General features: G+C 60.1%; 3 protein-coding genes and 1 pseudogene across 5 annotated transcripts; 2 read left to right on the top strand and 2 right to left on the bottom strand.

Annotated features, from left to right (window-relative positions):
- Positions 1-8,528: 8,528 nt before the first annotated feature.
- Positions 8,529-27,785, bottom strand: THOP1 (thimet oligopeptidase 1). Of its 2 annotated transcripts, none has more exons than XM_032847042.1 (13): positions 27,770-27,785; positions 24,927-25,139; positions 22,088-22,236; positions 20,981-21,088; positions 18,078-18,180; positions 15,474-15,634; positions 14,615-14,750; positions 13,779-14,145; positions 13,215-13,416; positions 10,634-10,820; positions 10,351-10,479; positions 9,248-9,384; positions 8,529-8,774 (listed from the first exon to the last, which is right to left on the bottom strand). In XM_032847042.1, the coding sequence occupies exons 1-13, from the start codon at positions 27,783-27,785 to the stop codon at positions 8,616-8,618; spliced, it is 2,067 nt and encodes a 688-aa protein (XP_032702933.1). In that variant the 3' UTR covers positions 8,529-8,615. The 2 variants fall into 2 exon arrangements, with proteins under 2 accessions (XP_032702933.1, XP_032702934.1); XM_032847043.1 differs by having other exon boundaries at positions 8,616-8,771.
- A 2,419-nt stretch (positions 27,786-30,204) lies between these two features.
- On the top strand, positions 30,205-44,790 carry SGTA (small glutamine rich tetratricopeptide repeat containing alpha). 2 transcript variants are annotated; one of them, XM_032847060.1, is made up of 11 exons: positions 30,205-30,320; positions 37,658-37,795; positions 38,241-38,347; positions 38,640-38,724; positions 39,790-39,889; positions 41,081-41,185; positions 41,965-42,103; positions 42,547-42,609; positions 43,468-43,505; positions 44,264-44,353; positions 44,580-44,788. In XM_032847060.1, the coding sequence occupies exons 2-11, from the start codon at positions 37,696-37,698 to the stop codon at positions 44,692-44,694; spliced, it is 942 nt and encodes a 313-aa protein (XP_032702951.1). In that variant the 5' UTR covers positions 30,205-30,320; positions 37,658-37,695; the 3' UTR covers positions 44,695-44,788. The 2 variants fall into 2 exon arrangements, with proteins under 2 accessions (XP_032702951.1, XP_032702952.1); XM_032847061.1 differs by lacking the exon at positions 30,205-30,320 and adding an exon at positions 37,492-37,538 and having other exon boundaries at positions 44,580-44,790.
- Positions 44,791-54,984: 10,194 nt separating this feature from the next.
- On the top strand, positions 54,985-60,155 carry SLC39A3 (solute carrier family 39 member 3). The gene is made up of 3 exons (XM_032847065.1): positions 54,985-55,026; positions 56,318-56,649; positions 59,243-60,155. Exons 2-3 carry the CDS (start codon positions 56,440-56,442, stop codon positions 59,975-59,977), a joined length of 945 nt encoding a protein of 314 aa, XP_032702956.1. The 5' UTR covers positions 54,985-55,026; positions 56,318-56,439; the 3' UTR covers positions 59,978-60,155.
- A 3,948-nt stretch (positions 60,156-64,103) lies between these two features.
- Positions 64,104-65,151, bottom strand: part of LOC116860833 — a 4,489-nt pseudogene continuing 3,441 nt past the window's right edge.

Below are 65,151 nucleotides of genomic sequence, written 5' to 3'. Positions count from 1 at the left end.
CCTGTGACAAATAATTCTAAAGTCTCTTTTCCAGTCTGGTTTTTCCGGGATTAGCTCGTGGCATGGAAGATGCACTGCCTAGACCGCCCCTTTAGGACTCGAGGACCTACTCCTCCCTGTAGCCCCCCAGGCTGCTGCTGGCCATCCTAAGCTTTTGGTCTTGCTCACGGAAAAACAGCCGGGTGTTGAGGGGTTTACAGTAAATGTAAAAGTAAACAGCACGACAATAACAGGCTCTAAAAGGAGAAATGGAAGTATACTATGGCCAAGACTCTTACACAAGGGGTCCTATAACAACACATGAAGGCAAATTGTTAACAGGTTAGTTGCATACTAGAAACCCTAACACAGCTAACAAACTAAGTATCAAAACAGAGTGATAGCTAATAAATCAACAAGAAAATAGGAAAGAATCATTAAAAATACTCAGTTACTCCAAAGGAAGGCAGAAGAGGGTAAGGGTAGACTGAAGTGATTAGCATGTAAACAGCAAGGCGCTGGACTCCAAGTTAACCGTACTGAAAATCACACTAATTGTTACTGGTTTAAATACCTGAATTTAAAAATCAGAGATTGTCAGATAAGAAAGACCCAAAAATATTCTGGCTACAAGAAATATACTTTATTTTTTTTAAAGGTTTTATTTATTTATTTGACAGAGAGATCACAAGCAGACAGAGAGACAGGCAGAGAGGGGGAAGCAGGCTCCCCACTGAGCAGAGAGCCCGATGTGGGGCTTGATCCCAAGACCCTGAGATCATGACCTGAGCCAAAGACAGAGGCTTTAACCCACTGAGCCACCCAGGCACCCAAGAAATACAGTTTAAATATATAGACCAAATAGGTTAAAAAGAACAGGAAACTGAGACATACAGCATGCTAATGCTAGTCAACAGAAGGTAAAAGTAGCTATATTTCCATCAAAGCTGGTGTCAGAACAAAGAACATTACCATGGATTTTTTTTAAAAGGTCATTTTATAATCATAAAAGTGTCAAATAAATCAAAAGGACGTAACAATCTGAAGTATTTATGCAAATGTTAACAGAGCTTCAAAATACCCAAAGCAGAAATGGGTAGAACTGCAAGGAAAACCAGAAAAGCCCAGAGTCCCAGCTGGAGAGGACTTTATTCCGGTAGTAGTCACCACTTCCAGGGATACAGAGGACGATTCACTTTCAGAAATCGTGTTACATGATTGTGGGGGCTGCAGGTCCAAGATCTGCACGGAACGCTGGAGACCTAGGGAAGAGTGGACGGTGTGGCTCGAGACCACTGGCCGTTGGAAGGCATGATTCCTTCTTTCTTAGAGCTCAGTCCTTCCCCCCTAAGGCTTTCAACAGATTGAATGAGGCCCCCCACAGGGCAGAGGGTAATCTGTCTCAGTCAGAGTTGATGGATTTAAACGTTAATCACGCCTAAAAATGACCCCCACTGTGGGGCACCTGGACGGCTCAGTCAGTTAAGTGTCTGACTCCCGATTTCCACTTGGGGTCAGGAGTCCTAGCCCCATGCCTGGCTCTGCGCTCAGCAGGGAGTCTGTTTGGGATTCTCTTCCTCTGCCCCTCCCCCTGTGCAATCGTTCTCTCTTTCTCTCTCCCAGGTAATCTTTAATAAAATAAAAATTACCTCCACAGCAACATCTAGACTGATGTTTGACCAAACAATGGGTACCATCACTGAGCCAAGGGGACAGGTGAAATTAATCATCACACCTGTCTCTCAGTGATGGGTAGAACAAGTAGGACATCAACAAAGGAGAAAGGTTTAAACAACCCCACTGGCAGCCTTGACTGGACTCTGCTGTTGAGGAGACACTCTGCCCCACATCAGCCAAACACACATTCTTCCCAAATGTGCACAGAGCAGATATGGAAACGGATTATATTCTGGGCCATAAACTTTTTTTTTTTTTTTTTTTTTAAGAAAAAGAGAGTAGGGGCAGAGGACAGAGGGAGAGGGAGACAGAGAATCCCAACACGAGGTTCAATCTCACAACCCTGAGATCAAGACCTGAGCTGAAATCAGGAGCTGGATGCTTAACCGACTGAGCTACCCAGGAGATCCTAAAAAAAATTTTTTTGATACATTCAAAAGGATCCAAGTCATACAAAATATGTAATTGGTTCGAGACGTATCCCGCACCATGTTCTCCCTCATGTTGCTTCCACTGAGGGACCCCATTTTTCTCTTCCCCTTCAGATCACGGGCCTTCTGACCTGCCCCTGAGTGACCAAGGCCGGTTTCCATCTCTGCATCAGACGGCCTCTGGGAGGCGCTGCTCTGGCCCTGGGCATGGTGGTGGTGGTGCCTTTTTGGCCAGACCTGGGTGGGGCCGTTTGTCTCTGACGGCAGGACAGGGGAGCGGTTCCTCTGGGATTTGGAAGAGGAAGACCTTTCTGCCCTGCTTGTGCGGAGAGGCTGCCGACCGCCAGGGATCCCAGCTTTCCTGAGAATGGACTTTCCAGAGTCACTGAACAGGCATGACGATTGTTTCCGGAACACCCGCTCTCTGACAAGCCTCAGCATAGCCGGGTTGCACCCGGTCGCTGCACAGAAGGGGTGGGTCGCAGCCGCCCAGGATGGGTTTCACCACCCGTGGAAAGACCCCGTGCTTGATGCTTTCCAAGGGACTCTTGCCTCATCACACCAGAGCCACAAAGTTCCTGGTTTCTTGCGTCTATATGGACTGTTAACCGTTGTAAATACTCAGATGTTGTCCTCAGTACACTCTGGTGATCTGATTTCAAGCGCTCACCCCCAGGACCCACCCGCAAGGCTGGGAAGGACGCCCATACCAGGAGTCCTTGGAGGACACGTATCTGTTTCTTTGACAGTGGCCTGTCAGGCTCCAGTGACCATGCCAGGTGTGCCATGGCCCATGCCCCACGTGAGATGCTTCTCATCCAACCAGAAATGGGGTCTTGAGGGCAACTCGACGAGGGTGATGTGGTCCCTACCACGACTGCGTCCGCGGCCTTTAGAACATTGGAACCTGCAGACCCTCACGGACACCAGCAGCAACATGTCCCCAGCCTCCTGGGGGCCTGGTTTTCATGGACTGGTGTTTTCCCAGGAGTCGTAGGGGCATCTGTGCTTGTATTTTCTAGGTAAGGACGATGAGCACTTCAGGCAGGAATGGCCGTGAAGCGGACGGTGCCTCTGGGTGCGGAGCCAGTAGGATGCCCTTCCCAGCCATGACACCTTTTGCTGGTGGTGAAATGACCCAAGCCCCCCTTCGTGCAACCACGCTAAAGATAGCTCATGCACGTTCTTACTAAGCTCTGAGTACTTTCAGGGTCACTGATGGCTCCTTTCCTTGTACAGATGAAGACACTGGTTCTTCTTCTTTTTTTTAAAGTAATGTCTGCCCTCCAACATGGGGCTCAAACTCACCACCCCGAGATCGAGTTTCAGGCTCCACTGACTGAGCCAGCCAGGCACTCCAAGACATTGCTTCTTCTTTAAGATTTTGACAGAGAGCGAGAGAACAAACAGGGGGAGCAACAGGCAGAGGGAGAAGCAGACGCCCCTCTAGCAGGGAGCCTGACACGGGGCTCGGCCCCAGGACCCGTGGATCATGACTCGAGCCAAAGGCAGACGCTTAACGACTGAATCCCCCAGACACCCCTCAATAGACCCGTCTTCTTAAATTGTGAACGTGCAGATACACTAGGACTAGACTGGGATCACGTTAACTGAACACCCCCTACATTTAAATCATGTATTTTGTTCAAATTTAACTATTTCTCCATTGGTGGGCATTTGAGTTGTCTTAAACTTCCCGTTATTATAAGTAACGCTACGACCAACGTTCCACGTACAACTCAACCAAATGTGCGTGTACGTCACTCAAACCCTAGACATGGAATTTGGGAGTGCATGTATTTGCATCTTAAATTTTGATAGATAATATCAAATTGCTCTCCAATAGGACTTTGTCAGCTGACTCTTTATCCCCATCCTGATGCCACTTTTTAAAATGCTTCCAATCGGATGGGCTCTTATTGTGGGATCTCATTACACATTTTCACGCTACCGACGTCCCATGCGTTTGAAGTACGATTTTCATTACCCCGAACCCCCCTCCCCACAATCTCCCGATACATGAGCTCACAAGCAGGGTTCCTAGATCTATTCCTGCTCCCCTTCTCTCCAGTAAATAAAATTATTAAAAAAACAAAAAACAAACAAAAAACAACTTCATCTGTTCCATTTGCTTGCTCAGTAGATTTAAACACCGCATTTCTTTTAGGCTTGTCCAGGAGATTGAGACACGTTCCGCGCATTCTGAGGGGCGAGCCTCCAGCCGCTACATGTGGCGAGGCCCTGCCGCCCCGTGGGCGTATCTGGTACTGCCGCCGCCTGTGGGTTTCATTCATTCTGCAAACGGCGAATCCCCACGGGTGATGCAGCGGCGGCTCAGAAAGGCCAAGCGCAGGCTGGGAGCACATACTGGAGATATGTGCGGGCCTTTCACGTTTAGATCGAGGATCCACTTTAGGTTCGTTTTTGTGCAGAGTGTGAGCCGGCCGGTCAGGGCTCGGTGTTTAGAACCTGCGGGCCCACCGACTTGCAGAGAAGCCTCGGTGCAAACACAGGCGCCACGTGCAGCTCTGCTCCCAGACGTGTTTCTGCCGCTGCCCAGTGGCTCTGTCCATCCCTGGGCCCAAACCACACAGGCTTCGCGACTGGGGCCTCCTGACAGTTTGGCTGGCAGACAGTGACCGTCCTCCTTGGCCACTCTAGCTTCTTTGAATTGTAATACGGTTTCAGAATCATCAATTAGTTTCTACAAAAAAAAGTCTGCTGCAATTTTACCTGGGATTGTGGGGTCTGTGAACCTCCACTGGGGGAGCACAGGGGTCTCCCGAAGCCCCTCTCCTCCGCGCACGAGCTATGGCCCCTCTCCCCTCGCCTCCCTCCGCAGGAGGCTGCGTCCTCAGGGTAGAGCCGTTTTCGTCCCCTCACTCCTATGTGTTTAATGTCCTACGCTGTCACAAACAGTCGTCTTTCGCACACGTAGACGTCTCCGGCTCCAAGCGCTTCTGCTAGCACAGACAGGGTAGGAGGGTCACCGAAGACACACGACAGCAAGGGAGTGGGCCAAGCGGCTGGACATCGCTCGCCACAAGGGAGAAGAAAAGTAAACCCACCGCGGGAGACCGCATTCGCCTACCGGAAGAGCCGAAACCCACTTCTAGAAAGTTGAGCGCCTACATCCGCACGAAGGCAGGCCCAGGAATGTCCACCTGTTTTACTCCTGACAGCCCCAGACCGGACCCAGCCCCACGGCAGACCAGCTGAACAAACGCACGCCCAAACGACACACCAGCACAACAAGAATGAGGGCCCCACGGGGACGCCTCCCGAAATACAAACCCTGGCACGAGAACCCAGACGAGCCGCGGCCAGGACACGCTGTGCGAACCGTGAGAGCACGGGCTGCGGGCGCAGGGACAGGCCAGGTGAAAGCGTGTGGGGAGCAGCGGGGGCGGGGGCGCGGAGCCACAAGCATGCCGTCCTGACCATGCGGATGCTCTCATGGGGACACACGAGCGACAAAACTTCAAATATGTGATTTTCATGGAGATTTTACCTCCACGAAGCTGTTCACCACAAACACACGCAAAGCCCCCTGCAGACGGGGCTGCTCTCCCGAGACGCGCACAGAAGCCCGCGGGAGGCTGGAGCCCGACTGGCCGCAGGCTGGGGCCGGTCCCGTTCTCCGGGACGGTGAGGACCGCGGAGTCCCTCCCAGACCAGAGCCAACACAACCCTCCCCAGAACCCCCGGTGCCCACCCACCCCGACTACCTCAACGCCCCGTTGGAGGCCCCCACAGTCCTCAGAGGCCGAGAGGCCAGTCTGTTTTGGCAACCCCAGCTTCAGCGGCCATGTATCTCAGGGGTCGGCAGGGCCAGGACCAAGGACAGATGCTGTGGGTTGCAGGTGACAGAGAATCACTCAAAGTGGCTGGAGCAGAATAGGGAACCCACAGTTCATCGGGGCAAAGCCATGGCAGAGCGGCCCCCCCTCATGGCTCTGGTCCCCCAAGCCCCCGCCGGGTCCGAGCCTCGCAGAACTTCCATCCCCGGCTTCAACACGAGTCAGGGCGCTGGCAGCACCAGCCCAAGGAGGCCGCTTGTCATGGTGAACCGCACTCTGCTGGAGAGACGGGCCGCAATGCCTGCCCTAGCGGGGGCCCGGGACCCCTCTGGGATTGAGTGGTCCCCCACCTCCTGCACTGCGGGCTGGCAAGCCCGGGGAGGTCTGGGGTGTGTGAGTAGGAGTACTGCACCAGCCCGGGCCCCGACAGCCAAGATTAGCTCGGTGTCCTGAGACACATGGGCTCCACCTACCCTGGGCTGGAAGTCCCCCTGGGGCCCCACTACCCCCCAAGCCAAGCCTGAGACTCGAACGCAGGATCCACGTGGGACTTCCCAGAACGAGAAAGCCGAGCTCACCACTGAGGCCACAGCAGGCCGGGTCCTACCAGGCTGTTGGGGGGGGGAGGGGGACACCTAGGAAGGAGGGGACACTGGCCCAGTCCTGAGATGCGCCGGCTGTGACAGCCCCGAGGGAAGGAGTCACACAACAGCCCGTCAGCTCCTCCAGGGTAAAGCTGCTCGAGGCCACCAGCCAGAAGGATCCAACAGCTCTCCCTGCCATCCTGAACCAAACCTGAGAGCAGGTGCGTGGCCTGCGTCGCAGCCACAGACCCATGAACCCCACAGCCCTCAGCAAGGCGGTCGCAGGGATGCTAAGCAGGCCTTGCACAGCAACCCCCACCTTCCCAAGCCCACCTGCCCACTTGGGGACACGGGAGGCCTGTGGCTCCCTCCCCATCCCCAGCCCCCCACGGCCCGGCGCACTGCTGGGGATGCCAGCACCACACCCGGACTTCACACAAGCACCAGGTCCTGGCTGTCTGGGGGCTCTGCACAGGGAGAGGCCAGGAGAGCCCCAGCTCCCTGACATGAACACCACTGGACAGAGGCCCTTGAGGGAGGCCCGGGTGTGGCCCCTGCTGGTTGTCTCTGCTCCTTCTCGGGCCCCAGTCCTTGAAATATCTGCAACGACTGCCTTGGAGGGCCCGACCCCACCTTCTCAGCAGCGCCATCCCCCCACTGGGGGCGCACCGGCTCTGGGCCCCGTCCCTGCCCCCCCAGACACAGAGGCGGGAGCAGGAAGTGAGCCAGGCTTGCCTATGGGCAGCCGCCGCAGCCAACGAGCCTGGAGCTGGCGAGCCCGCCAGTTGAGGGGGCAGACCTCCGGCCGAGGTGCCAGCCCGACAGGAACGGCCGCCTGCCTCAGGGAGAAGGACAGGGAGCCCCGTAGCCCCTCACTCCGCGGATCACAGATCGGTCCCTTGGAGCAGGGGGAGACACAGGACTGGTGGGGACAATTCCAGGGCAGGTGGCAGGGCTCCCAAGGAGCGCAAAGACCAAGAAACAGAGAACACACAGGATGGCCCAAACCAAAGAAAGTGGGGAGACCTACCCGTCCTGCTCAAGAACCCCTCCGAGCCAGCACCACCGCCAGAAACATCCCCCGAGGCGCTCCGAAGAATTACAAGGAGACCCAGGAAGGCCGCTCGTCCCCCAGGCCCGGACTTGGCTGTGCTGCTCGCAGCCAGAGGGAGCTGAGCCAAAAGGACCACATGTGCCTTAGTCTTCAAGGTCACATGGCCCAGAAAGGTCACAGCTTGGCACCAGCAGCTGCACCCATTAATCAGAAACCGTCAAATCACAAAGCCCTAGGTCTGGCCAAGGGGCTGAGACAGGAGCTATGCCCAGCAGGCCCAAGGGCAGGTGGCCGCTTGTCGCCTGCTCCTGCCATCCCAGCTGCTGGGGCACAGGCGGGCGGTTGTGGCCTCCCAGCTTCCAGAACAGCTGAGCCTGGTCTGACACCGGCCAGGGCTGTGCAGGAGCGGGGAGGAGGGCAGGACACAGGTTCCTGCTGGTAAGCGGCACCACACGCCCGTTCCACGACCCCCACCGGCACCCCCATCCCTGCACAGAGTCTGGCAGCTCAGCTGGCCCCCAGAGACCCCGACCTGTCCCATCCAGGACACGCCAGCACAGAGCCGCCGTCGATGGCCTGCGTCCCTAGCCTGAGGGCTGACTGCCAAGAAGTCCAGGGTATACCGAGCGCACCAGCACGTCCCCCCCGTGCAACCACCGACAGGGCAGAAGGGACAAGAGTCCGAGACCAGGCCAACAGTCTCTTTTCTTTTTATCTTTTTTTTTTTTTTTTTTTTTTTTTTTAATGGCTGCATTTCAAAGAACCACCATCTTTCCACTCACAAAACCTCCCAAGAGAGGGATGGATTAGTGCAACGAACTGGCGGGCTTGAAGGGACACAGAGCTTTCCAGGCATCTCGAGGATAAGAGCCCATCAGCCCAGGCTGGCCGCCGAGGCGGGGGGGGGCCTGTGGAGACCAGACAGCAGGAATGGACAGGGAGGATGAACACCCCATCTCCTCACCCTGTCCCGACCCCCCACCCGGAGCTGCGGGCCACCCTGTGCCCCACCCGGGAGCTAAGGCAACAGGGTGGCGGGAGCCGGGGGCGGGGCGCTGAGCCCGGGGCCAGGGCCAGCAGTGCCTGGGGCTCAGCAGGCCGGCGGCTCGCTGCTGTCCACCTGCAGCCCTTTGCTCAGGAGGAAGGCATCCTGCTTGGGGTCTCGGCCCAGGAAGAGCTTCAGCATGACGCCAGCGTCCTGGGAGCCGCCAGGCCGCAGGATGCAGCTTCTGTAGTCCATGCCGACCTGCTAGGGACATGCGAGGGGGCATCAGTCCTCAGGCGGCAGCCCTCGAGCACCTCCACTCCCACCACGAGTGGGCTCAGGGGTGCCTGTGTCAGCGTCAGAGAGAACATGCGTGCGCAAGCACACGTGTGTGTCCACACTGTGTGCACGCTATGCACGCAAACATGTGTGTGCGGGAACCCCGTCCACTCCCAACTCCTTGAGGCCCTTCACGTCACAGACTGAAGCCCTGGCCGAGCCGAGCTTCTGCGGTGACAGAACACAGGCCTGGAACGCCGGCTAAGCCCCCAGCCCCAGGAGGGTCCAGGGTGGTGAACCTCGGGGAGGAGGGAGGGCCCAGCTCCAGCACCTCGCAAAGACCGGCAGGTGCCTCAGCCCCCCTCCCCCGGTCCCACACAGCCGGGAGCAGGGCCGAAAGGTTCCCTGCTCCCTCTGCAGACAGGCCCCCTCCCACAGCAGGGCCGGCCTGCCCTCACCTTGCCGTTGAGGACGCCCTCCTGCTTGAACCGCGTGTGGAACATGTCCATGGAGTACACCTCGCTCCACAGGTAGCCGTAGTACTGGGCGTCATAGCCGCCTGCCAGGTGGCCGAAGGTTGCAGGCATGTTGGTCCCTGGGACAGACATGGTACAGCTCTCACCGCGGCCCGTCTATCCCCCAGCCCCCCTCAGGGCCCCTTGCCAGGAGAAGGGGGCCTCAAACCAGCCCCGTCAGAGATGACCCACACACACCCAGGAGGAGATGAACTGCCCCATTTGTAGAAAGCAGGAGCTTTCTAGAAACATAGCTTTGCCCGCTCTCTGCAGACACTTAAGAATTCGCACAGAAGACAGGGGCGCTGGGTGGCTCAGTGGGTTAAGCCTCTGCCTTCGGCTCAGGTCATGATCTCAGGGTCCTGGGAATGAGCCCCACATCCTGCTCAGCAGGGAGCCTGCTTCCCCCTCTCTCTCTCTCTGCCTGCCTCTCTGCCTACTTGTGATCTCTGTCAAATAAATAAATAAATCTTAAAAAATAAAATAAAATATATTTTAAAAAAAAGAAAAAGAATTCACACAGAAGATAAATCAAGACACGCCCGTGCAGCAGCGAGTACGCACTGCTGAGCTTTTTGAAAGAACTGTTAAAGTGCTCGTAGAATAAAACGGCGCCACACCACCCAAGCTGAAATCCCAATTATTCTCACACGTGCTAATGCAAGCGCGTACAGTGACGCACCAGGACAGACACCACAGCCTGACCTACTCTCCGACTGGGGCAATGAAATCCCCAGTCTTTGCAGCACTCCCAGGCCTGTTCCAGAGCAGGGCGTGGGAGGCACAGGGTGCGGGAGCTCAGCGGCTGGCGGGGAGGGAAGCAGAACCCAGCCGGAGCGCCGGGACCGACACGAGGAAGGACGGAGTGCTCACGCCCGCCACACGCTGGCAGGCCCAGGAACACAGAGCGAGGGGGCCAGAGGCCGTCTGCTTCCTCCCAGGCCTCAGCTGCCATCTATAAACGGGCCTGACTAGATCCTTGACTCCAGGAATAGCCACGACCCTGACCCCCTCCAGAACAGCGGGCCCACCGCACGGGCCGCTACCTGGCGTGGCTGGGACCCCGAGGACCTCCCGGCAGAGGCGGGCGTACTCCTCCGCGGGGTCTGCGGCTGTCTGGGTGTGCAGGGCCTGGTCCACCTTGGCCAGGACGATCTGGCGCAGGTTGAAGAGACCTGATGGGTGGAAGGAGACAGGGAGGCTGGCCCTGAGCTCCCACACAAGCAGCGGAGAACCCCGTGAAGGCAGGCACCAGGCTCCCCGCCTCCCCAGCCTCGGTGCCGAGGCCTCCCGGACGCCCCCGGGCCGAAGGGCGGCTCCCGCGGGCACCTGTGTTGGCCTGCCGGGACTTGATGAGCTTCTCCAGCAGCTCCTGGGGGATGGCGCTGCCAGTCTTGTAGTGCTGGGACATCCTGAGCAGCGGCTCCTTCTCCCACACCCAGTTCTCCAGCATCTGCGAAGGGGCCTCCACGAAGTCCCGCTCCACATGCGTCCCGCTAAACATGGCAAACTCCGCCTGTGGGGGCGGGCAGAGCTGCAGGGAGGGCTGGACCCTGCCAGGCCAGCTCCTAGCTGCCGGCCTTGCCCGGGCACACAGCACTCTCCGGACAGGCACAGCTGGGCTGGCAGACAGCAGGCCGCCCGAGGCCCTGACGCCTGGGGACGGAACAGGAGAGGCTCCCGGGGGAATAACAGCCATCCCGGCCCAGGACACATGGGGACAGGGAGCACGGCCACCCCTGGCTGGCCACCTATGTTCCCTTCGTCCATCCACAAAGCCAACATTCTCAAAAAGCCCTAGACCCTCCCGAAAAAAGTCCTAAACCCCAAAAGGCACGGGCCTGCAGGTGATGCATCTGCATAGCAGCGTCGGAGGCACAGTGTGCTGACTCTGCTTTCACGCAGGAAATTTCCCTCAAGTCCCACTAGAATCCGCTCTGGCGGCCACTAGGCCAAGGGAGCAGCCCGACCTTGGGCAAGTCCCTTCAGGGCCCAGAGGGAGGCAGGGGAACTGGGAGAGCGGACGCATTGGGCCTCGTTACCCACAGACCCTATTTGTGACTCTTCCTAGTTGCTACAAACCAACACCTGCGGCCCTTCGTGGTCTTTTAACCCTCTGCCGCTGGGCTTCAGCTCTGGCTGTAACTGGGTCTTTCCATGCTCTGCTGACAGCTTCCCCCCCATTTCTGTTTTTTCGGTAGGTGATTGGGCTGTTTAAATGGATCCCAACAGGGCCACCTGGGGGACTCCAACAGTGAAGCATCCGCCTTTGGCGCAGGTCATGATCTCAGAGTCCTGGGACGGAGCCCCGCGTCGGTAGGGAGCCTGCTTCTCCCCGCTCTGTCCCCACTCATGTGTGCGCTGTCTCTCAAGTAAACAAGATCTTCAGAAATAAGTAAAAAAAACGGACCCCCGCTGCCACGCTGAAGTGCCATCCGGCTTTCCCGAGAACAAGGCGGCCGGGACGTGCAGACACAGCAGTCAGACGCATGAGCTACGGCGCGGAGGGCTGGGAGTTCAGTGCAATGAGCCAGCAGTACGTATCAGACACACGACACGGGGACCTAACCCTGTGCTCCCGCAGGAGCCCTGCTTCAAGATCCGCAAATTCTGTGCTCGCAGCCACTTCACAGAACTGCGAATACTGGGGCGCCTGGGTGGCTCAGCGGGTGAAGCCGCTGCCTTCAGCTCGGGTCATGATCTCGGGGTCCTGGGATCGAGCCCTGCATCGGGCTCTCTGCTCCATGGGGAGCCTGCTTCCCCCCCCCCACCGCCTGCCTCTCTGCCTGCTTGTGATCTCTCTCTGTCAAATAAATAAAGTCTTTTTTAAAAATAAAAATAAATAAAAGAGCTGCGAATACTGAGACTGTGTATCTGGAAAGGCCTGAAGGAAACGAGGGAGCCATGGGAGTCACTGCAGAAGGGGGACAAGCCCGTGAGCCTCCAGCGCCGGGCAGGGAGAGCCGAGGGGAGCACGAACGGGAGCCGGCAGCCGGGGCACACGGCCTGCAGGGCTGCACAGCCACGGTCCCGCCCCGAGGAGCCACTGGTCACCGAGCACCAACCCTCACCCCGCAGACTACAGCCGGCGCGGCAGACGAGGGACAAAGGGGAAGAGCTGAAGCCGTAACTTCCCGAAAATCAGGAGAACGTGACCCTTCAACAAGACACACAGGCAGGTGCACTGCACACGAAGGTCAAAACCCTCTGCTCAAAACGCGCTTCTCAGCGCATCCCCGGTGTGGGCCCAGGTCTCGGCCCCCGGCAGGAGCGAGGCCTCCACACGCCGCCCCACGGACGGACCCCGAGGCCACGACGTGCAGGGAGGGAACCAGACACAGGAGGCCACACGGGGTAGGAGTCCACATGTGCGACACCCCAGGCCAGGCCCCTCCACGGATGGGAAGGGGTCTCGTGGGGGCCAGGGGGGGCGTGGGGACAACTAAGAGGTTTGAGGCTCTTTCTAGTCAGAGACGCTCCACAACGCTGGGACAGCAGTGACGGCTGCGTAACTGGGTGAACTAATCATCGCTGAAACATCCAACTTAAAAGGCGCTCCCTGGCGCGGCCCTAACCCGACGGCCAGCGTCCTCATGAGAGGAGAGGGGGACACAGACGCACCGAGGGACAACCACGTGAGGACGTGAGGAGACCGCGGCTGCACACCGAGAACGGCCTCGGAAGGACCTGGTGCAGCCGACGCCATGACCGCGGAACCCCCTCCCACCCCCAGCCCCCCGGGGACGCACTTCCATCCACCAGCCAGCCGTCCGCAGGGCTCAGCGATGGTAGCTGGCACAAGACAGCACCACCGTGGCCGTGGTGACCCGGGCAGTGTGCTCCGTGCAGCATGAAGGCCGCCTCTAGACGCAGCCGCCAGCACCGCCCGCCCCGACGCGCCGGTGCCCACCTGAGAGCAGAGCTGGTGCATCACGTGCCCGAACTCGTGGAAGTAGGTCTCCACCTCATCGTGCTGCAGCAGCGAGGGCGCGTCCGGGGTGGGCTTGGTGAAGTTGGCCACCATGGCCGCGATGGCGATCTGGCGGGTCCCGTCGTGCCGCAGGCAGCCTGGCTGCAAGCCGAAGCAGGCCGCGTGCCCGTACTTCCCCTCCCTGGGGACGGACGCAGGGTTGGGCCCGGCGGGGGTCCACTCTACGCGCTGCCCGGCCCAGAGGGCTCCCGACCCCAAGAGAGTCCTGGACTCCGCCAGCCCGATTCCCCTTCGACCATTGGGCAGCCAAGGCGGCTGGCCACACGGAGTGGCTCAAACCTGCTTCTCGGGAGCAAGTGCCCGGGAGCCGGGGGCCTGCCCCACACTCATCTGACCCCCTCGGCCGGAACCTCCCAGGCACCGTCCTCCCCAGAGAGCGAGCACTGCCAGCCCCTCGCCTGACTCTGCGCTGTGGCAGCCCCACCATCCGTTTCACAGACGGGGACGCTAGGCTCAGAGGCCCGCCGCCCAGCGCGCACGCACCTTGGGTAGAGATCGAGGTAGAACTTGCCGATGAGCCTCCCGGAGGCCGAGTCCCGCACGGAGTACAGCTTCACATCTTCGTGCCACACCGCGGCGCTCTCCTCCGGGTGGAAGCTGAGGCCCAGCAGCTCCTGGTAGATGCCGAGCAAGCCCTCGGTGACCACGTGCATGGGGAAGTACTCCTTGAGCAGGTTCTGGTCCACGCTGTAGCGCGTCTCCTCCACCTGGTTCATGTAGTAGCGCATGTCCCAGGCGTTGATGCGCCCGTCGAAGTCCAGGCCCCGCCTCTCGCACTCGGCCTTCTTCAGCTCCAGGATCACGGCCCGCTCCTGCTCCCCGAGGGGCTTCAGCTTCTGGGCCAGCTCATCTGGGGAGGGCAGAAGGGAAGGCTAGGCCCCCCCCCCAGCGGCCTCGCAGCCTCGGGCCCCAGCACCCCGCCTGGAAGGCCTGGCTGCGGGAACGGCCCAGACCGACATCGACATCGCCCCGCGGCAGCTGGGGATGGGGGCGGGGAGAGGGTGGGGGATGCCGGGGCACGAGACACCTCAGCTCAGTCCCCTACCCCCGGGCAGGAAAGGACAGCGACACTGGGGACACCTGCCCAGAGCTCACACCAGGAGGCAGAAGAGCGGGGGCGGATGCAGGCTTACCCCAGAAGCCTACCCTCAGCCATCCGGTTCGAGCCCCTGGAGGCTGAACCGGGGTCAGGGAGGTGTCAGGACCCCCCCGCTGTAGGGTGGACACAATGGGGCTCTAAGCCTCGTCACACGCAGCCAAGAACACCCCAAGCCGCACTCCGGGAGCGCGCGGCGGGAGGCTGGGGGCGGCAGGGTTACCTAGGAAAGTGGCCACCGCCCAGCTGCTCTTGGCCATGTTCATCTCCAGGACGTAGTCGGCGTGTGTGCTGAAGCCCAGCAGGCTGGACTTCTGGGCCCGGAGGGTCACCAGCTCTCTGAGGATGGCACAGTTCTCCTGGAAGCGACCAACGACCGGTCTGTGGGCGCCCGGCCCACCCCCTCCCACTCGAGTCCCGCGGCCAGCACGGCTCTGGAACGCCACACCCAGCCGGCTGTGGCTCACTTCCCTCCCCCTTCCCATGGCCTAAGTGGCTGGGACTGCCCTGGGTCTGCCCGTAACACACACGTCTCCGTAAGCCCTCGGGTTCCTTTTGGAACCAGAAAGGGTGTAACTGGGAGGGGTTCGAGGGCTGTGAGTGGAGAGCGACATGGGCCATGTGAGCCTCGGGGGCACCGTGCGCGGGGCGCTCACCCCTGTCTGCGGGAGACACTGAGCAGAAGTGAGGCCACACCACGGCGTGGACACGCACACAAGCGTCTGTGTGAACGGAAGTCTGTGCGCTGAAGACGAGCCCCCGGCCGCAGTTCGAGGGCCCAGGCCGCCACGCAAGTCACAGAAAAGGGGAGGGCGTGTCTCCAGAGCCCACCCAAGGCCGGCAACGCCACTGGGGGGAGGGTGACCAAAGCTATGGTGTGGGAGCAGCGGACGGTCACACAGACACGGGACTGGGTTGGGGAAGGGATCAGACCCTGAGCTGTGGCCTGGGCCCAGAGCCAGACCCGACATGGACGTCTCGGAGGGGCAGGCTGAGCTCGCCCGGGGCTTGCCCACCCCCGAGCCCGGCGGGCACTGCGCAGACAGGGCAGGCCCCGTGACCTCTAGGCACCACCTTCCCACCTGCTTGCAGCGACAGTTGAAGGCCTCCTCCACCTTCCTCCTGGTCTCGGGCACATGGCATTTCTTCAGGAGAGGAAAATAATGTGGGTACTTGAGGGTGACTTTCAACTTGTCATCCCCAATCTTCTCCAGAGAGTTCAAAAAGTCCTCCGGCAGGCCTCCTACGGGAATAGGAAACCAGCGCTGCCACGGGCCCGGGCGGTTGGGGCGGGGTGGTGGGCTTCCCTCCACTCGAGGAGTTAGGGCTGGGAGCCTGCAGGAAACAGGACGCAAGGCCCGGCCTCCCCAACCTGCCCTGGGCCCCTCCGGGAGACGGAGAGCTGTGGCCCTTCCCACCAGGGCTCCCAGGGAGGAAAAGCTCCCCGTGGCTCAACCCCTGACACGGGGCTTCCAGGAACTGCCATCCCTCGCCTCATCCCTCCTCCAACAGCAGCATCGGGAGAGGACATGTGCCGCCCTCGGCCTCGGGATGGCCGCACTTCTGCCACGGCCCCCACCTGGCGCCCGGCCCCTGAACCATCCCCCAGAGGCAGATCGGAGTGCATCACTGCAGACGGAAAGCCTCCAGGGGCCACCGGCTCCCACCTGGCCCACAGCTCCTTCCAAGGGCAGCTCGCCCGGGGCCCTCCCCTCAGTCCAGCGGGGAAGGGGCGCCATGCGGCAGGGTGGGCAGTGCTTCCAGGCCCGCTGCGCAAGAGCACATGCATGTGTGTGCATGTGCACACAGACACCCATTTCCTGACTCTGCGACAGGGCCTGGGAACAAGCCCGCAGTGGCCCCGGCACGCCCGGCACCCACACCACCGTTTCTCAAGAGCAGACGGGCCTGGAACCCAAGTCCCAGAGAGGCGCTCGCAGAGTAACAGGGACGCTTCATGCTGCAGAGGCCCAAGGTAGAAGTGGGATGAGCTGAGCACCCAAACAGGGACAGCAGCAGCCCACACCCCCCCCGGGGTAACGGCCTCCGTCCACACCGATGCCACAGATAAACCCACTCCTGGTGGGGGGAGGCGGTTCTGACCCAAGAGACCCACACACGAACGCATGAGGAATGACAAGGTCAGAAAAGCGGTGGCGGGAGCCTCACCCAGCGGGGACAGTGAGGAACCACAGCCCAGGGCCTCCCGGGGAGCCGCTGACGGGGGAGCAGCCGTACCTCCAGGGAGGCCCCAGGCAGAGAAGCCCCCTCCCCAAGCACCTGAACCTCGGGGTGGGGGGAGGAGGGGAGAGAGAGACCCGCTGTCCGAGGCTGTAAGCAGACACCACCTCTCCCTCCGGCAAGCAGAGGAAAATCCACCCGCGCCACACGCTTGCAGAGCACGACCCGCGGGCGGGCCGGCCAGGCCACCCTGGCGGCGGTCACCGCCCCGCCCTCCGAGGCCAGGCTGAGACGGCGAGGCCCCTCGGGCCAGACAAATGGGCGGAAGAGCCGGCCCACGCGAGGAGGTGGGCGAGCAAACTCGTCTGCCGAGCTCGAGACCTGGGACCCTCCTCTGGCCAGGACACCTGGCCACCTGTCCTTACACGGGAGCCACATGGGGAGACTTGCCACCCAAGGCCCGGGCAGGGAAGGGAATGAAACAGAACAAAGGACAGCAGAGCGCACACCCCGCTCAGGAATACCCGCCACTGCGGGCCCCCCAGCAAGCAAGCTGCCCTTGGGGGCCTCCGGGGGAGGGGGGGCTGGCAGCGAGGCCCGGCACGGCCACCCGCCAGGCAGCCGCAAGGTCACGGCCACGACGCCCCAGCGCCTGACATGGGACTGGCAGGGCTCACACAGGCAGCAGCGCGACCGCTGGCCTGAGCTTCTCGGAAGTGTCCACATCAGGGGAGGTGACGCTTCCGTGAGTGGCCAAGGAGCGGATCGTCAGGACAGGAGCCCAAAGTCAGCATGACTCCATGTGACGGGGGCTCCGGGAGCGGACCCGACAAGGGAGAGGAGCACAGACAGTGTCCTCGACGGCGCAGCAGGGGCCGTGGGCCGTCTTCCCTCTGACGCGGCTGCTCGGCACCCGGCCCCCTCCCGGCGCGAGGCGTGCCCCTGGGGAAGGCCCCCAGGCCCACGGAGGACTCTCCCGCCGCGGGAAGAACACACGCGTGGCACCGTCCTTGCGAGGGACAGAAAGCGCCCCATCAGCGGGGCGAGGAGAGCCGAGGACACGGGGCTTCCTACAGTATGAAGTTTTTCCCAACAAAACAGTTGGGCCAAGCGAAGAAAAGAGTAAAAATCGGAAGAGACGTCTCGGCCCCAATCTTCGGGAATTCCCGCCTCAGCCGGGTTCGGGAACAACGATCGCCCGGACTCAGTCGATCCGATCTTCTCACGAGACTGAAACAGGACCAGCAGCAGGCAGGGGAGCAGGTCCCAAAGGGAAAACCCGGCCCGCTCAGCCGCCTAACCCAGCACCCCCGGTACTGCTCGAGGAAGGGTCCAGAAACGCAGAGTCCAAAGCACTGACTGCTCCAAGGGAAGAAACCCCCCGGCCCAGGGCGGTGGGACACAGATGTCCCCGCACTGCGGAAGCCTGCGGGTGGTGGCCACAGCCCGGGAGGGTCCTGAGACCTCGAGTCAGCCCCCCGCCCACCCTGCGCCCCCACCAGTACCCAGCTCCTCGCGCGTGAGTGGCAGGAAGGTCGTGTCCTCGTTCAGGTTCTTGTTGAAGTCGATGCACAGAAGACTCAGCTTCTTCTTGATGCTCTTGATTTTCTGTGGGGAGGAGCACAGCTGTGAGCCGGCGCTGCCGCGGGGCCCCACCAGCGGAGGAGACAGGCGAGGCGGGAAGAGGGGATGGGGAAGACACAGACGTCGGGTCCCAACACCAGTCGGCACGGTGCCGACAGCAGACAGTGGCCTCCACGCTGAGTGGCCCTGGCGACCCCGGGGACCTCAGGCTAGCGTCCCCATCTGTGACACATCCCCCGCCAAGAGCGCTCTGGACCCTGCCGCCTTCCAAGTCCACAGCCGAGGCTTTCAGACATCCTGACAGAGCAGCAGGGCTAGGCCTCAACACGGGAACTACTGATGGGGCCCCCAGGTCAGCCCGCCGTCCCCTCCAGGGGGGCCTAGAGCAGAGCCCACCCCTCGGCGTGACAATAGCTGCTCTGCGCCAGCAGGGGACAGGCAGGGGCAGGTTTGCAGGGAACATGGGACTCCTCGGGTAAGACCCTGGCCGGAATCAGCCCACACAGGCAGACTGGGCCTTGCCGGCCACAACCCTGCACCAGGCACTGCCGCTCACTGCCCCTCCCCCCCCGCCACGGCAGCCGTGCCAGTTACAGCTCTGAGACGCGGCAGGGAGACAGCATGTGCCCTCCGGGGTCCCCACCCAGCCGGCTGCCCCGGCTCCACGCCAGGCTCCCTGTGTCCCATTCAGCACGGGGGCTCTCAAGTCACCGTCCGTGCAGCCCACCGCCCGCCTGTGCACACACGCCAGACTTTCAACAACCCTGAAAAGGCCGGAGCTGCAGGAACCATGGGGCCCCCGGCCGGCTCAGGGCAGCACCTGACTCTGGGTCGGGGTCGCAAGTTCAAGCCCTGAGTTAGGTGTGGCGTCTGCTTTATACAAACGAAAACGACAGCTGTGCTTCTGCCGCTCTGGCGGCCTGTGGCACCCACAGCCACTGGAGTGGGTGCAGCACCGGGCTCTGGGCCTGACTCCTGCCGTGGAATCGGACTCAAGTCCCACTGGCCCTGGTTTTTGTGTTTTTGCTTTTAAGGTTCTTAATTCTTACAGGGGCACCTGGGTGGCTCAGGTGTCTGACTCCTGGTTTCGATACAGGTCGTGATCTCAAGGTCCGGGGATCGAGCCCCACATCAGGTTCCCCGCTCAGCAGGGGGTCTGCTTGAGATTCTCTTCCTGCACCGCCCTGCCTTACACGCATGCAAACTCTCTGCCCCAACAATATATAGTAATTAAAAAAAAAAAACCCTTGTTAAAAAGATTTCCATTTTTATATAATCTCTACACCCAAGGTGGGGCTCGATCCCACGACCCCAAGACCAGGAGTCGCACACCACACCACACACATCAGCAGGAGCCCCTCACTGCCGTTGGTTTTAACATCACACGCGCCTCATCTCTCAGAGTCCTGGTTTCTGCAACCACAAGGCAGATGTGCTGGCCTAATCAGAAAACCGTCCTTCTAAGTGACAAGGGGGATGGTCACTGAGCTCTGGGTGCAGACCTAGTGTCGGCATTAGCTGCATCTTCCACTTCTTGCGTCCTGTGCTTTTCCACCCGGGGGGGCTCACTGACTCTGAGAATTGTCCTCTCCGAGGGGTGGACACCCGAAGGGCACCTCGTGTGTGCAAACCAGCCAGCCCAGAGCCCGCGGCCCAGCCGTCTCCCTCATGCGCTGCCCAGCGCCCGGAGAAAATGGGGAGGGAGTGGGGCACACGACGATCCTCCGTGATTAACTGCCAGACAGGGGCAGGCACGGCCCCGCTCGCCCGCTGATGTAGGCCAGCGTGCAGGAGACGCCCTCTGTGAGGCCGGGCTTATGACAGGCAACGTTGTCGCTTCTGGCACGCAGCTCCTGAAAGCCTTGGAATTTCTCCTGTGGTAACAAGACACTATAATAAACTGCCCAAGCAACAGGAGTGCGGACCACTGTGTTTCTTATCCCCAGCCCCCTCCGACAGCACTCGGGGCATGTTAACAAGACTACTCTAGAACGCCCTCAAGGAGGGCCCCTGCGGACGGAGCGGTGAGGCGCCTCCTGCCTGCGCTGGGCGGGGAGGTCCCCCGCTTGCAGAGTCCGGCAGTCACCGACAGTGTCATCAGTCACGCCCATGCAACGAGGCCCCCACAGAACTCCTGAAGGACAGGCTTCCGGCAGGGCTCACAGGGAGGGCAGAGCTCCGTGCCTCTCCCCCGACCTTGCTGTGCCACGTTGGACCCTTTACGTAAGTAACAGTGAGCGAGCGTTTCCTGGGTCACGTGAGCTGCTCTAGCAAACGACGTGAAGGCGGGGAAGACGCGGCGGGCACCGCTGAACCACACGGTGGTCGTTCAGAAGTAGACAGAACAGCCTGGATTTGGGACCGCAGTGTCATGTCGGCGCCGTCTCGAGGGGCCAAGCCCTGAGGCTGTGGGACCGGACACAACCGCCAGGTAGGCGGTGTCTGATGCAGGCTGCCCGCGGGACACCCAGGCGCTGTCGCAGGGAGCCACCTGTGGCATCAGGGAAGCCACGCTGCCGCGGCAGAGCTCGGAGAACAGGAGGCCCCGCCGGCGTGAGCTCCCCCCGGTGCCATGGTGCCCGGGCCACGGAGAGAAGCAGGGGAGCTGTGCCCCCTGCACTGCGCCCACTCTCCATGGCCGAGGGAGTGCCACGCGCTCGGGAAAGCCACACCGTGACCCGGGAGAGCCGGAGCAGGATGGGTGCAGAGGCAGAGCTGCTCCACAGACCCCTCCCAGAACTCAGGCAGCAGAGGGGCCCAGTCCGAGGCGGGCCCGGAGGCCGCGCGCCGCCGGGCCCCGGCCACCCCCGCGGCTGGCCCTCACCTGCTGAGTGTCCTCGGGCAGGTGCAGCCCGTTTCTCCTGCCCAGCTTGACCAGTCGCTCCAGGTACCGCCTGGCCTCTGGCCTCAGCGAGTCCTCCTGCACTTTCTCCTAGAGCAAGACAACCACAGTCGCGTGTGCGACGGAACGCGGGCGTACGGCCGGGGGTCGGTGGGGGCGGCAGACCGGGGCGCTCGCGCGAACCTCCTCGCATAACGCGAGATGGTGTGGCCGCCGGGAACAGCAGCTACGACCACCACCCGACTGGGCAAGGGCTCTCCCGGGCGTCCGTCCCGGAGACACGAAGACTCATGGCCACACGAAACCTGCCCACGAGCGCCTGCTTCCTGGGAACAGCCCATACGCACACCGGCCCAGAGCGTCTCCCACGGGTGACTGGTCGGATGTGAATGGGAGCAGAGGGCGACCTCCAGGCCGCCACCCTGGCTGTGACGGTGACCGGTTTTGCAAAGCATTATGCTGGGGAAACCAGGCCAAGCACAGGCAGGCTCCGAGTTCTCTCTCACGACCACACGTACATCTGCGAAGGTCTCGACGTTACGACTCAACACAGAATCTTGCTTGCACGTCCACGGCCGCCCACCCGGGCCTGTGCCCGAGCCCGCCGGGCTGCTCTCCTGACCGAGGGGACAAGGGCACTAAGGGAACGGATGGAGGAGCGCCTGTGCACCCCCACGGCTCACCCCGACACCAGCCCCGTGGAGCAGCCGGCGGGGTCAGGACGATGGAAGCACGTGGTGCGTGCAGGAAAGGCCTACAATGTCCTAGGCGCTCTAGGCTCTACTGTTTGTGTTCCTCTGCCTTTGTCTGTGTCATTCTCTCATGTTTCTTTACTGCAGTAAAAGACGATACAAAACCTACCGCCTCAGCCATTCTTAAATGCACGGTTCAGCGGCCCGAAGCGCGTTTCCACTGTCACGCAGGGACCCCCACCCGCCACCCCCGGAGCCCCTCACTCTCCACCTCCTGAAGCCTGAGGAACACCACAATCAGGTCTGCAGAGGCTCCGACCCAGCACTGCCCATCCGGATGCCGGTCCGCGCCCCGCTGTCTCCCCAGCACGTGCCGGTTGCCTCGCCGCAGCCTCACCTGCAGCCAGACAACCCTCTGGTACACGTCGCGCCTCATGCTCATCTCCACGTCGAACTCGGACAGCCTCTTGTCCGCCTCCGTGCTGGCCATCCGGATGTCCTTCGAGGGAGACACGTGCTGCGGGAAGTCCAGGATATTCCTCTGAACTGAAACAGGGAGAGAACGGGACGGGCGTGAAGACGGGCCCCGGCAGAAACCGGCCAGCACTGACCTCGGACCCACCAGGCACGCGGCTCAGGCACGTCCACCAATCTGTTCAGCGAAACGCCCTCCACACCAGGCCCCAGGCTGGGAGCCGAAGGGAAGAAAGGGGCAAGGGGCACGGTCATCCACGTCCTCAGGGATCTCACAGTCCGAGGGAAAGACCCAGCTCCCGAACTCCAAGGGAAGGGCCGTAACAGAGAAGTGTGACAGGATCCAGAAGAGCCACAGCCACTGACAGCGACATTCTAAACTCATGAGCAACTTTCTAACTGACAGAGCACGTCTGCGTCTCGTTAAATAGAGAAAGCGGGGGCGGTCGTGAGAGCGTGAGCTTTAACCGTCACCGCCTGACCCGGCAACACACTGCTAGGTGCCTACACGCCATCACACGAAAATCACACACACTCACAGCAGGACCGGGAATAACGGTGGACGCGACCCAAATGTCCGCTGACAGGGGGGCGGACAAACGCAACGCGGGCCCCATGCACAGGAGCGTCCCACGGCCGCCAGCAGGAGCGAGGCGCCCCCTGCGCAGCCCTGGGGACGGACCCCGAGCCCACGACACTCAGGGAAGGAACCAGACACAGAAATCCACTCAGGGTGTGAGTCCACACGTGTGACACACTCAGACGAGGCTCTTCCACGGATGGGAAGGGATCTAATGGGGGCCGGAGGCTGGGGAGGGGGTAGATGACAGCTGACGGGGGCAGGATCTCACTTTGAGGTCATGGAATGTTCTAGAATTAGAACTTGGTGATGGCTGGACAACTCTGACTACAAAAACCCTTGAAATGTATGCTTTCAACAAATTCTATGACATATAAAATCAGATCCCAACTGAGCACTTGGTTCTTAAAGGCATACACTCTTGCACTGAAAAGACCTGTGTTCAAATCACAGCTCGGTCGCTCCCGTGGCCCCAGGGCAGACCTGCTGCCTGTGGCCTGAGAGGACAGTGAAAAGGATAGAAACAGCACCTTTCCCTCTGGGATTCACAGGCTCACAAGCGCACGTGACTGTACCCAGTGTGACAACAGAACGGTGTACTGTGGGATCAAAGCAAGCAGCCAGCGTGAGCACAGGGGGCGCAGGAAGGGGCTCTGTGATCACAGAGGAGCCCAACATCGGCAAAGCAGCAGGTGCATGAAGCCGCGAGACGGGCACGTGTGAGCGCACACAAGCAGCCACGCGGCCGGGCACACGCGAACTCCAGGAGCTGAGTCGCACCAAAAGCAACATCAAGGACCCTGGCCTTGATCCGGAGGGCAGCGGGACACCGAGCAGCTGGCCGAGGGGAATGCCGTGATTCAATTCTAGCTCCCTTTACAATTCCTTGGGGGAGTGGGCGCCTGGGGGGCTCAGTCAATGAAGCGTCTGCCTCCGGCTCAGGGGATGATCCCGGGGTCCTGGGATCGAGTCCCCAGCAGGCTCCCTGCTCAGCAGGGAGTCTGCTTCTCCCTCTGCCCTCGTCTGTCACACGCACATGCACAAGTGTACCCTCTCTCCCTCTCTCTCAAATAAATAAAAGCTTTAAAAATAAAATTCCTGGGGCGCCTGGGTGGCTCAGTGGGTTGAAGCCTCTGCCTTCGGCTCGGGTCATGATCCCAGGGTCCTGGGATCGAGCCCCGCATTGGGCTCTCTGCTCAGCAGGAAGCGTGCTTCCTCCTCTCTCTCTGCCTGCCTCTCTGCCTACTTGTGATCTCTCTCTGTCAAATAAATAAATAAAATCTTAAAAAAAAAAAAAAAAAAAAAAATTCCTTGGGCTACTGCGGGGAGACAGAAAGAAAGGCTGTGGAAGCGAAGCTGGTGTCCAGCAGGGGTGCGGCCAACAGGCAGGAATCAGCATCGCGCATTTGCCGAGAGCCTCTCCGGAAAGGCGCACCACCTGAAGGCAGCACGGAACCCCACGGCGCCCGGCCAGCAGCACGGGGAGGCTCCGGGAGAAGCCCCCAGCAGAGACGCTCAAAGGTTCCCTGAAGAAGGACTTCTGCTAGAGACCCAGGGGCAAGGATTCCTCAGCTCGGCGTTCTCTGCTTTAAGACCGTCTCGGCCTTTTGTCCCCACACCGTCAACCTTCACAGCAGGACCCGGGGAAGCAGTGCCGCATGGATCTCACTGAGCGCCTCAGCTCTCACAAGGGGGCCAACATCCCAAGGAGGACAGAATCTGGACCCAGTCTCGTGGTGATGAGAACACCTGCTGGCATCAGGTTTCCCAAAGCGGAGGGGGAAGAAGAAAAGCGAAGGGGGCCAAGTTGAGTCGCTCGGAGAGAAAGCCAGTATCTCCCCGGACACAGAAAGGAGCAAGGAGTGGCTCTGGTTTTGAGGCTGACACATGAGCCAGCTCCTGGCACGTGAGCTGTCAGCCACGCTGTCCTGCTCTGGCCCCTTGGATGACGTAGCCCAGGACAGCCACATACGCCAGGCAGTGCAGCAGGGCATGCAGGGGAACCAGTGCCCCCGGGCTGCCTCTTGCCCAGCAGATGCCTTTAGCGCCCCCCCACCACCGTCAGCTCCTCCAACCACGACCACCCCCCTGGGGACGAGGAGGCCTCGCTCATGGCCAGGGTCCAGGAGCTCCAAGGCCTGAGGTGCTTCGGCCCCCCTGCCCGGATCCTGACCCGGATTACCTGTGTAGGACACCTCCACGTCAGCCAGCGCCTTGAGGGTACTCTCGTAGGACACGTCTTCAAACTTCTGCGAGCCCACCTGGTCATACACGCGCTTAGTTTGCTCGATGAGCTCCACGGTGAGCTCCCCTATTTGCTGGGCACTCAGGTCCCATCTTAGGTAGTTCTCCACAGAGCACGGGGTTGCTGTGTCCAGGGCGCCTCCTGCACAGGCTGGACAGAGAAGACAGCCCCACACTGAACGTGTCTGCTTCAAGGGCGGAATTAGGGTTCGACTAAGTAGGGGCTGGAGGACAAGGGCAGGAGCATGGTTTCCCCATGCAAGGGCTTTGTGGGGGCGCACAGAGTGACCGGTCCCTTAAAGCAGAAGCTCTTGCATTCCAGGAGACACAAACTCGGCTGTGATCTCTGAAGATGCTTATGCTTGTTGCAACTGCAGAGCGATGCTATGCATCGAGCGGGGGGTGGACGGGGATTCTGCTCAACACCCCCTCGGCTCCAAGACACCCCACGATGGCCCAGCCCCAACATCGGCAGGGCGGGGTGGATACACGGTAGACACCTTCCTCTGAGTTAACTCGTTTGATCACGGGGGGCTACCCCCGACATCCCCTGACGTAACGTGACGTTTATACCATGTTACTTTCCTCAAACAAGGGAAATTACTGATTACTAAAACACCCCTGGCCCCAAGGGTTTTTGGACGAGAGACTGTGGTCTGTGAAAACAACAGTCCCTTAAACTGCTGTGCAGTGTTCAGGGTAAAGATGTTTTACTTTCACTGCCTCACGGATGCGCAGTTCTGGGTCCTCTGTGGCCCCTGCCGTACAGATGGAGGTCCTGAGATTTGGAGAATTCAAATCTCATACCGTGACCCCACACCAGCAAGTGGCAAAGGTGGGATTCATACCTGTGCACTCTGACCTGGGCTTCAACCCTGTGAACCAGCGGAGCGTGTGCACCCCCACCTCTGCACGAATGCAGCTGTCAGAGCTTCCTGCCCCGTTTCCAGGGCCCCACACGCTTCAACCCTTACTGGAAGTCTATACCAGGGGTTGGCAGAAGACGACCTGTTTTTGTACAGCTCACAGGGTCAAAATGCTGTTGCAGGAGACCGAGTGTGTGACCTGCCAAGCCTAAACTAGCGAGCCCTCTACCGCCCCTGGTCTACACCACGCAGACTCTACTGGGTCCTGCACGGCGGGTCTGGCCAGCTGCCCTGTGCCTAAACACACCCTCTTTCTTCAAGGAATCTCCCAGGCCTTCCCACAGGCTAACCCCTCTACCCTGAGCCCCAACCCATGGAATCTTCTGTTCCGTGTTCCTTTCTCAGATACCCCAATGGCATCCCTGCAGCACCTGGGCGTCTCACAGGACCACAGCTGCCCTGAATCACTTAAACTAAGGAACACAGGCTTGTGTGACCTCCCCCAGCAGAGTATGGAATGCAGAGCAAGCAGAAGCTGCTCCAGGAAACACCCACTTGAGCCCCGTTTCCCCTCTGGCACCGTAGGGAGTTGAGCAGGGCCCCAGTGGTCCTGAAACCCCTGCCTTTTTGTGAACGCGGAAGAGGGACAGGATCTCTGCAGGGCCCTGCCGGCTGGGACAGGCGCTTGGCGTCTCTAGGGCAGGGTTTCTTAATGACATTATCCACATCTGTGGCTGGGTCACTGTCTGGGGTGGGGGTCCGCCCTGGGCACTGTAGGGTACTGAACAGCACCCCTGGTGCCCACCCACTCCATGTCAGGAGCACCCGCAGTCGTCCCCACACACTGCCTAGTGGGCCCTGGCGTGGCGCAATCACGCGGGCTGAGGACCCCCGACATACACCAAGTGGGAAAAAGAAGGGCGCTTGAGCCAGGACAGGCCGGACGTTCTGGCGAACGGACTGCCGCGAGGTCAGGGAGAAAGGACGTGGGTCTGTGTTACACATGGTGGTAAACAAGGGTTCCAAAAGCGGACAAGACAGGAGACGCGGTAAGCGGAGAGCGGCCCGCAAAATCTCCGGGAGGAGCCGGGACCTGAAAGACTGGAGCAGACCCATTATCCGCGGTGTTTCCGCTGCCGCCTCCGCGCAGGGTCCCAGGCTAACAACCTGCCTCAAACAAGACAGGCCAGATTCCCGCCCTCCTGAGGCCCAAGTAACCCTAATTACGATCCTCTTTAATGCAATCAGCACGACGGTCGGCTGGAGAAAGAACGGGGGGGGGGGGGTCAGCAAGAGAAAACTCAGGGGGCACCACACAGCGACCCGGGCCACTTTTTGAACACAGGACATCCAGTCGCTCCCGTAACGAAAACCCTTTCACGACGCCCCCGGCCCCTAAAATAAAAGGGACTCCCAGGTGCGTTCTGTCTCCCCGCCTTTGCCCTCGCAACTCCCGCCGCCCGCGCTCGGGTCACGGCACACCCTGCTTCTACCCCCGGGGTCCGGGCTGACTCGGGCCGCCTCCTCCGAGAAGCCCCTCGGGGCCGCCCTCTCGGGAGAAGCGCCGTCAGCCCACCCCCGACCCCCGGTGCTGGAACGGCTCCGGCTCCGAACGCCGCCTGGAACGCACGGTGTCCCCCGGAGTCCCCCGGCGTCCGCCCTCGGGGCCCCACGCGCGCTCGGCTGAAGCCGCGCACACGGAGCGGCCGAACGATGAAGCGCTGGAAAAGCGGGTTCATTCATTCGGCCGCCGAGGGGCCGGGGTCCCGGGGTCGCCGACCCATTCCCCCCACCCAGGTCCCCGCCCCTCGTGGGCCACCGGGCTCGGCTCCTAGGCCCGAGTCCCCGGGAGGCGCGAGGGTGCAGGGGACGCCCGGGGCCGCTGAGCGGGGCCGCTCCGAGGGGCAGCCGGTACCTGCCGGGGGCTTCATGGCGGGCGGGTGTGCACCGGCGGCCCCTCCCTCCACCTGGTCCACTTCGCGCTGCCTCAGCTGCCGTCGCCACCCGCCTCCGCCCGCTCCGGGTCCGCAGCAGCGGGGACCGAGGCGCCCTCCGCCCGCGCGCCCGCTGAATGCTGGGAGGGCGCGTGCGCCTAAGGAGAGGACGCATGCGCGCCCCAGCTCCACCCACACCCCGAGGCGGTGCTTTGGCAGCCTGACGCATTTTAAGCCGCGCTGGATCCCTCCCTGGCGCTGATTGGTTCTGGCGGCGAGAGGGCGGAACCTTCGAGGGCCGTTTCCATGGAAACCACACACAGCTGGCGCCCAGAAGCCGGGGTGCTTGCGGTTCTTTCTGCCCAGACTTTTGTGCCAGGGCTTCTAGGTCCCGTATTCGTTTGTGCTCGCCCCCTTTCTACTGCTATAACTGTGTATTTGGCTAGTTGTGCAGATTTTCTCCCGCACCTGAGTTAGTGGCCAGATTCGGGCGCTTTTTGTAGATTATCCCAACGATCATCCTGCCCAGTTTCTGGCTTTGAACGAGTAGAGGCGGGACACATACATCAGCAGAATCCGGTGAATGCCCTAAATTAAAGGCAGTTTTTTAAAAAGTCGAGAAAGCTTCAGTAAATGAATCCAGGACTTCAAACAACAGGTGTTTTGAAACGGTGCCGTATCCTAATCTATAACTATTGTCGTCTATTAAAACAAAATCTTGAACTAAGGCGTCCTTTCTTCCAGGTAGGAAAATTTCCTAGAGCTAAAGTGGCCAAAAACCCCACTCCCCTATTTCTTTTTTTTTTTTTTTTTTTTAAAGATTTTATTTATTTATTTGACAGAGAGCGATCACAAGTAGGCAGAGAGGCAGGCAGAGAGAGTGAGAGGGAAGCAGGCTCCCCACTGAGCAGAGAGCCCGATGCGGGACTCGATCCCAGGACCCTGAGATCATGACCCGAGCCGAAGGCAGCGGCTCAACCCACTGAGCCACCCAGGCGCCCCCCACTCCCCTATTTCTGCAAAAGAAATTAAAGAACTCCGGGCTTCAAATATGCCCGTGTTTTGGGGCGCCTGGATGGTTCAGTGGGTTAAAGTCTCTGCCTTCAGCTCAGGTCATGATCTCAGGGTCCTGGGATGGAGCCCCACATCAGGCTCCCTGCTCTGCAGGGAGCCTGCTTCCCCCACCCCGTCTGCCTGCCTCTCCGCCTACTTGTGATCTCTGTCAAATAAATAAATAAATTTTTTTTAAAATATGCCTGTTTTTTTTTTAAGATTTTATTTATTTGTCAGAGAGAGGGAGAGCGAGAAAGCGAGCAAGGCAGGCAGAGGGAGAAGCAGCCTCCCTGCTGAGCAAGGAGCCCGATGTGGGACTTGATCCCAGGACGCTGGGATCATAACCTGAGCTGAAGGCAGCTGCTTAACCAATTGAGCCACCCAGGCGTCCCTATGCCTGCGTTTTAAATAGGATAAAAGGGGGCCCTTCAGTGGCTCAGTCCTTAAGCATCTTCCTTCAGCTCAGGTCATGATCCCGGGGTCCTGGAATCAAGCCCCACAGCAGGCTCCCTGCTCAGCGAGGAGTCGGTTTCCCCCTCTCCTACTCCCCCTGCTTGTTTCCTCTCTCGCTGTGTCTCTCTCTCTCAAATAAATAAACAAAATCTTAAAAAAATAAATAGGAGAAAAGTGAATTAGGAGAACACTACTTGCAACTTTAACACTAACGGTGACCAGTTGTGGGTCTTCAATTTCGCCGTTTTCCGTTCCCGGAGTTTGTTCCTCATCCTCCAAATCCATCTCTACCAGGTAGATCTTCCCTAACCATCCCGGCCCTCTTGCCTCCCCAGTCATAATCCGGGCACGCCATTTTGTCTTTATAGCGCTCGCCATCCAGTGGAAAGGGTTAGTTTACGTCCCCGTGTACTAGTTTGCAGCTCGTCAACGCCCGTACAAAGGAACGGGAGCAAACACTCCCCTGGTTTTTACAGTTGGTTTGCAATACGTATTTGTTGGCTACTAGGCACCTGTTGTAAACAAAGATGTTCCCTTACGTCCCATGCGTTGAATGACTGAGAGAATGCGTTTGTGGGACGACGGGTGGGTGAGCAAGTGTTAAAGATTGTGGGAAGCACTCTCTCCCCTGCACACAGCGCCGGCGCGGCTCCAGGCGCCAACTACCCAAACACCGCAACACCACGTGGCCAGCTAGGTGCCACGTGACCGGCCCTGCCGACCGCTCCGGAGTCCGCCACCGTCCCACCATGCACCGCTCCGTTCCCGCCCGAGAGGGGAACTCTGTCCTGACTTCCGGCCTCCATTCGGTCGCAGAGGTCAGTTGCCCTAACGACCAGCTCGCCCCCACCTCTAAGTTACGTCACTTCTCCCCACGCCCGCCTCGATCACTAACGCGCCTGCGCAGGAGAAAACACAACGGGAGCCGGCTCCTTCCGCGCAGGCGTCGCGGCCGGGGGCGGGGCCGGGCAGCGCCGCGGTGCGCAGGCGCAGCCGTCGGTGGGTCGGCGTTCGGCAGCCTGAGAGGTGAGTCGTGGGGGTCCCGGCGCTGAGTGGGGTGGGCCGGGGGTCCGCGGCTCGGAACTCCCGGGGCTCCAGGGCCCGTAAAGACAGGTTGGTCTGGGGCGAGGATCCCGCGATCCACTGGCTGCTGTGAGTGGGCGGCGCGAAGGGGAAACTGAGGCAGGGTGGCGTCGGGCAGGCCTTCGCCGGCCCTGGTCATCCTACCCCGGACCCCAGGCCCGGGAGATGCTGGTCGCAGGCCCGTGGGTGGACAGCAGGAGTCGAAGTGCCCCGCTAGCAGTGAGGGTGTCTTCTGCTTCCCGGAAACACAGTCCCTTTGAATGGGGACCCCGTTCGTGGGGCGCGCGGGTCGGGGTCCTTTCCCAGCGCCGCCACTCTCCACCTGGCCAGCCTCTTGGCTCCCCGGAGCCTCAGTTTCCCCCGCAGTAAAATGGGCGTCATCACGGTCCCTACCTAATTGGTTGGGGTGGGGGGTGAGGGGTGAGGGGTGGCGGTCTTGGGAAGATGAAAGCCCCAGGGACCAGCGCAGAGTGAGAGCTTGGTGGGGTGAGCGGTGGTTCCGCCTTTCCCAGCCCGGGGCTTCTGTCGGTTGTGCTGGCGGCGGGAAGGAGTTGGGGCGAGGACCGGCTGCACCCCTCTCCTGGCTGCGTGAGCTGGGGCTCATCGCTTCCCTCTCTGAGAAGCGCATTTCTTCTGCAGCAGGGACCCCAGAAGAACGTGCTTCCTAGGCTCTCTGCGAGGTTAATAAGCAGGTCATGCTCTGCTTGGGTTCCTGCTGCTTGTTAAGAGTTTGCTGGAGAATGGCTGGTTGATTAGGTGCCAGAAAATGTGTGCAGTCCTTAGGCCAGAAGATGTCCCGGTTCCCTTTGGTTTTCTGTGTCTGATTGGGCTGTCTGCTTTTCCTCTTCCCAGACCAGTGGTTTTGTTGCCCTGGGGGACGCAGGGCAATATCTGGGGGTCATTTGTTGTTGCCACGACTGGGTGTGCTCCTGGCAGCAAGTGCGTGGGGCGCAGGGAAGCCGCCTAACACCCCGGGGTGCCCCGGACTTCCCACGGAGAACCGTCCCGGTGTCTACAGCGGGGAGTTAAACCTTCCCCCGGACCATTGCTTCTCCACCAGCATGAGCGGCACACAGGGGGGTGGGGTATGAACTCACGAGATCACGTGAAGGTTTTGCCGGGAGAGGAAAGGGCGCTTCGGAATTTAGGCTCTGGAATCCGACTGCTGGGCTCAAAGTTCCTAGTTTGGGTCTTCTAAGCTGGATGACCTCAGGTAGCCCCCCATCTTTCAGAGCCTCAGTTTTTCCTTCTGTATAATGGGGATTGGTGCAAACAACCCAGGGGCTTGGCTGACTGTGAGCAGGCCCAATCCAGCTGCAGCCTGTTTCTGTGAAGTGGGGGGCGGGGCAGTCGGTCCCAAAACTTGTGACAGCTTTTGCCGAAGAACAAAGGTGTGTGGTTTCCACAGAAGCCCTGTGGCCCTTTTCAGAAAGTGATCGCGGACCCCTTCCATATGCCATTGCGAGGGCTGCGCTGAGCACGGGGCCGGGAAAGTGCTCAGCACGCCAATGGTTTCACCTAAGTTTCACCGACAGTCTTTGAGGACGGGTGAGCGACTGTCAGTGGGGTTGCCTCCACCCCAGACTGCGAGATTACATTGTCTCACTTACTTTGTCCCTTTTTTTTTTTTTTTTTTTTGCCAAGACCCAGCACTGGCCTCTGTGGGCGACGCTCAGCCAGGGGGTTGTAGGAATGAAGGCCGTCGTCGGTGGGCAGGCAAGGCCCAGGGTTTGTCGTCTCCTCTGGGCTCCCCGGGGAACTTGGTCAGGGGCTCTGGGTTTGACAGGGATCTCACCGTTTCCCAGGACCGTACGGATCAGAACACTGCTGAGTGCGGTGTTGAAAGCAAAGATGTCTGTCCAGTGCTCCCAGTCTGGGTGAGGCCGGCGGTCGGACGACAGACGGGTTTAAAGCCGTCTGGGCCAGTGATAAGGCTGGTGCTTGGACTTTGCTGGAAAAAAGAGGGCGTCTAGCTCTGGATAACTTTGCAGCTCGGTGTTGTAGGGAATCAAGAGTTTCCAGGTGGGCTGGAGGAACAGTGAGCGGCTGGGTTTGAGTAGAGACACTGAGGGTTTGGTGAAGGGATTCCCATGCGCACCCATGAAGTTTCAGGAGCTTTCGATGGTCTTCAAGGATGCAGGACGTTCTGGTGGCGTTTTAGAAGACAGCAGGCTGTGGTGAGGGTGGTGGTCTCAAGCCTGGGGACAGCCCTTGCTCGGACACCGCGGGTGTGCTGGGACAGGAGAGGGCACTGGGGCACTGGCTTCGCACGCTGCTGTTTGTGGGCCGAGCTCTGGGTGCGGCTGGAGGCAGGCAGCCCTCGGCAGTGGGCGCTCCACCGTCCAGGGCGGAAAAACACACGTTTTTTTTTTTCCCCTTGACCAGTTCTGGGCAGGGAAATAAGTAGAAGTTGTTGTTATTTTTAAAATGAGGAAATCGGGGCGCCTGAGTGGCTCAGTGGGTTAAAGCCTCTGCCTTCAGCTCAGGTCATGATCTCAGGGTCCTGGGATCGAGCCCTACATCGGGCTCTCTGCTCCGCGGGGAGCCTGCTCCCCCCCGCCCACCGCCTGCCTCTCTGCCTACTTGTGATCTCTCTCTCTGTCAAATAAATAAATAAAATATTTAGAAAAATAAAATAAAATAAAATGAGGAAATGAGAAGGTGGACTGAGAGCCAGGAGGGACTGTGAAGACCACCGGAGGAGCTGGCCCCGGGACACCTCCCCCCCCCGCCCCCGCCCAGGCTCGCCTGGCAGTTCAGCGGTGCTGGGAGCTCATAAAGCCCTCACTGTTAAGAGAGGAGGCCTTCTCAGAGACTTTTGTCCGGCAGCCAAAGCGCTACAAGTTGGGAGTGTTCTCTGCAGGCTCCGGGTGCCTGGTGGGAGACGATGAGAAGTGCTGTCCCCGTGTTTTGTTGGGCCCCACTTCGTGGGGAGCAGAAGGTGGTTCATCTCAAAAGCCACGTGTGGGTAAGACCCGCAGACTGTCGCACAAGGAAGCAGCATTGTGTGAAGCCTGTGTCGGACGGCGTGCGGGCTCCTCCTCGCACCCTGGGGACATGGTCCTCAGCTGAGGACCCAGGCTTCCTCGGCTGCAGGGCCCAAGCCCAAAATGTGCAAACAGGAGGTTTTCAGAAAGCTTACAGCAAAGTTCTTTGGCCAGAAAAAAATCTCACTTCTGCTGATTTAGAGCCTTTATTTTTCCCACTTGGAGTTTCAGTGATTTTCATCTGGGTGGTTTGGCCATGTCTGGGGACATCTGTGGTTGTTACCGCTGTGGAGGGGGTGCTTCTGGCATTGAAGGAGTGTGGCCGGGGATGCTGAACCCCACGGTGCTCAGGACGCCCCCAGTGAGAGTGACCTGCCCCTAATGTTAGGGCCAAGCGGAAGAGACCCTCCATTGATGATTTGGGAAAGTACTGAGTCTGGTCCCTGCTCACTCTGGACACCAGAGTAAATCCCCCGGGGTCAGAGGGTACAAACCAGGGTGACCCTGGCATCTGCGAGTCACCCCCTCTCTCCCTCCCACTCAGTATGTGTATTTCAATGTGTGTAGTGTCCCAGGACCTCAGGAGTCACGTGGTTACAGAACTCAGACACTCCTGGGGGTCAGTGGAACCCCTTGACCTGAGGGGTATCATCCCGAGGAGATTCTGTCCCTTACCTTGGGCACACTGGACGGAGACCAGGGATGCTGTTACCACTCGGCACTGCACAAGACAGCTGCCTACCCCCAGCAAAGAACAGTCCAGCCCCTGATGCCGATCGTGCCGAAGTAGAGAAACCCTGCACTGGGTGGTGAATTCTTTTAACAGCTGGTAAGGATGCCCTTGTTAACCCATTTTGTGGAAGAGGAAAGTGAGGGTATTGGCCAGGACTCTTTCAGATGGGACAAAGAGCATTCCTTTGCTTAGGGTGGGGAAGGTGAAATGGAACCGGCCTCGGACAGAAATGGCTGGTCCTATGACATGACTCCAGGCCCTTGTCCTCCCAGGCAAATCAGGCATCCGTGGCCTGGCATCCATACGCCAGGCCCAGGGCTGGCTCCAAGGGGCTCCGACTAGACAGCAAGTCGCACTGGAGGGGCCAGCACTTGAAAGAAGACCAAGCAACAGACCAGGAGAAGCCCAGGAAGGAGGCAGTGAGAGCTTATGCCAGGGAAATCAGACCAGGGTGCTTCAAGTCTGTTGGGAGCAAGGGATCCTCTCGTGCAAAGGCCCTGAGGCTCCAGGGGCTGGGGGCATGGGAAGGACTGGAAGTATGCCAGAAAGGAGCGTGACTTGGTCTTTAGGTTTTTGAACCCTTGCCTGCATAAGCCTCAGTAGTCACACACTGCCCTCCCCGCCCCCTCTCACCAGCCAGACCAGGAGGGTAGGAAATATCTGCTGAAGACCAGGTTTCCTTTCTCAGTCTGCTCTTGAGCAAGCGCCCAGCACCATCAGGACTCGCATCCGTTCCCTGGGACGGAAGACTGAGTCCTGTCCTCCCATAACCACATGTGAATACATAAAGCCCAGAATGAGTGACCCGTGGGAATGGAGGGGAAGCACCCCCAGAAGTGATGCCTGGAGCCCAGAGGTGGGATGTAGCCACTTATGTGACTTAAGAACTCAAGATTCATTCCCCACAGGCAGCTGCCCAGACATGACCCTTGAGGCCTGACTTAGAACACAGCACACAAAGGGCCCTGGGACTGTTCGTCTGAAGGGGAGGACCTCAGACTTTGAAAACATAAAAATAACTTTGAAAGGACCTCAGACTTTGAAAACAAAAGGAAACAAAATTCTAATTATGTTAAGAGACACATAACATAGTTTAGCATTTTCATAATCATTTTTTTAGAGGTTTTTCTTTATTTATTTGATAGAGAAAGACAGTGAGAGATGGAACAACAAGGAGGGGGAGTGGGAGAGGGAGAAGCGGGCTCCCTACTGAGCAGGGAGTCCGACATGGGGCTCGATCCCAGGACTCTGGCATCATGACCTGAGTTGAAGGCAGATGCTCAACGACTGAGCCCCCCCAGACACCCTTAACCGTCCCTAAGCGCACGGCTCAGCGGCAGGAAGCACACACACACCGTCCCACAGCCCCTCCACCTTCTGTCTCCAGAACTGTCCCTCCCACAACACGGAGACTCTGTCCCCACGAAGAACGGACTCCCCATCTCCGGCCCCCACGCTCTCCTCTCTGTCTCCGTGGACGGGACGCCTCTGGGGCCCTGCGGGACGGGTCCTTCTGGGTCTGGCCGCTCTCCCTGAGCCCCGTGTCCTTGGGGTCCCTTCCCTTCTGAGGCCGGACCGTGTTCCCGCGTGTGGACGGACCGCACCGTGTTGATCCGTCCCTCCGTGGACGGCCGCCGGGGTCGTGGCTGCCTGTCAGCTACGGTAAATAATGCCACTGCTGAAACAAATACCTAAAAGGGAAACAGTCTGACGGGTTAGTCATCTCTCCTTAGGTGGAGGTGAGCAGGCTGACTGATTTCTCAGCTGGGGACCAGGACTTATCTTTTGGGGCTTGACTTCCCCCAAAATGAATGGGTTGAGATGGTTGATCTCTGTGAGCCCCTCTCTCGCCCCTAAGGTCCTCTGGTCTGGGACTGGACGTCCGTCCTCCAAGCACCAGCCCGTCCTGATCCCAGACCTTCTGGTTCTAGGGAGTCTCTCAGCCACGGGTGCTTGCCGGGTTAATGGGCATTGTGTCCAGAAATGGGGAGCTCATTACCGTTCTCACGGAACTTTAATTTCTTCACCAGCTTTACAGAATACAGGTGTTTTGAGGTATAATTCACGTACCCTAAAGTTCAGTAAACTTTGGTATATATTCATACTGCCGTGTAACTGTCTCCTTTCTGAAAGTCAAGAACATTCCATCACCCCAAAAGGAAACTCTATCCCCATCAGCCACCATTTCCCTCCTCCCCCAGCCTCCGGCCCCCACGAGCCCCCTTCCCGTGCATGGATGTGCTTGTTCTGGACTCGTCACACATGTGGACTCACGCCCTGCGGCCTGTGTCTGACTCCCTCTCCTTAAGAGGCAGCTGTGGATGGACATAGATTCCCAGGATCCGGAGCCCGAGCTCTGTGCACACGGCCGGCACCGAGTGTCTCGCCTGCCCTTGCCCGGTGGCCCCCGCCCCCGTGCTGGCACCATCTCCACGTGGAGAGCCGGGGGCCGCGTGATGGGCTCTTCCTGGCTTTGCTTAACCAGTGTCCGATAGCAGGTTCACGAGAAGGTGGTCAGGGGGCCTGCTCCTTGTTTTCTGTGCAGCATAGGCCGTTCACTCCCCGGAGGTGTTTTGGGGAGACTGAGGTGCTTCCTGCTGGGGTTCTGGCTGTGCACGTGGACTTGAGCGGCCTCGGCCACTCCTCCCAGATCCCTGTCCCCAACCTGTTGCCTGTCGGCGGGAACGGCCGTGGAGGTCATGGTGTGGAAGGGGTGAGACAGTGTTGTGACGTGCCTGACCCATCAGAGACCCTCAGGTAGCAGACCCCTCACGCCTGGAATGTTCCGGAGCAGGGCTCTCCCCTGGGCACTGCTGATGCTAGAGCAGGGTACTTCTCCATTGTGCGGACGTTCTGGGAGCCAGGGGCTGAGCAGCAGGCCCTCACCGCCCGATGCCAGGAGTACCAGAGACGCACCCAGACACGGCCCAGAGTCCCTGAGGCAGGACCACTCCTGGCCTGCGAGTGCAGCACACGGCCGAGGGATCAAGAGAGGCCCTCGGATGGCCTGCAAGGGGCTCGGTGCCTCTGGGACCCCTTGGTCTGCTCTGGGCCCCTCCTTCCCTGACCCCAGCTGTCTCGTGCCCTCCCACCCCCATGACCTTGTTCCTCAGTCTGAGTGCAGAAGCCGGTGGGACTGGGGGCTGGCTTGTGCTCAACTAAAATGGGGTTCGGAGACCTCCAGGACTAGCTTGTGGGCCAGCCCTCCGCATCCCTGGGAGCCCCCTTGTACCAGAGTCTGTGAAAGGGTGGTGACGGCCAAGGCCGCGGGGCCTTCTTTAGAAGAAGGAGGCAGGATGGCTGGGCGCCTCCTCCACCCGGGGAGCCTCAAGTCTCAGCTGCGAAATGGGGTCATAACCGTTTTCCCCTCACTTGTGCTGCAGGTAGACTGGGCCAGGCACTTCAAGTGGTTTCCTCGGGGCCGAGGCTGGCGCAGGCCTGGTGAGCTGGGGCCCAGCGGTCTGGGGGGGGGGCCTGGAATGGCAGGTGCCACGGGCACTGTCTCTGCAACACCCATGCCCCCCGTGTGCGCGCCTCACACCCTTGGCTTGGGTCTGCAGATCCGAAAACCCGAGGCGTGGTCCCTTCCTGTCTCAAGATGGATAACAAGAAGCGCCTGGCCTACGCCATCATCCGGTTCCTGCACGACCAGCTCCGGCACGGGGGGCTCTCATCCGACGCCCAGGAGAGCTTGGAAGGTGCGTGTGGGCCCGCTGCCCGCCCTCCCACCACACGGAGCCAGCCCCCATCTCCGCAGGCCCAGCCTCCTGCAGGTGTTCTGGTCATCTCCCCATCTTTCATCGAGGGGTGGTTCCAGAACATTCTTCCCCACCCTATGAGTGCGACTCCCCTGATGAGAGGAGAAAGGCTCTCTCTTAAAAGAGGGTGGAAGCCGCCTGGGGCTTGGGGGTGAGGAGCCCAGGCCGGGCAAGCACTTGAGCGGCCCTCTGCCCGGACGCCACCACCAGCCCCTTGGTGTCCAGCTGGCTCCGCCCACAGGCGATAGGGTGGGAGGTGGCGTTTTGGCTTCTGCCACGTGCCAGGCCTTTGACCTGGGTTTCGTCGGGGAGGGACTCCCTCTGAGCCCAGAAGTCCCAAAGTCTGGGCTGCGTTCAGAAGAAAATGCCTATGTCCCGTTCACAGTTGCAATCCAGTGCCTGGAGACTGCTTTTGGGGTGACTGTGGAAGACCATGACCTCGCTCTCCCTCAGACCCTTCCAGAAATATTCGAAGCAGCCGCCGCGGGCAAGGTGAGTCTCTGGGCTTCCCAGAACAGAAGTAACAGTGAGCATGGGCTGGGGGGCTCCGCAGCACCTGTGCGGGGTCTGTGTTCCCCCTGGACCGGCACCATGGAGCGGGATTCCCGGCTCGTGGACAGGGCAGTAGGGAGCTTGCCCTCAGCCACCCCGGCCCGAGGTTCCCTCCCTCAGAGCTCAGCTGCCCTCTCAGGCGGCCCTGAGCAGAAGGGAGGCCGGGGGTGTGGGGGAATCAGGTGGTCAGGTGGCCCGCCACCCCTCAAGCAGCTCAACATTTTGGGGCCAGGAGGTGCCACAGGACCTGAGGAGCCCCGAGCGAACCCCACCTTCAGAGGAGGACTCGGCTGAGGCAGAGCGCCTCAAAACTGAAGGTGAGACGAGACGGTCGCATTGGCACCAGGCCCCTCACCCACCTGGCCTGCGGGGACGGCAGGGGCGGGCTGGCCCCTGGGGGGGCGGCAGCTGTAGGGGAGCAGTGCATGAAGCCCCGCGCAGCACACAGCTCCGGGAGATGGGGCCGCCGAGTGCACGGGGTGAGGATATGTGGAGAGCAGGGCCTGCCCGCATGGCCCGTGGGGATGTGGCTGGGGCAGTCACCGTGGAAGGCATTCCGACAGTTCTCCGGTGGTCACACTGGGCACGTGGCCCGGCTGCTCCCCTCCCAGGTATAGGACCAGGAGAAACGTGGTGTGTCCACAGCAGCCAAAAGGTAGACCAGCCCAAATGTCCATAAATGGGTTAAAAAGGTAAAGAGTGACCTGTCCATATTCTGGAGTGTCCCTTGGCCACAAACACGCAAGATGCCCCCATGCGCTGCCCCAGGGACGGACCCCGAGCCCACGACGCTCAGGAAGGGAACCAGACACAGAAGGCCACACGGGGTGTGAGTCCACGTGTGTGACACGCCCAGACCAGGCTCCTCCACGGACACAGAAATGAGTTAGTGTGTGTCAGAGGTTGGGGAGGGGGTGGACGGGTAGCTGCTGATAGGGTCACCAGTGCTTTTTGAGGGAGATAGAATGTTCTGGAATTAGATTATGGTGATGGACACTTGTGAATATTTAAAAACCACTGAGTTGTACACTTGGAAAATGTGCGTTTCAGGTTATTTGAATTACACCTCATGAAACTTGGTTACTTCCAAGGAGCAAAAGTGACTGTATTAGAGGCTTATGTCTTCAAATGTCACAACCAAAGCAGGGACAGTTGTCAGAGTGCCATCTCAGGCCAGAACCCACAAGATGCCACACGCAAACCACATCGTCCTCCTCTACACCCGCCCACCCCCCACCTGAGCCTACGTCTGAGTGTTGCAGCCTGGCCCCCAAAGTCTTCTCACCCCTTCAGAGAAACCCCCGGAGAGCCGCCCTGATGCCCCAGAGCCCTCAGACCTGACGGGAACAGCGGGGCATATGCTGTTTTTTTTTTCTCTTTAGGAAACGAGCAGATGAAAGTGGAGAACTTTGAAGCCGCCGTGCACTTCTACGGCAAAGCCATCGAGCTGAACCCGGCCAACGCGGTCTATTTCTGTAACAGGTGCTGGCTGGATGCGCTCGGAGGGGCAGTCGTACCGTTGCCGGTGGCCAGCCCGGGTCCACAGCAGCTGAGCACAGCATTAGATTAAAATCAGGGGCAGCCTTCTGCACAGATGCTGCGGCGAGGAAATAAGCCAGACCGCGCGTGATGTTTCATGCCCATGGTCATGGCAGCATAGCTGTGGGAAGCCACATCTGGCTGGTCCTTCCTTTTTTTTTTTTTTTTTTTTTTTTTTAAGATTTTATTTATTTAACAGGGAGACAGTGAGAGAGGGACCACAAGCAGAAGGAGTGGGAGGGGGGAAGCAGATTCCCCACTAAGCAGGGAGCCCGACACAGGACTCGATCCTAGGACCCTGTGACCATGACCTGAGCCGAAGGCAGATGCCCAACAACAGAGCCCCCCAGGCGCCCCCAGCTGGTCGTTTTACAGGGAAAGCTGCCTCCGCTCTGCCCTGGCCCCCAGGACAGACCATCGTGCTGACGAGGCAGACTCTGGGATGCAGAGTAGACGCAGGGTCACTCTCCAGGGCACCGGCCCTGGGAGCCGACAGTGGGTGGCGGGGTCCCGGGGTGCTGCACGCCATGCACTGTTGCTAGCCTAGAGCCACTTGTCACTAGTTTCTTGCTTTTGACTCTTGGGGGCAGTGATGGGAACAGGTTGGCAGGAAAGTCGCACACGTAGTCCCAAGAACCCCACACGCCCTCCGCCAGCCCAGCCGCTCCATGTTTCTACCTGATGCCTTTCTGCGCTTCAGAACGTGGGGAAACGCCAAGTGCGGTGTTAAAACCTGAAACGGTCCGAGAAGCCGTCTGTCGTGAGAGGAGACCCCCGAGAGCTTGGACAGGGCTCGCGCAGGGGGTCAGTTAGTGTCTACCAACAGACCGTTCCTGATCTGGAACGGGCGCCAGCTCCCAACAGTGAGCGGAGCCTGGGTGCTGGGCCCATGGATTCGGGGTTCGGATCCCAGTCCCGTCACAGCATCGTTGAGCCAAGCAGCTCGGCCTCCAGCCTTAGTTTCCCCTGGAGGCTGGCGCAGCCCCCAGCACAGGTGCTCCGCAGACAGAAGCCCCTGGCAGCCCTGTGTCTCCCCACCTTCCACCCCAGCCTGACTGACCGGGCGGCCTAGGCTCCTCCCCAAAAGGCTCCTCCTTCGCAGCGAGCAAGCCCCACCCTGCTTTGTGTCCCCAGAGCCGCGGCCTACAGCAAACTCGGGAACTACACTGGGGCTGTGCAGGACTGTGAGCGAGCCATCTGCATAGACCCATCCTACAGCAAAGCCTACGGCAGGATGGGGTGAGTGCCCCAGGGGGAGGGACCGCCCCCCACTCCCCCACCACCTGCTGACGTGCAGTGGTTTGCTTTAGTCCTGATCCTCTGTGTAGACAGAGTCAGGACTCGGCCCCATTCACGTGCTCTGAATCTGGGCCTCCCCTCCTTCCGACCCAGCTGCTACATCAGTCCCCACGGCTCACTCTCCTGTGCTCCTGTGTTTTGCTGGAAACGTACTTGTGCGTTCTCATAGAGGATGCAGACGAAGGGCTTCACAGGAGCGTCCAGGAGGGTCCCCGGGTGGGAATTCTGTCCTCCTGGAAAGGGGTGTGATGCCTTCACCAACAGGGACATTCTCCATATCTCATTGTTCAGTTTTATTCTCCAGCCTTCTCCCCTCCCGGGAGTGTGGGGGTCACAGGATCCAAATCCCAGATCTGGTCTTCCTGGCCGCCAGCCCCATCCCAGGTCACCTCACGAACATAAACTCAGGTGTGATCAGAGAGCCTTGTTAGGAAAACCAGGAGTGCCTGTGACCTGGGAAGTTCCAGATTTAATTTAAGAGTTCTGTGCCAAGAACAGGGCCAGCCACGTCCGACCACCCTGCCCTCTGCCTCTGTGCCCCTCCTCTGGGCTGTCCCCTTTTGTGGGTCCTCTCGGGCGGTAGCCCTTGTGCCTTTGCATTCTTAACACACGTCCACCCTCTCTGCCCCCATGGCCCTCGCAGGCCGTCCCCAGCAGACGCCGGGCCGCGGTGGGCAGCCTCCCGGGCCCCTCCCCACGTGCTGCCATCTTTCCCGCAGCCTCGCGCTCTCCAGCTTGAACAAGCACACCGAGGCTGTGGCCTACTACAAGAAGGCCTTGGAGCTGGATCCTGACAACGAGACCTACAAGTCGAACCTCAAGATAGCCGAGCTGAAGTTGAGGGAGACGCCGAGTCCCGTGAGCAGCCCCGGGAAGGGAGTGGGTGGGAGCTGAGAGGTGTGGGCTGGTTTCCATGGGAAACTGGGGCGTGGGCTTAGGACAGGCTAGACGAGTACCCCCATCGGAGTCCGGGGCAGTTGGGCTGGGGGTGTGGGCCATGGACTGGTGGGTGATTATTCTCTGGGAACTTCTCACCCCAAGGGCCCTCTAGGCTCTGTGGGGGCCCAAGATGTCCGAGCCTCACGCGGTACTTTTCCCAAGCAATCAACCCCAGGGCACGTGCCTTGGACGTGGTGGTGTCTGGCCGTGAGGCGTGGCTGCTGGGTGAGAGGACATCTGAGCCGTAGGCCTCTCGGGACCTCAGCCGCCACCCCCCCCGCCCCCGGGGATCGTCCGTCTCCAATCGGGGGCCGGTGTCATGGTCCCGTGACCACTCACCAGGGCTCTTCTCGTCCCCACAGACAGGAGGCGTCGGCAGCTTTGACATCGCTGGCCTGCTCAACAACCCCAGCTTCATGAGCATGGTAACCTGCGCTCCTGCCTCCCCTGGGGCCTGGGCCCCGCGCCTCGCGCCTGTGTCCACTTACGTACGCCTGCCTAGGACCAGGGCTGCCCCCGCTGGGGGCGTGACCGGGGTGCCATGGGCGGAGCAGCATCCCAGCCCCACCCCCTCGATGCTGGGAGCGGCCCCCATGTGGCGGCCACAGATGGCCCCGGACAGCACCCCATGTCCCAGGGGTAGCACCACCCCCCAATGAGACCCCGACTTAAGGCCGGAAGCGCTAGTTCTGTGTGGGCTGTTCCACACACGTGTCCACAGTGGGGCTCCCTCACCGCACCTCAGGGCCCAGGGTCTCCACTAGAGCGAGATCCCCGCAGGGCAACCAGGAGCTGCTGGCCGCCTCCATCGGCGGGGGCCGCACCTTGTCCGCAGGCAGGCAGGACGGCCGGGCACCGCTGGGGGCTGGTGCGGTGTGCACAAGCCCACCACGGGGCAGGAGGACTCAGACTGGCTGTGGCCACAGCTCTCGATCTCCTGAACCTGGGGTCGGCGACCGGCTGGATTCTGTAGTCGTGTTGGGGCACGGCTGCCGCCGTCGGTGATGACCCGGGTGGGTGGTCAGGGCAGAGCCTAGGCCACAGAGCCGAGAACTCAACTCCGGCCCCTCGTGGAGGTTAGCCAGGCCCCCGTGAGCCACGCCGGGCAGGCTGCTTGCAGCGTCCCACTCGGCCACTCCTGAATGGGTCCTAAAGAGCGACAAGATCCGAGCAGGATCAAAGCGGTAAACCGTGGGCGAGCGGATGTCAGGAGAGGCATCGAGCAGGCCCCACGAGCATGCTGTGTGGCACGCGCCGTGTCTGATGATGTGCTCTTTCTTCAGGCGTCCAACCTAATGAACAACCCACAGGTTCAGCAGCTGTAAGTAACCGCCGTCTTCCTTGGGGTCTGGGGTCACGTTTATTTTTTTATTGCGACAGGATGCACATAACAGAATTTGGCCATCTTAACCATTTGGGTTTACGGTACAGCAACGTTACGTACATTCACCTGTGTAACCATCACCATTTCATTCCAGAACATTCCATCACCCCATAAAGAGTCCTTGTCCCCGTTAGAGGCGCTTTCCTACCTCCCTAGCCCCCGGTCCCCGTGAACGAGCCCCTTCCCGTCCGTGGAGGAGCCTGGTCTGGGCGTGTCACACGTGTGGATTCACACCCCGTGTGGCCGTCTGCGTCTGGTTCTCCCCCTGCGTGTTGGGAGCTGTTCTGGGTCCACACCCAGGAGCGGGATGGCTGGGTACGCGGTGATTCTGTTTTACTTCCTGAAGAACTGCCAGGCTGTGGTCAAACCTTAAAGCCCAGCTTCTCCGCAGCACGCTGCCGTCGGGGCAGGGCACCCTCAGGGCATCCGGAGCACCGTGGGGGCAGCCCAGCATCCCCAGACCTGGCCCCGTGGCCCCTCGTTGAAGACCCCTGTCTCTAAGCCAAAAACAAAGGCTGTTCTTGAGTGAGCTGGTGGAGTTCACGGCAGCCGCCATCAGAGAGGGGTGGGCTGGGCTGGCGCTGGGCCCCAGGGGGGCTGCGGGACAGTAATACAGCTGCTCACGGGGGGCAGGGCAGGGCCTGGCGGGAGTGGGCCGGCCAGGCTGGCGGTCTCATCGTGGGCTCCCCCTGCAGCATGTCCGGCATGATTTCGGGCGGCCACAACCCGCTGGGGACTCCCGGCACCAGCCCATCACAGAACGACCTGGCCAGTCTCATCCAGGCGTGAGTAGACCTGCTTAATGGGGCCCTAGGGTGGGGGTGGGGTGGGGTGGGGTGGGGCAGGGCCCCACCCACGAGCATAAGAACCAAGGAGCTGTGTCCCTGGGCTCGCTCTCGGCCCCGCATCCTCCCGTGAGTAGTCGTACTGCCTGTGGGTGGCACGTGCCTGAAACGTGGCCAGAAGGGTGCCCCGGGCTTCTGGGTAAGCCTGGGCCGGGCCCTCCCGCAGCGGCCAGCAGTTCGCCCAGCAGATGCAGCAGCAGAACCCAGAGTTGATAGAACAGCTCCGGAGTCAGATCCGGAGTCGGACCCCCAGTGCCAGCAACGACGACCAGCAGGAGTGACCGCCCACGTGAGTCCCCGTGGGCCACGGAGGGGGGGGAACCCCTTTTTGACAGCCCTGGGTCCATGAGGTGGTGAGGGTCTCCGTGGTGGGGGTGTCTGGGATCATCAGGTCCCTTTCCAGGTGTTTTTCACTCGCATCCTGTTCCTTCCCAGCGGGTGTCTGTGGGTGGGCCAGTCACTCAGGTGCGTCTTGTACAGATGAGGGCTGCAGCGGCCAGAGAACAGTGGCCAGAGCAGCGGCCAGAGCGCCGGCAGGCCGCAGTTGTGTGGGAAGCCCTGGGGCAGCCGCAGCAATGCCAGCGAGGTCCCTGGGAGGGAGGTGGACAGCCCCGCCCTGCCTGGCACCGCATGCCCGGGGTTCACCTGGGTGTGTGTGTGTTTGCCGGAAGCAGCTGTTAAGGCAGGATTGCTAGAAAACAGACTGGGGGTCCTTGTGGCCATGGTTGGCTTGGGGCCACCCCCTCCCCAGGGCCGCTAGACTCATCCTGTGCCCAGGAGACCTCATCGTTGTCCTCCTCTCTCCTTTACTGTGATTTTCTGTTAACAATTTCAAAGGACGGGGCACCTGGCAGCCTCAGTCTGTGGAGGGCGCAACTCTTGATCTTGGGGTCATGAGTTCGAGCCCCGTGCTGGTGTACAGGTTACTAAAACAAATAAACTTAAAAAAATAGTTTAAGAGGTTTTAAATGCCAAAACCATCGAGCACCAAGGAAAACAACTCCGATCTCCCCACCTGCAGCATCGAACGTTAATTATTTGAGCTCGTGTTTTTTCCTTTTTCTCCCCCAAAGCATTCTAGTTGAGATCAGTTTTGCATTTGTTCTACGTCGTAACTTTATCTGCAAAACACCTTTGCCAGCATTCCCGAGTTCTCAGCCCAAGCCTGCAGGGATGTCCTGTCACGCTGACTCGTGGCCCTCGTGTCTTCTCCCCCAGCCCTCTCAGTGCCACCAGTTCTTTCCCACCGACCGGAGGCCGTCTCGCATTTTGCCGTCTTCTCCCCTTGGACCACCCAAGAGAGAAAAAGAAACAGAAATCGGACCTGCATGTTAAGATGGATTTTTGTTACTCCCTCCGCCGTCCCCTCCCTGTTTGTAGTCTCCCGCGGCCCCTAGACCCTTCTCGAAACAGAGCCAGCAAGCTGTGAACGCAGACCAGCACTGACCTCTCCCAGCCCCCTGAAAACTCCTCCGGGGAAGCGTCTTCTAGACCGCCCCGGGCTGGGGTTGTCCTCAAGCCGCTCTCCAGGAAGCCTGCCCATTTTGTGCTGAGCTGTGTCGGGGACACCCACGGCTCCCAGAGCCCCTTTCTGCAGCCCCGTGGTCTGTCCTCAGAGGAGACATGAGAAGCCAATTCTGAGTCGACCTTGGCCTCCCCAGCCGCGCCCTGCTCGGATGAGCTCACTGCCAGCCGCGGTCTGGGCACCAGTGGCCGCCCTGCCCCTCAGACCGTGGGTTTTCATTTGAGGAGCTCTTCAGACACATTTTCCTAAAAGACAATTTCCGTGACCTTGCACCCCTGTTGGGAGCAGGGGTGGGACCGTCCTGGGGTACAAGGGACCAGGTACTGGGACTTGACTTCCAATCAAGCATTTGGATGGACACGTGTCTCATCTCTGATCCTCTTGTCCCAGTACTCATGACCGACAGACCCCAAACCCGTCCCCAGCTGGGTGTCCAGCCCACTGCCCTTCTGTCCACAGATGATCCTGCCGGCCGGCATGTTGGGTCCCTGGCAGGCTCTCCTGTCCTGTTCAGGGCTGGGGAGCCAGCAGGGGTCCCTGGTGCCCCACACCCCCGCCTCGGCCTGACATTGCCAGACAGCCACCAGAGCTGCTCCCAGTGGGGCAGGAGTGCCAGCCATGGCCGGACAGCCCGCCCAGGACACAGGGCCACTGTGGATGTGCCCTCGGCTTCCACTTGGGCGGGATGGGGGGAGGGCAGGTCTGCAGGCACCAATGTTGGCATCTGGATCGTGTGAGGTTCCCTCATGGTCTGGGCCGTCTGGGAGGTAGACCCAGTACGTGTGCGTTGTAGGTAACTAGTGGGAAGACGGGCCACTGCCAGCCACCCGCAGTCCGTCCCATGTCTGGCGAGATGTGTCCTAACTTGAGTGCTAGCCACGGTGACAAGAAACGTGTGGGGGAATAAACAGGCATCACGACCTCTGCTCCACTCTGCCATGAGCTTTCATGCCCTCCTGCCCCAAGCTCCCAGAAACCCCCAGCCTGGAGTGCCCGCCTCAGGCCCACACTGGGGGGTCAGTCGTGTCGACGGCTGACTTCCTGTGTCGGGTCACGAATGATTCCAGAAACAGCAGGTCCCTGCGCTGCTCCTCTATCGTCTCTGCCGCGCCTTCGCTTCCCAACTCATGCGCGCCGGGGGCCAGCTGGGACCCCCGGCATCGCGGGCAGAGCCGTGAGGGCACCTCACTCTCCCCGGGGTGACCCTCAGGGCCCCTCTTTGTACCTGTTGCGCGTGAGCGGGGTGGCCGCCTGCAGTAAGGGAAACAAGGTTCCCAGGGAGGGGGGGGCCAGGCCAGCACGTGTCTCGCAGGGCAGGTCCTGACGCTGGGGACGTCTGTGGCCGTTCCGAACCACGGCTGTCACGATCAGGTGCTTCTGGCGTCCGGCAGGTTCGGGACGCGGCTCAGTCCCTGCGAGACCAGTCTCCATTGTCCTGAGTCCGCCCAGCCCAGCACCCCCCGACCCCGCTCGTCCGCTCGGCACTCAGCACGTGCCGCCCACAGGATGCTGACCACCTGTTTGGAGAGCGCGCTGGGAGGCACAGGGCATGAGCCTTTGTTCCAGAAACTTCTACAGATGCATGCTAGGTCTCCCCAGATCGTCTCACTCCATCCGGTGTGTCCGTCACTGAGCAGCCCTGCAGAGCCGCTGCCCCACACCCAGCCTAAGTGTTCAGGAGAGACCCAAAAACTTTCTGTTGGAGCCACTGCTAGAGTGAGAAGGGGGTAGAAAAGGAGTAGCTGTCAACGGGTCATCTGAGAAGCTGGTGGCTCCTCCGTGTGACTTGACGAGACGTGTGTCACGGGTAATTACTGCTCGATCCCACACGAGGTAGAAATAGGTCTTTCTGAATATTCCTGTCAGAGGCGCGTTAGGAGGAAGAACGGCAATTAAACACGGAGGTAGCATGAGTCGTGACTTGGAGATCGCTTGCGGGAGTGGGTTGAGCCTTGAAAGGCAAGGGAGCTGCTGTTACTGTAGATGGAATCACGGAGTCTGTCCTCGGCCCCCACACCCCATGCGTGGCCGTGCGTGGGGACCAGGCCCTGGACCGCGAGCCCCACCCAGATTAAGTCCCAGGATGCTGAGGAAGAAAGCAAGCAAGGGGTGTCCCCGGCTGTCAGTTATGCCCAAGGGGCCTGGGCTGTGTCCAGGGGCCATTGGGGGTTGTCACAGCCAGAGGGGCTCCTGGCATCAGGAAGCTGGGGCCAGGGAGCTGCTCAGCCCCCCGCAGCGCCCACCCCACGGTGTTGCCGGCACCCAGTGGGCCCTAGAGGGAGGTGTCCCATACAGATACCCTGACCCACTCTGCCACAGGCAGGAACAATCTCGCCCGCTCCGAGAGCTCCTGTGTCCCAGCAGCAGAGGCTTAGCCCCAGGCTGGATAACTTGAAAACCCCACACCGCGGGGGCTTTCCCAGCGCGCCCCTCCACCCCCACCCCTCCATACTGAAAACTGGCTCTTTCCAAGGGGCCCTCATCTGGGAGGCGCTGGGACCAGCAGGTGGCGCAGCCATGCCCCGGGCTCCCGGACGCGTGGGTCCTCGGCATCAGGACCAGAAAGAACAAAACCACCCGGTCTCCAGCCTAGAAAGGGCCACAGTCCCAGGGGTCAGGCCTGTGCTTTTAGAGCTGGCTGTCCTTTCAGAATTCTGAGTCACAGGCAAGGATGTCGGGCTCCGCGCCACGCCGACAGGGCCACCATCCTGGGGTCGGAGAATGGGAGCCCCTTCTGGGGTGACAACCACTGATTCTGCTCCGTGTACGGCTGCTGGAAGCTCCTGTAGACTTGGGGCGGGGGGGAGCTGCTTTCTTCCCTCTCTCGTTACCACGCTTCTTACACTCTTCATCAAAGCGTAAATACACACGCGTAAACGCACAGAGTACAAGCAGGCAGTGGGATGAGTGTCCACAAAGGCAGCACACCACCATCGTTGGCACCTGGACCAAGAGCAGAGCCCGCCCTGCAACCCTCATCATGTGTGTCCCCGCCCCCATTACCGCCTTCAAGGGTAACGCTCCCCCAAGTGTTTAGAGCCATGGGGTAGTTGTGCCTGGTTTTGATACACATAAAATGGAATCCAAGGGGGGGAAAGGTAAAATTATAAAAATCATAGAAGAAAATTTAGAATATGATTCTGGGTAGGCAGATTTTCTTAAAAAGCACAGCACTGTGATAATCTTACGTGTCCACTTGGCCAGGCCACAGTACCCAGGTACTTGGTCAAACGCTAGTCTGAATGTTGCTGGGAAGGTATTTTTTTAGACGAGAGCAACATTTAAATGAGCTGGTCCAGGGGTGCCTGGGTGGCTCAGTGGGTTAAAGCCTCTGCCTTCCGCTCAGGTCATGATCCCGGGGTCCTGGGATGGAGCCGCATCAGGCTCTGTGCTCCACAGGGAGCCTGCTTCCTCCTCTCTCTCTCTGCCTGCCTCTCTGCCTACTTGTGATCTCTGACTGCCAAATAAATAAGTGAAATCTTAAAAAAAAAAATAAAAAATAAATGAGCTGGTCTGGAGTAGAACGTGGGCCCTCCGGGTGTGGGTGGGCCTCACCTAACCAGTTGAAGGCATTCAGAGAAAAGATCTGTCCCTAGAGGAAATTCTCTTCAAGGGAATTCAGCCTCTACATGGCCTTGGGACTCAAGCTACAGTGTCAACTCTCCCTTGGGTCTCCAGCCTGGCTGAGTGGATGAGGCCATTTGCAATACATATTTATATATATTCCATATATATATATATATATATATATATATTTATTTATTTATTTCACAAAAATATACTCCTACAAATCCATGAGAAAAATATGACCCGGGGCGCCTGGGTGGCTCAGTGGGTCAAGCCTCTGCCTTCGGCTCAGGTCAGGATCTCAGGGTCCTGGGATCAAGCCCCACATGGGCTTTCTGCTCACGGGGAGCCTGCTTCCCCCTCTCTCTCTGCTTGCTTCTCTGCCTACTTGTGATCTCTTTCTCTCTCATCAAATAAATTTTAATTTTTTTAAGGTTTTATTTATTCATTTCACAGAGGGAGAGTACAAAGCAGGGAGAGCAGCAGGCAGAGTGGGAGGGAGAAGCAGGCTCTCTGCTGAGCCAGGAGCCAGATGTGGGACTCGATCCCAGGACCCTAGGATCACGACTTGAGCCAAAGGCAGCCGCTTAACAAACTGGTGTCCCTCTCATCAAATAAATTTTAAAAATATTTTTTATAAAAATAGGATCCAATTTTTTAAAGAACTTTTTAAAAAACATTTTATTTTTTCATTTGACAGAGCAGAAGTAAGGTGAGGGGCAGGCAGAGGGAGAGGGAGAAGCAAGCTCCCCACTGAGCAGGGAGCCCAATGCGGGGCTCGATCCCAGGACCCTGGGATCATGACCCCAGCGGAAGGCAGATGCTTAAGTTGCTTAACTGACTGGGCCACCCAGGCGCCTGAACCAAATTTTTTAAATGGGCAAAACAGGCCTTCCAAAAAAACAGGATATGCAGTTAGCCAGTAATCAATGTCATTAGATATCTGAAGAACATGATTAAAACCATAACGTAAGGCAAATACAGCAGAACGGTTAGAATGAACAAAGCAAGTGCTGTCATTACAGAGATGCATCCAGGGTCCCAGGAGCACCCCGGTGCGGGGGTGTGCCAGGAGGACCCCAGGGCCCAGCAGACAGTCGTCCCCACGGCCGCATGGGTGGCGGGGGTGGGAGCTTCCAGAGCCCTCTCCAAGGGTGTCCCACAGGACACACTTATTTCCAACAAACGAGACGGGACCATGCGTATGTGCTGTGGTCTCCGGGGGCTGGCAGAGACCCAGCGCCCAGGTTCTCTGTGCGGGTTGGTCTCGTGGGCTCGTCTGCCCGGCTCAGGCCGGGAACCCTGACTCAGGGAGGGGAGCAGGTGCTCAGCCTGAACCTCACGTCCGCACGGATGGTTCAGGGACCCGAGCCCCCCAGCAGTGAGTCTGGCCGGAGCCCACAGTGCAGTCCCAGACGCCGCGGAGGGCCAACCTCGCAAGCTGGCCTTAGACTGCTGTGTTAACTCTTCTGCACCAAAGGGGGAAAACCAGCTCCATTAAGTCCTAAAACCAATGGTTTGCATCCCCTGGGACCCCGACTACAATACGCGCTGTGGACGTCCGCCCAACAGCAACACGTATGAATGACCACCCAGAGGCAAACAGGCGTGTTCAGAGCAGACCTAAGCAAGAGCCAACACCAGAAAGTACCCAAATGAACCACCGTGCCAAAGGCTAGGTGCTCAGGAGTCAGGGCGCAAAGCAGCAGAAGGGAACCCGCGGGGGAGCAGGTCATGGTCTCTCGTGACCGTGAGGGTGGTTTCACAGGTATGTCACACATATGTCAAAACTCACCAAGTTGCACACTTTAATATGTGTCATTCCTTGTATTATGTCAGTTAGCCTCAATAAAGCTGTTAAAATGGTTTTACTTCCAATTTCCGTGATATTTGTTTCCCTCTATATGTGTTCTCCCGTGGATAACTTATTCATCCCCTTCCTATTCTTGTTCTAGCATGTTTGTTCTCTATCAAGTGCCCTGTCTTCTCTTGTCGGCATTTCCTTCTGCTCCATCTTGTTTCTTTTTTTTTAAAGATTTTATTTATTTATTTGACAGAGACACAGTGAGAGTGGGAACACAAGCAGGGGGAGCAGGAGAGGGAGAAGTGGGGTCCCTGGTGAGCAGGGAGCCTGACGTGGGGCTCAATCCCAGGGTTCTGGGACCATGACATGAGCCAAAGGCAGACCCCCAACCGCGCCCCCCCGCCCCCCCCCCCCCCGCCCTGTTTCTTGTTTCCTAAGCCCATTCATAGTGTCTTCCACTAGAGGGTATTTTTGAAGTAGACAATGCAGTCAGATGTGTCAGTTTTTTCCCTATGGTGCCCTGAAGATACCTGCTCATACACAGGTCCTAGAGCCTAGGAAGTTTTCAAAAATGCGTGCTTCTCCGAGCAGCCTCATTCTCTAGATAACTATGAACAAATACTGCGCATCACGAATTCTTCATAGGAAGGTGTCACCCTGTGGGCATTTACCTGGTGTGCACTTATTATAAACCATCTTTTTTGTTGTTGTTGTGAATTATGGAAGCCAGGAAAAGACTCACTATAATAACAAACTGTCTAATAAGAACGAAGAGGCACCCCATATTGTGTGCCTACGATGAGGAAGGCAGAAATCAGCATTAAACGTTAAGAACTCAGAGACAGGTCACACTTAACCTCTGCAAAGCCTGGTCTTCCAGCACCTCCAATACCTGCACCACCTCCAATACCTGCACCTCCTCCAGTCCCTCCTGTTTTAGCGAACAACGCCAGCATCCACCTAATTGCTCAAACCAGAGAACTAGGAAAATTTACCCTGACCCCTCCTACTCCTGCAACCTGCCCAGGCGAACCAGCACCACGTCCTCTCAACTCACCCTCCATCCTGGCTCCACCATCTCCCTGCCAGAGCCCTTATCTAAACTAGTGCCTGTCCTCGCCCAGATGACTCTTAACTGGTCTCCTGCTTCCACTCCTGCTTCCCCACAATTCAGTCTCTACACAGATGTCAGAGTCACCGTAAGAGATAAATTGGATCACAAGCTTCACCTGCTTAACCCCCTTCAGTGAATCGCGCTGCACTCACGGTAACACGCAAACTCCTGAACGTGGCCCGTGGGACTGTCCCTCATCTCTCCCCTCCCTACCGCTTGCTAACATTCAGCCAGCCCAGTCTTCCAGTCCCTCCAACGTGGCAGGTCCTTTTCCATCGTTACGTCAGCTGTGCTCTGCTGCTCCTACTTCTTCCTTGCTTCCTGGCTGGGCTCACACGACTCTTCCACTTCAGAGCTTTTCGTACAGTCTGGGTCCTCAGCCGCAGGGTCTCTCTAAATGTACGGTCGAGGTGTCCACTGGGCAGCAGCCATCTGAAGGCATGCCCAGGATGCGACCCCTTCCAAGACCACCCATGTTGTCGTCGGCAGGATTCCACTCCCCAAAGGGTCTCGGGCGGGAGGTCTTAGTCCCTTGCTGACTACTGGCTGGAGGTCATCCTCAGTTCATTAGCGCGTGGGCCTCTCCAACATCTCAGCTTCCTTCTTCAAGGCAGGCAGGAGAGGTGCTAGGAAGACAGAAGTCAGTCTTTTGTTTGTTTTTTTACTCCATTAGTAATTTTTTAAAAAATTGTGGTGAGATATACATAAAGTTAAACTTACCATTTTAACAACTTTAAGCGCACGACTCAGAGGCATGAAGCACAGTCACCCCGTCCAGCAGCCACCTCCACCCTCCGTTTCCAGCACTTTCCATCTCCCCCCACACGGAGACTCTGTCCCCACGAAGCACGGACTCCCCATCCCCACCCCAGCCCTGGCTCCCACCCTCTCCTCTCTGTCTGTGTGGACGGGACTCCTCTGGGGCCCTTCTGAGAGTGGGGTCCTCTGGGATGTGTCCTTCTGGGTCTGGCTGCTCTCGCTGAGCCCCGTGTCCCCAGGGTCCGTTCACATCACAGTATTCCCTACTTCATTCTTCACAGCTCTCTCCATGACTGGGCCATAGTAGGCTGTCAATAAGATTTTAGTTAACAAATGAATACATTCTTTTCATAACTCTGGTTGCTTTTACAGGACACGGAACAATTTTTTTTTAAAGATTTTATCTATCCATTTGAGAGAGAGAGAGCGCTCATGAGCAGGAGGGAGAGGCAGAGGTAGAGGAAGGAGAAGGAGACTCCCCACTAAGCAGGGAGCCTGATGTGTTACTCAGTTCCAGGACCCGGGATCATCACCTGAGCCGAAGGGAGACCCTTAACTGACTGAGTCACCCAGGTACGGCTAGCTTTTTTTTTTTTTTTTAGATTTTATTTATTTATTTGACAGACAGAGATCACACGTAGGCAGAGAGGCAGGCAGAGAGAGAGAGAGGGAAGCAGGCTCCCCGCTGAGCAGAGAGCCCGACGCGGGGCTCGATCCCAGGACCCTGAGACCATGACCCCCGCCGAAGGCAGAGGCTTCACCCACTGAGCCACCCAGGCGCCACATCTTTTTTTTTTTTTAATGGTACCTTCTCTTTTCTAAATATCATCAATGGTTTTCAGTCTTCATCCTACTTGACGCGTTGGCCGGGTTAACAGTTACCAGATGGTGCGTGCAACACGGCGGATCTGTCACATCTTTGATCAAGACTCTGCGATTGCTCCTTATTTCCCTCCAAAGCCTACCTCCTCTTATCTCCAACCGCACTTCCTGGGGTCCCTGTGCCTTGGCCGCACGGACACGCTTGCACACACCTGCCCCGGGCCCCGGACGCTCAGTCCCTTGCATGTGGAAGGTCTTGCCTCCATGTGCCCACTGGACCGACTTCTCCCCGTTCGTCTCTGCTCGCACTCCTCTGTCTCGACGAGGCTTGTTTGAGCACTTACTTAAAACGGCAGCCCACACGCAGCACCTCCGATAGCCCTTGTGGGTCCTGGGATCCCAGAGCCCCGTGCCGGGCCCCCCACCTGGGTGTTCTTCTCTCCTGCTGCTGGTCCGACCTTGTGAGCCCCGGAAGGGCGGAAAGGGAGCTCTTTATTGGCTCGCACAGGAGCGACACACCGTAGGCAGGGGTGCTGAGCAGATGAATCTGCGACTTAAGCTGGAGGGGACGCCCTGGAGGGACCATCTCTCAGGGGAACGGTCCCGACGCCGGCCAAGCCTCCCTGCGGACGGCATTCAGCACCAGGCGCCCCTGGACAGCTCTGGAGGCCAAGTGCTCTCGGAACCTTTCCTCCACAGTCTGAGTTTCCCACCGGAGCCACCTGCTGGCCGTACCTACCGCTCAGCGAGAGGAAACTACTTTCCCGTGCCGGTAGGAGAGGTGGGGGTGGGGTCTCAGGATGAGTGGCGGCCGCAGCAGCCAGTGGCACGGCGCGCTAGGCCCGTGTCTCTCGGGGTAGCCAATGGACAGGGGCGTGGGCGGGGCGTGGGCAGCCGCGCGCGGAGCCGGGGCTGACCAGGACCGCGGCTGTGGGGTCAGGACCGCGGCTGTGGGGTCGGGACCGCGCGGCAGTTGAGCGGCGGGCGGCGCCGGCGGGCGGGCGAGCGAGGGCCCGGCGGAGGTGCGTGCGGGCGGGGCGGTTGGTCCGGCCGGCTCGGCCGCCCGTTACCGAGGCCCGGCGCCGGCTCCCGGCTCCCGGCTCGGTCTGCGCTGATCGGGCTCCGGGATCCCAGGCCGAGCGCGAGGCTCCCTCTCGGGCGGGGCCGGCTGGGCGCCGCGGTCCGCGGGCGTCGCGTGCAGCGGTGCACACAGGAGGCGCTCAATGGGTGCGGGGCGAGGAGCGAGTGAGCGAGCGCGGCCGCGCGGCCCGGTGTGGAGAGCGCGCAGGCCGCCGTCGCACGGGCCGGGCTTCGGGGCACCGGCGGGTGTTGGCGGCGGCAGCGGCGCACCCGGCTGGGGCAGGACAGACGCCCGTGCCCCGCGGAGCTCGCGGCCTCGAGCGCGGCGCTCGGTCGCGCAGGGGCGCCGAGTTCGAGGCTTTCCCTGCGCGCGAGTGACGCCCGAGCCCCGTGCCAGGCCGGGGGCGGGAGGCGCCCGCGCGGGGACCTGAAGACCCCGCCGAGTGGGGCGTGGGGGCGAGAGTGGGGTCCGGGGACGCAGAACAGGGGAGCCGCCCGGGGCCCTCCCGCAACGGAGCGGTTTCCAGGCTGAACTGCGCCCCGCCGGGGCTCCCTGAGGGGCACATGCTTCAGTGCACCCGTGGGCCTGCAGCGTTCCTGGGCCTCTGTTCCGCACAGGCTGCCTGGTGGGTACGAGGCCTACGGTTTAGGACTGAGGTCGGGGAGGCCCTTCAAGGGGTCCTGGAGGCAGTGACCCTAAAAGACAAGACGTCATCGGGAGGTCAGGGGAAAGATGTATTCCAGGCCACGAAAACAACCTGTGCAAATGCCCTGAGGCAGGAACGGGCTGGACATACTCCAGGACCGCAGAGGCCTGTTGTTGGGGTGGGCGAAGCAGAGGCTGGCCGCGCAGAGCCTTCTACACAGGCCGGAAGGGCAGTGGGGAACCAGTGGGGCGGCACTGCCCAGTAGAACATTCCGCAACAGTGGAAGGGCTCTCTGTCCATGCCAGCGGGTGCGGTCCTCCTGCACCTGTGTGGCCGCTGAGCACTTGAAGTGTGACTGAGGAGCTGGATTTTGCCTTTAATGTAATTGTAATTGATTTAAGCAGACACGTAGGGCTCGTGACTGCGTACCGGACAGCACGGCCGTGGGGAATGTTCCGCAGGAGGCCACGAGCTGGGCCAGGCTGGACCGAGTGAAGTGGGGGGGGGGCGGGGGCGGTGATGGGCTTGGTCGCTAGAGCTGCTCAGATAATCCAACGGCTGACGTGGTTGCCCTTGGCGTTCACAGTGGCTGGACGGAGGCATGAGCCCGCGGCTACGTGGTGGGGCCCGGTAGCACGCTGTGGGACGGGAGTGCGCGCCCACACATGGTGTGGCCCCGCGGTGACCGGAGCAGCCCGGGCCGCCAGCATGATGAAGTTGTTGGTGGCCAAAATCCTCTGCATGGTGGGCGTGTTCTCGTTCATGCTGCTGGGCTCCCTGCTGCCCGTGAAGATCATCCAGACGGACTGGGAGAAGGCCCGTCGCTCCAAAAAGATCCTCTCACTCTGCAACACCTGTGGAGGTGGGGTCTTTCTGGCCACGTGCTTCAATGCTCTCCTGCCGGCTGTGAGGGAGAAGGTAAGGGCTCCCTGGGGCCGCCGCAGCCTGCGGCACCTTATGATCCAGGGTCTCTGATGCGTTTTCAATGAGGCCACCGAGCTTGGTGATAGCTGTGACCGTGCAGGAGCGACCGGAAATGGATTTGCTGTGTGACCGTGAGTCAGTTGCTTCCCTTCTCTGGGCCTTACCTGGTAGACAGGGGGCCGGACCGAGACCTGGGCTTCCCAGCTGGGCGGCCCCCACCTTGCCCTGTAGCTGCCAGTCCGGGCCTCTCCTCCGGCACCTGCTGCGGCTTAACCAGCAGTAACAAATGTCACAGCTTAACGCGGCACGTGTTGGTTACGCTGCGGTTTCCCTGGGTCGGGGCTGGACACCGATTGGCTGGGCCCCCTGCTCCAGGCCCCCACCAGGCGGCATTCCAGGTCTCCAGGGGCGGGGGGGGACATCTCAGGGTTTGACGGGGACGGATCAGTGTCCAAGCTCACGTGGTGGTGGGCAAATTCAGTGCCTTCCCGCCTGTCAGATGAGGGCCTTGTTTCTCCGTGGCTGAGGGCTGCCTTCAGCCCCTTCCACGTGGGCCCCCAACATAGCCACTTGCTCCATCAGCAGGCGCCTGCACTTCTGACATGTTTCTCTTGTTTCCGCTGCCCACCTTGCGTTCCTCCATGACCCAGCGTGGGAGCTCACGCAGTCAGCATCCCTGGGGGTGGGATCTCAGAGTCCTCCCTCAGGCCGTCTGCACTGCCAGGGCCACCTCCAGCCCTGCTGCCCCCAACCCCCCTTTGCTGCGTCCTCATGCCGTCACCCGTCATCACACTTCTGCCTCAGGCCGGGGCTGCTGCGATGGCCTTGCTCCTCCCCAGCCCCTCCAGTGCGTGTGGCCTCCCATGGTCCTCTCCAAACCCCTCCAGGCTGCACCGCTGCCCACACGTGAGCCTGGGCGGGTCTGCTCCCTACCCCCGACCCCCCAGCCAGGCTCAGCCTACAGCTGCTGGCTTGGTCACCCCACAGATGGCAGCATCAAAAGCTGTGACCTCTGCGTGTCTGCCTTGTCTCTCTCGATGTGGCGATCTGATCTGACGGTCCCTCCAGGGGCGGGGGCCGTTAGTGTTTCTCACGGGCTGAGGTTCCCCGGGCGGAGCACCGGCAGGCCTCCGGAGATGCTTAGCAAATGAAGTAGTCTATCTACAAAACACAGCCTTCTGCAGCCGGGGTTCCTGTGCGGGCGTGACTCTGTGCCCCGAGACCTAGGACCCAAAGCGTGAGCATCACCCAGCTGTGAGTAAGCTGGAGGACGGGCGGCCCGTTCTGCAGCCCCCTGGGGGTGTGCACGCATCGTTAGGAGTGCAGGGAAATGAGCCCAGCCCAGAGGAGCCCACCTGCGGCCTTGCCGGACGGCACCCAGCGCTGCGCCGTACCGAGCGGCAGCCCCTCGCCTTTCCTGTCTGGTTGAGGTTCAGTGAAGTAAATGAGACATGAGTCTACATGCCGGTCCTTGGCCACGCGGCCATGTGTAAGGTCCCCCTGGGCCACATGTGGCCGGGGACTTCGGTATCAGACTGCGCTTCTGGTCAGCGCTGGCTGGCAGGGTCTCCCCGGTTGGGGGCACGCGCGGAGTTGTATTCACGCAGGAAGACCTGGGAAGCAGCCCGCCCGCTGTCCTGTGGCAGCAGACCCCACACAGGCCTCAGGGCTGCAGAGGCTGGGCGATGGCACAGTGAGGCAGTCTGTCCCACGCCATCTCCCTGCTTCTGAAGGGTTCTTGGCAATCCTTGGCGTCCCTTGACTTACAGGTACATGACCCCAGTCTCTGCCTCTGGGTCACCTGCCCGTCTCCCGAGTGTCTTTCTGTGTCCCCTCCTTTTTGTCTCATAAGGACACCGTTACTGGGATAAGATTCCATCCTAAGTCAGGATCCTCTGTCTCGTCTCCAGACCCTTAGCTTAGGTAGGATTTCCCCGGGGGCCGCCGCAGCGAAACACCTCAGACGTTTGCCCTCTGTCCCTGTGGAGGCCACAGGTCCGGGAGGCAGGTGCTGGCAGGCCTGGGTCCCTCTGAGGCCTGTCTCCTTGCCGCCTCTTCATGTGCTGCTCCGGCGAGGACTCCGGCCCTAGTGGGCTGCGGCCCACCCTAGCAGCCGCAGTCCACTGACTCGCCTCTTCAAGGACCCTCCCTCTAAGGAGGGTTGGCTCTGAAATTCCAGATGTTCAGACCTTGGAATATAGGAGTGTTTGATGGGGACACGGTTCAGCCCGTCGCACCTTCATTACACCTGCAGAGACCTTCCACGTCAGGTCACGTTCTGAGCTTCCGAGTGGGCGGGCCTTTAGGGACCGCGGGTCCGCGCGCTGCAGCGCGATTCATCATATATAGCTGATTGAACCCCCAAGCGCCCTCCGTAATGGAGTTTTGGTGTTTTTTTCCCCAACCCAGCAAGGGTAAGCCCACCTTCTCCAATTTTCTTAGCTTCTTGTGTGAAGCGGACATTTCTGTGCTGTGCTAAGTGAACAGTGGTAGCTCCCACACCCTGTTGCGTGGCGGCCGGAGGCCAGGCCGCCCACTCTGAACCCCTCTCTCCCTCCGTCCCCCTCTTGCGCATCTTCCGCTCCAGCTGCAGAAAGTCCTGAGTCTCGGGCACATCAGCACTGACTACCCACTGGCCGAGACCATCGTGATGCTGGGTTTCTTCATGACCGTCTTCCTGGAGCAGCTCGTCCTGACCTTCCGCAAGGAGAAGCCGTCCTTCATCGACCTGGAGACCTTCAACGCCGGCTCAGACGCTGGCAGTGACTCGGAGTACGAGAGCCCCTTCATGGGGGGTGCGCGGGGCCACGCGCTCTACGCAGAGCCCCACCCCCACGCGCACGGGCTGAGCGTCCAGGAGCTGTCGCGCTCCAGCCCGCTGCGGCTCCTGAGCCTGGTGTTTGCGCTGTCCGCGCACTCCGTCTTCGAGGGCCTGGCCCTGGGCCTGCAGGAGGACGGAGAGAAGGTGGTGAGCCTGTTCGTGGGGGTGGCCGTCCACGAGACGCTGGTGGCCGTGGCCCTGGGCATCAGCATGGCCAGGAGCGCCATGGCCCTGAGGGACGCGGCCAAGCTGGCTGTCACCGTCAGCGCCATGATCCCCCTGGGCATCGGCATCGGCCTGGGCATCGAGAGTGCCCAGGGGGTGCCCAGCCGCGTGGCCTCGGTGCTGCTGCAGGGCCTGGCGGGCGGCACCTTCCTCTTTGTCACCTTCTTCGAGATCCTGGCGAAGGAGCTGGAGGAGAAGAGCGACCGTCTGCTCAAAGTCCTCTTCCTGGTGCTGGGCTACGCCGTCCTGGCCGGCATGGTCTTCCTCAAGTGGTGAACGGCCTGTCGCCCGCCTGCCGGACGCAGGCACCCCCCGCCCCCCTCCCCCCAAGCAGGGGAGCGCAGGCCCCTGGCGGCCACCTGTGCCCAGAGGGGCCGCGCCCTGGATCCGACACCCTCAGCCTGGGGCACAGCGACTACTTTTAAAAATACTTCTCTTAAAATTATTTCACAAAGCTGTGTGGCTTTGTGTCATGCCTGTCATGCTCTGGCATCGAGATCCGAGGACTCTCGCAGGAGGCAGGGCCGCGCAGCTGGCTGGGCTTGGGCTGGGACCCTGCCCCCCACCCCCGACTCCTGCCTGTGGACAGGACAGGACCGCGGCTGCTCCGGGCCACCGAGCCCATCCAGAGGCTAGAGAATCCTGGCCTCCTCTCCCAGCTGACTCTGCCGCAGAGCGTCACACAGGGTCACACAGGGGAGCTCTAACTCCTGCCACTGAGCCAGTGCCTCCAGGGGCACGGGTGGGCTGCCAGGCACCTCAGCACTTCCCTCTTCTGCTGTGCCCCCCCCCCACACACACACACTTGGGGGACCCGAGAGATGCGCAGGCGGGGGTCCAGGGGCAGCTGGGCCATTGGTTCTCAGCCCGCCATCCCCAGGGCTGTGGGGCAGGGGCCACACGCTGTGAGTCACCCACCTGTCCTGTCCCCCCCACTGCGGACACACCGATGATGCCAGAAGCTGTCTCAGGGGTGCGGGAGCACAGGGCGCATGTGGCGCTGGCCCCAACCCTGCGCACTGGCTCCCTGGTAACCTGTTCAACTCACCCGTTGTCTCAGCAACACCCACGCAGGCATCCAGGGATGGGAGGCTGGGTGGAAAGCCTTTCCCGGGGGATTTTGCCATCAGGAGTGCTCCAGGGGGAGTGTGGGCTGGTGGCCTGGGCTGGGCTGTGGCAGCCGCAGCCTCTCGAGCTCCGTCAGGGACGCTCGGCCATATGGCGGCAGGCACGAGGGCCCGGGTGCACGCGCCTTCCCAGTGCCCTGAGTCCCCTTCCTCTGCCTCACCCCGGGTCTGCAGGGTCCCCCAAGCACAGGCCCCTTCTGATCCGGGCCCTGGGCTTCGTGGGGCTTCTGGTCCCTGGCTCCAGCCCTGTGGGCACCCCTGGGGGCTGCTGCTGGTGCTCAGCCCCTCCCAGCACAAGCAACCAACCTTTGCCAGCTCCCCGGCTTTGTCCAGTTCTGTTACAAGAGGCCCTGGCGGGGGGGAATGTGTCTGAGGGTCTGTCGCTGCAGAACTCTCAGGCCTGTTGCCGGAAACTTCCGTCTGGCTTGTCCTGGGGACCCATCTCCAAACCCCACATGGCCTGACCCTGTCCCCGTGCTGGGATAGCGACCTGCATGGGTGTGGGGACATTATCATTTCCATTGTGTCCTAAAGCCAGTGGCGTCAGCCTTGGCCTGCCCCTGCTTCACTCCACCCAGGAAGGGGAAGTTTCTACCCACTCAGCCTCTTCCCTGACTGGGCAGGTCACCGTGGGGCCACCAGGTTGTGAGCCTGCCTTCATCTGGGCCAGGGTCGTCTCTGCTCCTGGGACCCCTGCTCCAAACTCCCTGCCGCTTCCAAAAGCACACGCACCACAGGGCCCCTCCCCTCCTGCCGGCCATCAGCAGCCTGGGGATCTGGCCCTGGGGACACCCCAGCTGGACCACCTCCTGTCGCCCCCCACTGATGTCTCCAAGGCCCTGTCCCCCTCACACTGAGCACACTTCCTGACCAGTGGGCCCGGGAAGGGCAGCACCACACCAGCAAGGAGCCTTGGGTCATAGGAAGACCCGGGGTTCCCTTTGCGGGCCCCTCAGACGTCACCACCTCAGATTCTCTCCGTCTGCTGGGCCGTGGTTGCTCCCGGCTGACGTGCTCTCCCTAGGGTCCCGCCGGCTCCAGCAAGCTGTTTCCAGGCCCCTGGAGGACGCTGGGACCCCGAGAGGTTTGAGGGGGCTGTGTTGGAGAAGAAGATGCAGGCTGCCGCAGCAGGCCCCCAGGCCCCTCCTGGCTACCCCTCCTGTCTTCTGTGGCCAGCGGAGCAAGGGTCAGCCCTGGGACCTGCTTCCAGAAGCTGCCACAGTTGGCCAGCAGTGGGGGTGACAGTGTCTTGGTTCTGGTCAGTTTTCCCCACATTGGGTGCAGATCAGACCATCTCTGCTCTGAGCCAAGAAGAGTGGCTGTTTTGCCCTCCAACTGAAGCCCAGGGGAGCAGCGCCCACTCCTGAGGTTTCCTGGGCTCTAGTGGCCAAGTCCAGCCTAGACAAGGCTCTTCTGAGGCTTGCGCTGGGCTCCATCCCCGCCCCCTCGCCCACCCCCACCATCCCGGACGCAGGAGCACTGCCATGTGTCAGGAGCAGGTCTCCCGTGGCTACGACTACAGGCTGATCATCAGCTGGCCCCAGACCAGCCCCTGCACAAAACGACAGGAGTCACCAAAGGCCGTCCATGTGCAACCTGGTGACATTGAAGAAATGCCATGTGGCCTGCTGCTGCAGAGGTCCCTGTCTTTTGGGGGTCTAATCACTCCGCGGTTCCCAGTAGGGGGGAATCCCCCAGGGTGCTCCAGGTGGTGTCTGAGGATGGCCGTGGTGGTCACACTGGGGTGTCACTGCTCTGATTCACGGGAAGTGACAGTGGTTTCCATGCAGAGCCGCTTGGCGCTGAGATCCTGTGTGCGTGTTGGAGAGAGAGGAGGGGGGTGGACGCCTGCTGATGGATAGTCAATGCAAGGGCCGGAGCTGCAGCCAGAAGTGAGGGCGCCCACCGAGCGCTCAAAGCCAAACCCTCCACACAACACCGAGCAACAGCTCTGCCAGCATGGACGTGGCGGGGTCAAGGCCATCCGCACCCATCCACTCAGCCTAGCTTCTCCCCTCCCCCACAGGGAGGGGTCCTGGGCAGGCAGGAGGAGGGTTGCTGGGCTGGGGACACCGTTGAGAGCTCTGCCAGGAGGAGAGTTACCCCGGGACTGTCTCCCGTCATCAGCCAAGGCCACCGGAGCGTCTTCCTGCACCAGGAGGTCGCTGGCCCGGGCCTCAGCCCTCCCAGGTCTGCTCTGCATGGGGGCTCAGGGCACGGGCAACAGCTGGATGGAGTCAGCCACATTCCCCTCCTTGATCTGGAGACAAAGAGGGGGAAATTACGAGGCGGCACCCAGGCCTCGTGGATTGAATCAACCTTAATAACAGTGTGTCGGGGTTTCTGTTGTCTGCTGTTTGCATCTCTGGTGCACAAGTTATTAGCGTGGGGCGGGGAGGCGGTGCGCCGGTTCCCCGCCTGTCTGCATCTCCAGCCCCCAGCAGCAGGCAGGGGAGGGGATGGTGTGGTGTCTCCCAGCCCACGGTGGGATCAGACCTGCTCTGGCCACCAGCTCTGGGCCTGCCAGGAAAAGAGGCAGGCATCCCACCTGTCCCAGCCTGTGCCCACCCTTGGGGGAAAAGCCAGTGACCAGCCCATCTGACCTTCCCAGAGCCGGAGCTGCTCTCTGGGTCATCAGGATACGCTCCGTGCCACCCTGAAGGCCTCTGTGGCTCCCAGGGCATGAGCAGCAGGCCTGGCTGGCTGCCGTGCTCCGATGGAGGGCTGAGGCCATTGGTGTGAGCCCAGCCTGGCTGCCGAGAACCTGCTGGGCAGGTGGGCAGTTCCGAGCCCCTGCTTCCTTCGTACGGGGCAGGCCTGGCCAACAGACTGCCTTTAGACCGAAGTAAACAGCCGCCACAGTTGGCAGGCGCCTCCCTGCAGGGACCAGCTGGGCCTCGATCTGAGCACAGTCAGGCCCGCACCGCGGCTGACAAGCTAGAACAGGGTCTCCATCTCAGCACCATAGACATTTTGGGCTGTCTCTCCGGGTGCAGGCTGGGAGCCGCATTCTGGCTGGGGGCGGGGCTGCAGGCTCTGCATTGCCACCCAGCCCCCAAGCGGTGCTGGTGCTGCTGGTCTGGGGACACGTTTGAGATCCACTGCCCGGCTCCAAGTCTCTCCTCCCAGCACCACCGACACCAGACTGTCCCAGGCACGGTGCCGGTGGGGAGGGGGTTGGGGGAGGTGAGTGGCATCCCTGGACCCCGCCCACAGGATGCCAGGAGCACCCCAGTTGTGGCCACCACAAGTATCCACTGACAAACGTCCCGGAGTCACCCAAGGGTGAGGCCCACTGACCTAAGATGCATGGCAGTTCGCCTGGTGACGGGGGAGAGACAACCTGTCAGTGTGAAATGCGGTGTCAGCCGGCAGTAAGTGCCCCAAAGACAGAAGCAGCAGAGCGAAGGGACAGAGCCAAGGAAAATGCAAACGATTTTTCCAACGTGGTCCGGGAGGAAATCCCTGGGGACCACACGAGTCCCACGAAGACGGGGAAAGAGCTTTTCTAGTGGGGCAGGGGTGGGGGCAGCCGGTGCAAAGGCCATGGCCCTTTTTTCCCTGACTGCTCACCATCATAGGGCTTTCTCCTGCCCTCGGTGAAGACTTCAGTGAGCCCCTGCTCGAGAGGCAGTGGTAACAGCCGCACCTCGTACTTTGGGACGAAACCCAGGCTGCCTCCATTTGGCTCAGCAGGTGGCCTCAGCGAAGGGCCCACGTCTTTCCCCCCCGGGCTGGGGGCTGGCTCCTGCAGAGGCCGGCCGGCAAACTTCAGGCTTGGGAATGCCAGCCTATTCATTTTCCCAGGCAAACTGGGTTTGGACAAATGATTTTCTTATTTTCAAATGTTGGAGCCAAACTTAAAAACAAAATGGACCGCATCTCCTAGAGACGGTGACACTTGGCCTCTGCTTTGCCCGAATGGTCGCATTAATCCTGGGAGCACGGAGAGTGAGCAGAGAATGCAACCCAGCCATCTTCCTACCCCAACAGCACCTCTGGGAGTGTGTGTGGGGTGGGGGGCGGGGGTAAGCAAGGCCAGTGTGGCTCCCCCATCCCAGAGCTTTGGAGCAGGGAGAAGTCCATAGGCTGCCAGGCCAGGTGAAGAGTGGGACTTTGCCCACAAACAGTTGTCACCCTCCCTTGTAGCGGAGGTGACTTCTGCAGGACAGGGAGAGTCACCCAGGGGTAGGCAGAAGGCTGGGTGGTGGCTTCAGAGCCCCATGGCCCTGAGTTCCAGCCCCAACGAGCTACAGGCAAGGGTCACCTGCTATCCCAGTTTGGGGTGCTCTAGTGGGGGCTTAGGCCCCTGGACAGAGCACA

The sequence above is a fragment of the Lontra canadensis genome, unplaced genomic scaffold, assembly GCF_010015895.1.
Source record: "Lontra canadensis isolate GAN:19392208 unplaced genomic scaffold, GSC_riverotter_1.0 scaffold184, whole genome shotgun sequence".
NCBI lineage: Eukaryota > Metazoa > Chordata > Mammalia > Carnivora > Mustelidae > Lontra > Lontra canadensis.
This window is presented reverse-complemented; position numbering and strand designations above follow the sequence as displayed.

Bases quoted from the DNA above. Each gene is read 5' to 3' on its own strand.
- THOP1 (XM_032847042.1), bottom strand. The intron at 18,181-20,980 runs GTGAGGGCCAGC...TCCTCCCCACAG, and splicing joins TGCCCGAGGACACTCAGCAG to AAAATCAAGAGCATCAAGAA. The intron at 15,635-18,077 runs GTACTGGTGGGG...CTATTCCCGTAG, and splicing joins ACTCACGCGCGAGGAGCTGG to GAGGCCTGCCGGAGGACTTT.
- SLC39A3 (XM_032847065.1), top strand. From the start codon at position 56,440: ATGATGAAGTTGTTGGTGGCCAAAATCCTCTGCATGGTGGGCGTGTTC. The intron at 56,650-59,242 runs GTAAGGGCTCCC...CTTCCGCTCCAG, and splicing joins TGCCGGCTGTGAGGGAGAAG to CTGCAGAAAGTCCTGAGTCT.
- SGTA (XM_032847061.1), top strand. From the start codon at position 37,696: ATGGATAACAAGAAGCGCCTGGCCTACGCCATCATCCGGTTCCTGCAC. The intron at 37,796-38,240 runs GTGCGTGTGGGC...TCCCGTTCACAG, and splicing joins CGCCCAGGAGAGCTTGGAAG to TTGCAATCCAGTGCCTGGAG. The intron at 43,506-44,263 runs GTAAGTAACCGC...CTCCCCCTGCAG, and splicing joins AACCCACAGGTTCAGCAGCT to CATGTCCGGCATGATTTCGG.